This window comes from Ursus maritimus, unplaced genomic scaffold, assembly GCF_017311325.1.
Source record: "Ursus maritimus isolate PB19 unplaced genomic scaffold, ASM1731132v1 scaffold_26, whole genome shotgun sequence".
NCBI lineage: Eukaryota > Metazoa > Chordata > Mammalia > Carnivora > Ursidae > Ursus > Ursus maritimus.
This window is the reverse complement of record NW_024425119.1, coordinates 19,431,381-19,503,469: the sequence shown is the minus strand read 5'-3', so window position 1 is coordinate 19,503,469 and position 72,089 is coordinate 19,431,381. Positions and strand designations below refer to the sequence as shown.

The window sequence follows — 72,089 nt, the reverse complement described above, 5'->3', positions numbered from 1 at the left end:
CAGGATAGCTTAGGAAAGGCTTCCTAGACATAGAGGGGGGAAGGTTGTAGAATAGGGTTGAGAAGATCTAGAGCACCAGGACTGGACAGAAGGAGTGAGGAGGGCATCCCTGGCAGGGCAGGTACTTATCTAGGGCAAAGGCTCCTCCCAGGAAGGGTAAGTCAGGACGTGAAGAGCTGAGTTAAGAAGAAGGTGATGGGCCTGAGGGGTGGGGGAGAATAAGGGGGCACTGACAGCTGGGTCAGAGGGTCTGGACTGAATAGAAACCATTGGAATAATCACAGATTATTTTATAGAGAAAGGGCATTTCTGAGCATGGTGTTTGAGGACCATGTTTCTCTGTGTTGTTATGAGCTGGATTTGTGGTAGAGTCTTTCAGGATTCCCAATCATGGGTTTGCTTTATCTTCTGAGAGTTTGCTTGTCCATTTGTTTGTTCTGCCTCCTTCTGTTGGAGTCATAAAATATGATTATTTAATTCCCAGATGTTATGTTCTTTAGGTTGCTTCTGTGGTATCTTCTTACTTTGTCTGTAGGCCGACTTTCACTCACTTTTAGTAGAAGTGGGAAGAGCAGCACAAGGACCACTCTGCACAACACAGTTGAGGGAAACAGAAATTATCAAGTATTACCCCTCTCTGACCCTGCCATTCAGATGGTCCTCCTCTGGGATTCCTGCTCAGGGTCCATGATGGACTTCAGAAGGGTGTATGACATTTTTTTTGAGGTGACCAACCTCAGAGGGGTCTGTGATTCAACAAATGTGAAGAACCACTGTTGTGTCTTTTTTGAGAGATAGGTGGCTGGGGATGGTTCCCAGATAGAGAAATGTGGTACAAGCATCCTTAGTGCCAACTACAGAAGCCTCCCAAGTTAGTTGAAGGAACTGAGGAGAAAGAGGAACTGGGAAAAAGGAAATGGGTTCAGAGGGAACTAGTAGGAGAGGTGCCCCATATTCTCTTGTTCTTCACCCTCTTTCTAGCAGGTATTCCTTCTTTGTATTCTCCATATACTGACCATTACAGGATTCCAGTTCCCCTTCATGTTAAGCCTATTGAAAGCCTGTCATTTATCAGGCTCTGTACCAGGTCTTTTCACAACATTATCTCCTGCCATTCCTGTGTTGAAGCTGCAGTGCACAGAGTGGAGTCAGTTCCTCCCTCAGTCATGGCATGTTTGCACCATCACTTCCTGTCAAGCCCCTTTACAATGCATTTTATTTTCCCCTTTCATCCTTATCTCTATTCTCATTTCTCTTCCTCACTGGAGGCATTTACTTTAGTGTATTTAACAAATGCTCTTCCAGCCCATGCTCTACATGTGTGTTTAGATACATCCATCCACTGAAATTTAGATACAGTAGGATCAATGGCACATGGGGAAAACCAGGTGCTAGGCGAGCATATAGGAAGGGCAGCATAAGGGTCAAGGGAGGCTTCCTGGGGAAGCAACTGCTGAGCTGGGAACTGAAAGAGAAGTGGGGGTTAGCTAAGTGAAGGGGCCAAGAGGGCATTAGAGGCAAGGGAACAGGGTGAGTGTTGAATTTTGCAGCTGGAGCAGGAACTGGGCAGAAGATGAGGCTGGAGGAATAAGCACAGGTCAGATTTTGAAGGAAGAAAGGACTATGAAGGAAGGCCTCTGGGGAATCACTGAAGGATTTGAAGCCTGGTGGTAGGTGGGGGACACCTCAATCACATTTATAGTGTAGAAAGATTCCATGTTTAAGAATTGACCCTCCTTCTCTATTTCGTGAGCTTGTTGGTAAATCATAACATTGGAACTGGTGGGTGGCAAATAAGGAGTCAGGACGAATTTGTAAACAGAAGGTCTAGCCCATACCCAGGGGTTCCTTTTGAACATCTATGGAGTAGACTTCTCAATTTTCACTTGATCTTTTTGTCTTTAAAACTTCTTTTTTTAAAGATTTTATTTATTTATTTGACAGAGATAGACAGCCAGCGAGAGAGGGAACACAAGCAGGGGGAGTGGGAGAGGAAGAAGCAGGCTCCCAGCAGAGGAGCCTGATGTGGGGCTCGATCCCAGAATGCCGGGATCACGCCCTGAGCTGAAGGCAGACGCTTAACAACTGAGCCACCCAGGCGCCCGTCTTTAAAACTCCTGACAACACTTCTAAAAATTCTTTCAAAATGAAAGCCCGAGTAGGGAGGAGAGTGGGGGCTCCATGACTTTGCTTTCTCTGATCTCCACTACTCATTCCAGGGCATTGCTGTGAATTGTTCATCAAAAGCATTGCTCCCCTTGAGGAGGGGGCCATTTGAATAGTAGCAGTGGAGGAGGGGGAAGGAGGAACTACATGTAGTGTTCCTTCATTAAGAAAACACATTCAGACCATGGTTGGAGTGAGTTAAATATAACTCATTGTGAAAAATTCATAGGGAGTTACAAGTAAGTGTTTTACTACAAGCTCACAGAACAAGGCAGATTCTCCAGGCCTCTGGCATCTGACATCACAGATGGAGCAGGGTGTGTAGAGAGCACAGTGTGGCCAGTGAGGAGACTGTCTGCTGAAGTGAGCTCACCTTCTCTCCTGGAACCCAGAGAGGAGGATACAGAAGGAATTGTTTTTGAGCCACTGAGTTAGGTGACTTATTTCTTTTCTCTCTACCCATAATACATTCATAACCATGGACATAAAAACTGTAGTGCATTTTGCCTGGTTGCTTTGGGTGAGGTGTATTGAATGTCATAATTCACAAAACCACCTTCTTGGCTCCTCTCCCTTCTCAGTCCTGGACCCTGGGTTGGCTGCTGCCCCCATTTCTCCAGTGTTTCCTTCCCAGACAGCCTGGTCCTCTCCTTCTTGCAGGTGGTTATGAAGGTCCTGCCCCTTTCTCCCTCCTCCTCTCTGTTTACAGTGTCCTTGTAGGCCTAGGTGGGTAAAGGGAAGGGGTGGACTGTACATTCTTGGCCATCAATACAGCTGAATGGATGATGCAGAATGAGGAGAAAGTGAGCTAAACTACCATCTGACCTTAGCTGACTTTAGGGCTAAGAGTTGTAAGACCGAGGATCAATATTTGTATTTTAAATTCAGGTAATATTTAAAAGATGATTATTGCAAGGAGGCCTTCTAGTCCATGAATTAATGTGTCATAACTCACACAGAAACACCACGCAAACATCCCACATGAGAATTAAAGCACAATACATTCATGCCCTGTTGTGTTTTACAGCCTAATTAGTTTGTGAAGCTTCATGACTTAGATGAGCTCAAATGGGATTATGTCATGTAGTGGGTAAAAAAGAATGTCGAGAGATATTTAGCCCTTTTTCTGGGAGGAAAGCAGGGTTGATTTTTCTATGATGTCTTTTGGTGTCAGTTTCTATGATATTTGTGATATTTCCACATGTGACATGGGACTTTTGAGTTTTGGTTCATTGGTTGAATACCATTGTTCAGTAAACATTTCTTATTTATTTAGGCATTATGGAAAGATAACACATACCAGATGAAATATGTTGCAGTAGTGTTGAAGCCTGAGCAAAGGAACTCAGCGGCCCCAACCCAGCTCGGCCTAACTCAGCCTCACTGAACCCAATCTGAGACTCCAGGCAACCTGGGCTTGATACAGTTCTCTAATTCTAGAATCATCTTCAATTCCAGCTACAATGCTGCATCAGGCACTTCGCAGATTTGGTCAAAAAATGGTACACAGACGTCTGCTGGAGCCCCTGGTACATGAGACTGTCTCTGAAAGAAGCCTGAGCACTCTGGATTTAGTGGCCTTGGGTGTGGGCCGCACAGTGGGTATAGGTGTGTACATCCTGGCTGGTGAGGTGGCCGGCAATCAAGCAGGACCATCCATTGTGATCTGCTTTTTGGTGGCCGGCCTATCTTCTGTGTTGTCTGGGCTGTGCTATGCAGAGATTAGTACCCGGATTCCCCATTCCGGCTCTTCATATCTCTACACCTATGTCACTATGGGTGAACTCTGGGCTTTCATCACTGGCTAGAACCTCATCCTCTCCCTTGTTGCTGGTGTAGCCAATGTGACCTGGGCCTGGACCTTGGCTTTTACCAATCTGCTTGGGAACCAGATCTCTCAGACCCTGCGTAAGAGCATCTTACTGCACATTCCTGAAGTCCTTGCAGATTATCTAGGCTTCTTTATTGTGGGACTGGTGTTGTTGCTCATGGAGTTGCAGACTCTGAGCAATAGTCAGTTTTTTGTGGTGACCAAAGTGGTCACATTGGTGAAACTTTTGGTTCTCAGTTTTGTCATCATCTTTGGCTTCATGAAGGGGGACTTACACAACTAGAAGCTCGCAGAAGAGGACTACATACAGGCTGGACTCAATGACACCTCTGGCTTGGGCCCTCTGGGCTCTGGAGGATTTTTGCCTTTTGGTTTTGAGGGGATTTTCCATGGTGCAGCTACCTGTTCCTATGCACTCATTGGTTTCCACAATATTCTTACCAGAGTTGAGGAAGCCAAGAATCCCCAGCGTTCCATCCCCATGGGCATTGTGGTTTCACTGCTCATCTGCTTTTTGGTGTATTTCGGTGTCTCTGCAGCACTTACACTCATGGTGCCTTACTACCGGCTTCGACCTGGGAGCACCTTGCCTGAGGCATTTCTCCATATTGACTGGGCTCCTGCCTACTATATTGTAGCTTTTGGATTCCTCTGTAGTCTTTCTGCCAGCTTCTTGGGCTTTATGTTCCCCATACGTCAGTTGATATACATGATGGCACAGGATGGCCTCCTGTTCCCTGTCCTTACCAGGATCCACACTGGCACATATGCCTCCATTGTGGCCACTGTGATCTTTGGCATTATTGCGCCAATCTTGGCATTTTTCTTTGGACTCATTAATCTTGTGAACTTCAGGTCAATTGGCTTCCTGCTAGCTTACTCTCTGGTGGCTTTTTGTGTTCTCGTCCTGAGGTATCAGCCTGAGATGCAGAATGGGGGAGATGAAGCACAGGTGCAGGAGGAGAATGGGGGAGATGAAGTGCAGGTGCAGGAGGAGAATGGGGAAAATGAAGCACGGGTGCAGGAGGAGAACAGACCTGCAGCAGAGAAGCTGACTCTACAGGGACTATTTTTTCCAAGCAGCCCCACCCCCACTCCACTCTCTGGCTGGGTTGTCTATGTTTGTTCCTCACTGCTTGCTCTGCTGCTGACTCTCCTCTGCCTGGTGCTAGCCCAGTGGCCAAGTCTGCTTTCTGGAGACCCAGCGCCAATCACAGTGGTTGTGCTGCTCCTGGTACTCATCACTGGGCTCACTGGGGTCATCTGGAGACAGCCACAGAGCTCCACTCCCCTTTCCTTTAAGGTCCCTGCTCTGCCTCTCCTCCCACTCCTAAGCATCCTTATGAATATTTGCCTTTTGATGCAGATGACAGCTGACAGCTGGGCCCAATTTGGTATCTGGATGCTGATTGGGTTTGCTCTCTACTTCAGCTATGGGATCCAGCATATCATGCAGGAGTTTAGAACGACCAACTCCACTTCAGTTAGGGCCTAAACTGTAGACCTTGAACTCAGCAGCGCCAGTAAACATTTGGTTTAACATTATCATACCTGAATGCGGTCTGTTCTCCTTACACAATAATCTGGAGTACTCCTGAGCATGTGGAAACTAGGCCTTCATGAGATGTTGGTAGGGGAACACTTTATTGTGGAGTGAATGATGCATGTTTGCTCTTTCTCCTTTTTTTTTTTTTTAACTATCTACTTTTCAGTTGTGTCTGTAGCTGCTTTACTAGCTTTAAAAAGAATTATTATTAAAAGAAACTAGAAAAAGTGTATTTGATTTCTTTAGGTAAATACCCAGTAGAGGAATTAATTGATCATATGGTAATCATATTTTTATGTTTTCTTAGGAGCATGCACACTGTTTTCCACAGTGGCTGCACCAATTTACATTGCCACCAGCAGTGCATGAGATTTCCTTTTTCTCCACATACTCCCCAACACTTGTTATTTCTTGTCTTTTTTATTTTATTTTTATTTTATTTTATTTTATTTTATTTTATTTTTTTAAAGATTTTATTTATTTATTCGACAGAGATAGAGACAGCCAGCGAGAGAGGGAACACAAGCAGGGGGAGTGGGAGAGGAAGAAGCAGGCTCATAGCGGAGGAGCCTGATGTGGGGCTCGATCCCAGAACGCCGGGATCACGCCCTGAGCCGAAGGCAGACGCTTAACTGCTGTGCCACCCAGGCACCCCTTGTCTTTTTTATTTTAGCCATCTGACAAGTATAAAGTGATACATCTTTGTATTTTTAATTTGCATTTCCCTGACGATTAGTGATGCTGAACATCTTTTCATGTGTCTGTTGGTCTCCGCCCATTTTTTAAATCAATTTTTTTGGTGTTGAGTTGTATAAGTTCATTTTATATATTTTGGAAGTTAACCCCCTATTGGATATATCACTTGAAAATAACCTTTTCTCCTTCAGTAGGTTGATTTTTGTTGATGATTTTTTTCTTTGCTGTGCAAAAGCTTCTTATTTTCACTAATTCAAAAACATATATGCACCCTTATATTTATTGCAGCATTATATACAATAGCCAGGATATGGAAGCAACCCAAGTGCACTTCAGTGGATGAATGGATAAAGAAGATGAGGTATATATAAATATATACAGTGGAATATTACTCAGTCATTGAAAAAAATGAAATCTTGCCTTTTATAACAGCATGGATGGACCTTGAGGGTATAATGCTAAGTGAAATAAGTCAGGCTGAGAAAGACAAACACCATATGATTTCACACACATGTAGAACTTAAGTAATCAAACAAACAAACAGAGACAAAGAAGAAAACAGACTCTTAAATACAAAGAATAGCCTGATGTTGACAAAAGGGAAGTGGTTGGGGGAATGGGTGAAATCGATAAAGGAAATTAAGAGTACATACCTTGATGAGTACTGAGAAATATGTGGAATTGTTGAATCATTATATAGTATGCCTGAGAGTAATATAACAACACTATATGTTAATTGTACTTCAATAAGAAAATAAAGGGAACTAGAGAAAGACCCCCAAAAAAGATGAAATATGGTCCCTGCCCTTATAGAGCTTATATTCTAATACGAGGGGTAAAGCACAGCTGTAACACGAGGTAGGAAGTTATCATTAGTAATATAAAAATTAAGTGTCTCAGGAATTCAGAGTGGAGAACGATCATTTGTGGCTGGCAGAGAAGTGAGGATTGATTGGTGAAATCAGACAGTACTTGTAGAGGAATGGCATTTGAGTTGGCTCTCTCCAGGAACAGATAGGTTTTTGCCACACGTGTGTAGGAGGAGGAGATTGTAGGCAGAGAATAACACCAGGAAAAGCACAGGAAAACAAAGCAGCATTCAGAGCACCCTGAGCAGGCTGTGTGAGCGTGCACAGGTGGATTGGAACCAGAGCTTTCCTCTGAGCAAAAAGCACTTTGGCTTTGTACCCACTACCCATGCTGAAAATCCCTGGGGCTGGTTCTTCTACTTGGTAATATCTGCATTCTTGGACTTCGAAGTTTCTATACCTTTGTCTGCTTTGGTCCACCTGCTCAGAAAGTGCAAAACTGAGAGCCAAGTGTCCTGGGTCCTGGTCTTGTTTCCACCATTAACTCCTAATGTGACCTTGAGCAAGCCACTCAGTTCCTTCCATGCTCGGCTTATTTATTTGTAACATGAGAGGTCAGAACTGATCTTTTCTAAAGTTCTGTTTACTTACAAAGTTCTAGGATTTCCTCTGGTTCTTCTGTCCTGTTATTCTCTTAAGTAGGTCTCCTTAGTGCATGTGATCTGAACCTGCACCCTGCCCACTTTTCACTACAACCCATTGTCGGAGCTGTAGAGGTCCAATAAATAACACCCCACTTCCCCCTCCAGCATTTGATAATCAGCTGAAGATTAAACCATCGGCTGTAGACTAATTGGATTGCTAACCCTGCATCACTAAATTAGACAGTCTTACACATCATCATAAGTAGGGCTGAGCATACCCTACCTCCCAGAAGAGTCTGCTTTTACTAGATTTTTCTCATGTATGAGCAAGTTGGAATGCATGTTTCTAGGGGCAGGTTGGTTCTGGATGAAAAAAGGAGGGCACATATTGCATGGTGCACTGGGTGTTATATGCAACCCATGAATCATCGAACTTTACATCAAAAACCAGGGATGTACTGTATAGTGACTAACATAATAAAAAATATTTAAAAAAATAAAAATAAAAAAATAAAAGTGCATATGCCAAAGTGAAAAAAAAAAGAAAGAAAAAAGGAAACCAACAAAAAGCTGGAAGGAGCTGAGCTGGGCATGCTTGGTACTGTCTCTTTAACTGACTAATGAAAGACATAGAGAGAGAGGGAACTGGTGAAAGGCCAGGAATTATACTCTGCTCAGTGGTGCTCAAACTTCAGTGGATGTCACCTCACCTGGAGGATTTCTGAAAACAGATTGTTGGGTCCTGACCCCAGTATTTGGAATTCAGCAGGTCTGGATGGGGCCCAGTACTTGTACTTCGAACAAGTTCCCAGCAGATGCTGATGCTGCTGGTCCAGGGACTTCACACTGAAAACCAAAACTCCAGCTGAAGCCCCTCCACATGTAAAGATGAAAGGAGGGAAACAAAGGAGCTCTTTGTATACACACTTCCACGTATTTTTTTAATGAAAAATTTAGATTAAAGTACCATCATTAATCCTTTTTACAGTGGGGAAATCATAACGAAAATTTTCACAATGGATATTTATATCAAATCACCACAATGTATACTTTATATGTCTTGCAATTTTATATGTCAGTCATACCTCAATAAAGCTGAAACAAAAAATAAAAACCACAGTTATCTTTGTGTCTTTATTTCCTTTATTTATTCCTTGATTGTAGAACATAGGTAAGGAGTGTATCTTGCTCACACTCCCAGAGCATCCAGCTGGGGGCCAGGCATATAATAGGCATTTAATAAATTCATGTTCAATTGAATTGAGCCTTATACATTTCTTTGGTACAGAAAATTGTTCTTCCTTTCAGGCTAGCACTGTGCTACTCCTTTAAAACTATCTTCTGGGAGACTTCCTTGACGAACAGCATTTCTCTCCATCCAGACCTGTATCTAGAACTGTATCTACTTCTGTACCCAGCATCCAGGCACTTCTAATTTTGCCTTTGTGTGGCTATACCTGAGTTCTGGTGACTGTCCTGCCTGTTCCATCAGAGTGGAATCTTGCTCAAAGCAAGGAGGTAGGTTCTCCCCTTCCTGAACAGTGAAGAACAGATTTGTTCCTTCAAAGAGCAACAGGGATAGAGCAACCCTGGGGTAGGAGAATGCCTGACATGATCACCCCTGGTCCAGGTCCACCTATTCCCAGGGGATGTGGGGAGGGCCTGGACATAGTGAAACTGATAGAAGGCCCAACCAGCTCTATCTGACTCCAGGGAATCCCAGAAGATGAGACTGGTTCTGGTGTGGGCAAAACAGGCATCTTTCTTGATGCAGTCTGTGGTTGGAATGGAAGGGCCAGTGTTTTTCTGTTGTATTTATGTATGGGGTCTGCCCTGGGATGGAGGGATAGGAAGCTACTTTCTTACTTGCAGAATTTTTCATGTTCCCAACAGGGAGTAGGTGACTCCAGGGAAGCCTGCTAGGGGCATGATTACCCATATACTTACCCAATCCTTTAGGTGCTTTTTTAGGGGACCAATGCAAAAACCTTGTGATACCATCTAAGATCATTTAGGGAGAGAGAATTTACACTCCGGATGGCAAGATAGTGACAAAAGAAGAAAAAAATCTTATTAGAGCATTGAAACCTGGTAAAATTTTAAAACAGAGCTTATATTTAGGAGAATGAGTTGCATTTTAGGACTCAAATAAGAGTTCTGAGTTTCCATGTCCTTTCACTCTCCATGTATTTATCTTGTCTCATTGATGAGATTTTAAAACCTCTTAAGGGAACAAAACATCACCTTTATGTATTACTTCTTTATATGTCCAATGTCCACAAAATGATGATGAAAGTCATAGCTACCACTTGCTGAGTACTACACCCTGGACTTTGTGTCAAACACTTCACATAATCACCTATTTAATACAAAAGTTGTACAAGGTAAGTATTTTTACGCTCATTTTACAAAAGTTGAAACTAGGGCTCAGAAAGGTTAAGTCGTTTGTGCAAAGTGAGTAGTGAAGCTAGGATTTGTACCAAGTTTGAGCAAAGCTCGTGCTACTAAGCCCTGAGCTACACTCTACATGGAGTAGTGGCTCAGGGAGGAATAGATGATCATCGAAGCTTGATGGCATAGAGATAACTGAAGGGTAGTGGATAATTCCAATAGTGAATAATGAAAAACCAATTTCTATGTGTTTTGTGGGATGTAGTCAGAGACACACTTAGTGACACACACAGCTCATACTCAGACACTCTCTCCTTCACCTTCACTGGGCCCCACCCAGCAGTCAGGAGTTGGGAAGGGGGAGAGGCTGGGTATATATTAATGACACACCTCACTGCAAGTCATGTGTGTGTGCCAAATATATGGACATGTGTGTCTAAATTTGAGTGGAAATATGCATCAAGGAGTGGGGTATGTTTATCTCAGTAGGTCAATACACACAAGCATATTTCTTAGACTTTTTGTGTATGGTGTGTACTCTGTGTGTGTGTGTGTGTGTGTGTGTATACACAAATCTTGAAGGAGTTCAACCAGCTATAAGGAACTTGCTGCCTTCCACTCCTGAGCTGGTTAGTGTGTTTGTACCAAACCTTGATATTTATTTTTCATTACCTCTCAAAGGAACCTAGGGGAGTTTTCTTTCTAGGAAGTTTGTGGCTAAGATGCTGATGCTGTGGAGCCCTATACATCTGCTACAATCAGAAGAGGTTTGCGCAGAAAGAGAAACAGCAGCCACAAGGCAATCTTGTCCCATCTTTTAAGTTCTAGCCTAATACACAGCCACCCCATATGTATACCACCCATGTAAACACCGCCCCTCTCCCAGAACCCCCTCATAGAAGATACTAAGAGAAGCCATTTTATTTACTTCTTTACTTCCAAGTGGGACTCTCAATTTGAGCCATCCCGGAAAGAAGAGAATTAAAAATTATACTAATGAATGAATCTAGAGTTGCGATTGTGAGAAACTGGTCATTTGTGAAGCTAATTTCAAAGAAAGCAATGAGCTTTGACAGAAGCAGGGACGGTAAAAGGAGTTGAATGTCTCTGTTGACTTCCTTAGAAAACCTGAAGCAAGGCTCCTGGAAGCAGGAGGCAGGACGACCTGCATGTGGTTTGAAGGCAGGCACAGCACAGGAACCCCCTCCTCCACCTTCCAACACCAGTGCTTGGGATACTGTTTTATGAGAGATTTTTATGACAAACTTTACTTTACATCTGACATTTAACAGCATCTCTTGTCCAGAGTAGGAGGAAATTAGATATTTATTGATAGGTAATGTCAGAGATAGAGGAAAATTGCCTATGGAGAGAAAAAAAAAGAGATGGAAGAGTTTCTCTTTCCCCACGTATGGAAATCACCTAATTTAATTAGTCTAGTATATGCTTTTCTGTGCTTTAAGCTTTTCTCAGCAATGAGATTAAGAAATCTTTTCATTGAGTTTTTTGAGGGAAGATGGTGGAAGAGTAGGGGAACCTCATTTCATCTGGTTCCTTGAATTCAGCAGATAGCTATCAAATCATCCTGAACACCTGTGAATTCGACCAGAGCCGTAAGAAAAGAGTAGCTGCACCTCTACAAATGGAAAATCCACCACTTCTTGCAAGGTAGGAGGTGCGGAGAAGTGGATCTGAGGGGATATATGGGAAGATAAACTGTGGGGGGAGGGAGCCTCTGTCAGCCAAGTGCTGAACAGCAGAGCACAAAATCAGAACTTTTAGAAGTCTGCTCTGGCGAGGGGGTGAGGGGGTGAGGGGGGTGAAGGGGGCGAGGGGGTGAGGGAAATCCCTGCCTGAAAGGCACTCAGTTGGTGGAATCCCAGGTGGGTCAGTGAGGTTTCAGGATCCCCAGGGTTGCAGAAAGAACGGGGATGCCTGAGGGTGGCAGAGTTCCCAGGCATTGGAGAGGGGAAGTCGGCTGCAATCAGAGAGCCCAGGAGTGGGCTTTCAGCTTGGTGTTGCCATAAACCACGAACCAGGGCTCGGTCACAGCTGGTGATGGCTCTCCAAGCAGAGGCACAGCAAGCTGCAGAACACGCGAGATCCCCTGCCCTCCCCCTGGGAGGGGCAGCATGGCAGTGTGACACAGGAGTCAGCAGGGTTTGGAACATTGAAACAGGGTCATGTCCCTGAGAAACACTCGGTCACAGGCTGGGAGACAAGAGTAACTGACTGCTTTTCTCTGAGGGCACACTAAGGAGTGGCGCCCTGAGCTGTTGGCTCCTTGGGGCTGGAGATTGGGAGGCAGCCATTTTCATTCTCATTCTCTAAAGCTGCGTAGGAAGCCTTAAGGGAACAAAAGCCACACAGAGCCATACAGAGCTACTTTATTGGGGCCCGGCCCCCTGGCAAGGGCGGTACAATCCAACCAGGGCAAAGATACCTGAGAATCAGCACCAACAGGCCCCTCCCCCAGATGATCGACAGGAACTTCCAGCTGAGACCAAGATCACACAGAACTGCAGAACTTTATCTGCAAAACAGATAAAGAATAAGTGAGGGGTTAAAGTTCCCTATCATTATTGTGTTACCATCAATTTCTTTATCTGGTTATGTTTACTTTGTGTATTTTTTCTTAGCATTTTTTTAAGTTTTTATTTATTTAAGTAATCTCTACACCCAGTGTGGGGCTCAGACTCAGGATCCCAAGACCAAGAGTCAGCCTACTGAGTCAGCCAGGTGCCCCTGCTTTATGTATTTAGATGTTCCTATGTTGGGTGCATAGATATTTACAATTGTTATATTCTCTTGTTGGATTGGTACCTTTATCATTATGTAATGTTCTTCTTTGTCTCTTGATACAGTCTTTGTTTTGAAGTCTATTTTGTCTGATGTATGTACTGCTACTCCAGCTTTTCTTTACTTCCATTTGCATATGTTTTTCCATCCCTTCACTTTCAGTCTGTATGTGTCTTTAGGCCTGAAGTAAGTCTATTATAGGCAGCATATACATGCATCTTGTTTTTTTAATTCATTCCACCATGCTATGTCTTTTGAGTGGAACATTTAGACCATTTACATTTAAAGTAATTATTGATAGCTACATATTTCTGCCATTTTGTTGACTGTTTTCTTGGTTGTTTTTGTAGTTCCTCTTTGTTCCTTCCCTTGCTCTCATTCTTTGTGATTGCTGACTTTCTGTAGTATTTTGTTTTACTTTATTTCTCTTTTGTTATTCTTTTTCATTTCTCTTTACTTTTTTGAGTATAGTTGACACACAATTATTAGTTTCAGATGTACAACATAATGATTCAGCAGCTCTATTTATACATTATGCTGCGCCCATCACAAGTGTAGCTACCATCTGTCACCTTGAGACACTTACAATACCATCGACTATATTCTGCATACTGTACGTTTTCATTTTATTTTATTTTATTTTATTTTATTTTATTTATTTATTTTTTTTACCTACATATAGTATAAAGCAGTCTATATTGAGTTGATGGTCATTTAAGTTTGAACACATTCTAAAGAAACTTCTTTTTCACTACTTCCTCCATGGTTTATATATATGTTGCCATGTTTTACATCTTTTTATTCATAATTTCTTTATGTCTAATTATAGCCTTTTCTTTTCCACTTAAGGAATTCCCTTTAGCACTTCTTGTAACACCAACTTAGTAGTGATGAATTCCTTTAACTTTTGTTTGGGAACTATCTCTTCTTCAATTCCAAGTGATAATCTTGCTGGGTGTTCTTGATTGTGGGTTTTTTTGTTTGTTTTCCTTTCAGCACTTTGAATGTATCATGCCAGTCCCTTGGGTCCTTCAATGTTTCTGCTGAAAAAGTTAGCTGATAGCTTTGTGGAGTTTCTCTTGTGCATAACTTTTTGCTTTTCTCTCACTGCTTTTACAATTATCTCTTTAGCCTTTGACATTTTAATTACGTGTTGTGGTGTTGAGCTTCTTGAGGTTTTCTTCTTAAGGGGCTCTATGTGCTTCATGAATCTGAATATCTATTTCCTTCCCTAGATTAGGGAAGTTTCCAGCTATAATTCTTCAAATAAATTTTCTACCACCTTCTCTCTCTTTCTCCTCTTTCTGGGACCCCTGTAATATGAACGCTTGTTCACTTGATGCTGTCCAACAGATCACTTAACCCATCCTCATTTTAAAAAGTTGTTTATTTTTGGGGGGTGGCTGGCTGGCTCAGTTGATGGAGGATGAGACTCTTGGTCTTGGGGTTGTGAGTTCAAGCCCTATGTTGGGCATAGAGTTTCCTTAAGAAAAATAAATAAAAATTAAAAAAAAGAAGTTTTCTGTTCAGCTTGGGTGCTTTCCAGTACCCCATCTTCCAGATCATTCTTCTGCATCCATTAATGTACTTGTGATTCCTTCTAGTGTTTTTTCTTTTCATTTGTATTCTTCAGCCCTGGTTCTTTATATTTTCCAGGTCTTTGTTGAAGTTCTGAGTTCTTCTACTCTTCTCTCCAGCCCAGTGCCCATCTTTCCAATCATTACTTTAAATTCTTCATCAGGTACATTGCTTATCTCTGTTTCATTTATTTCTTTTTCTGAGGTTTTGTCTTGTTCTTTTATTTGGGGCACATTCCTTTCTCTCCCCATTTTGATTGACTTTGTGTTTGTTTCTATGAATTAGGCATAACAGCTACTTTTTCTAAACTTGAAGGAATGATCTTGGTATGTGGTTGTCCCCTGTGTAAACTGTATATACCTGGTGACTTTTACTGGCTGATTGGAGCTGTGGCTGGCATGGGTTGGGGATTGCAGGGTGCCCCCTGCTGGGGTTGCACTGGTGGAATGGTTGGAGATTGAGTGTGGCTGGGGGTGGGCTGGGAGTTGGTCCTGAGGCTTTTTGCAGAGGGTACCCTGGCAGGACAGCTGAAGGTAAATGTGTTCAAGCTGGGGGCTTTCCACACACAGGATGCTCTGGCAGGACAGCTAATGCTGAAGTGGGTGCCAGCTAGTGTGCTTCCTGGACTGTGCACAGTGGGCACCCTGCAGGACACCTGAAGCTGAAGTGGTTGTAAGCTATGGGTGGTCCCAGGGTTCTCTGTGCAGAGGACACCCTGGCAGTATGGCTGAAACTCAAGTGGGAGTAAGCTGGGGTGTTCTGGAGTATATGGAAGGTGCCCTGGTGTGGGCAGCCATAGCCAAGGTGGTTGCTGGCTGGAGGGTCCCTGGGTACTTTGTGCAGGGTGCAAATAGTTATAGCTGAAACGGGCATGGACTGGGATTGCCCTAAGGTTCTCTGTACAGATGGTGCCGTGGTAGGACAGCTGAAGCAGGTGTAAGCCCAGGCGTCCTGGCAGGGCACCTGGAGCTGAAAAAAGGCATCAACCAGGGGTGCCCTAGAAAGCCATCTGAAGCCAAAGCAGTGTAGGCCTGCCGTGTTCCAGGGTGCTTTGCGCCTGCCTCGGTGTGGCGAGACAGCTGGAGCTGTAGTGAGCACTGACCAGGGCTGTCATGGTGTGCACCACCATGGGGCTGCCCTTGTGGGACAGCTGCGGCTGGTGTGGGTTGGGGGCCCAGGGCTCACTGAGGTGGTAGGCTGGTTAGGGTGCCTGGACCCTGCTCCCATCTATACTGTCAAGGTGGTGGGGGAATGTAAACTGTGGCACTCACTGGACCCTCCAACCCAGAGACAGTTGCAGCAGCTCCCCTGCCAGTTAGCAGGGTTCAAGAGATAGTTCCTTTATATTCTGGTTGTTCTTTTAAGCCATGGTTTTTATTTTCTGTGGCCCAGCGTAGATGAATCTGCTCCTGGTACCTCATTATTATCCAACGCACTGCAGTTTGCTGCATCGAGGGTGGGGTCACCCTTTGTTACCACGTCTCAGTCTCTCAGTGTTCTTTAGGTGGTCTGTCTTGTTGTACAGAAGCTGGCCAGTCAGCTCTTCAGGAGGAAGTGCCTATAAATTGGTGTAGATTTGGTGTGTGCCCATGGAGGGGAGTTCAGCATCTTCCTGTGTCACCATCATGGACTAGAACGGTCCCTAGTTCATCGTTCTTTAAACTTCATAGGCTAATATATATAGCTAGGACTACATGGGGGCAATATTAGGCCCCAAAATGGATTAAGCAAGCTGTGAATAGCATTTTCTAGATTTAAAAGTAACTCAGAGTTTTAAAACAAGGTAAATAAAAGGAAAAGTGATACATGTATGCATCTATTTTATATTGCTATACTAAGGGCATGTTAAATTTTTAAGGAATGAAGGGAGAGGTTTACATTCCTCTGAACAGAAATACTATTTATATAAGAAAAGGCTAATCTCTAATACTTTATAGTCACTGATTGGGAAGAGAAATTTAATGCAAAAGAGAGATTATAGTCAATCATTTTTGAACCAGATAATGGTTAACCACTCATAAGACACTAATTTAGCAATATTTTGGTGCTGCATTTTAACTTTTTTCTTTTTTATTTTAAAGATTTTATTTATTTATTTGACAGAGAGACAGCCAGCGAGAGACGGAACACAAGCAGGGGGAGTGGGAGAGGAAGAAGCAGGCTCCTAGCGGAGGAGCCTGATGTGGGGCTCGATCCCATAACGCCAGGATCACGCCCTCAGCCAAAGGCAGACGCTTAAGGACTGCGCCACCCTGGCGCCCCTGCATTTTAACTTTTTTCATCCTGTGTGTCTGTTGTGACTGAAGAGCTGGACTAACCAGTTCCCCCTCACAGAGTTCTGATGCCTTGGTGGGTGAAGAAGGTCATTACAATTTTAACTTTGCAGCTAGAAAAACTTGTATATGAGTTTATTACCCTGCATTAGACTGACCACATTAACAAGTCTGATATATATATAAATCAGGGTGCTAGAATCAATAATTAGGAATATCTGACCAGAGCATTCTTGTCTCTAAATCAGAGTACCAAGGAAACCATAGTTTTCAGAATATTGCTCAATGAGCACAAATCAGGTAAATATGAAGTATAGACTGATCTCATAAATCTTTCTCAGTCATGTCTGGCAAACACCCTGGTTCACAGAGCATACTTCAAGGCCTTCCGGTAACCAGCTTATTTCCTTTACATCACTGTAAATTCAACAATGTCTTATAGAGACTATAACTTAGTAATAGACTTGAGGAGTAGCCTGGTTTGGGTTCAGAACAAATTAAGTCAGTGTTCAGGGTGGCTCACGTTGATGACTCATTTTTTTTTAAGATTTTATTTATCTATTAGAGAGAGAGACAGCCAGCGAGAGAGGGAACACAAGCAGGGGGAGCGGGAGAGGAAGAAGCAGGCTCGTAGCAGAGGAGCCTGATGTGGGGCTCGATCCCATAACGCCGGGATCACGCCCTGAGCCGAAGGCAGATGCTTAACCGCTGTGCCACCCAGGCGCCCCGTTGATGACTCATTTTAAGCCAGTTTAACCACTTAGACTAGCCTGTCCTTAATTTCTAAATCCCAGCTGCCTTTCTCAATACAGCATGTGGAAGAATGTAACCGCACACTGCAGAGATCTTATCAAGATCCTGAAGAAGGCAAAGGACCTGAATGAAAAGCTTATTACTCCACTGAAACTGACAGAGTGGTGGGTGCTCCTCCCAAACTTCCTCATAGAGACCTGGTGAAAATGACTGCACGTTCTTCTAGAGCAGTATCTTAAGTATACATAAATCTATTTCTCGTCCTTTAGTGTTGTCTTTATAATTGTTTCTTATAATGGGAAAAAGTATTTTTTCCCATTGTTTCATGTAAACTTTTAAATCCCATATAAAATTTACAAACAATTTATAGAAAGTATTTGTTCTGTCCAAGTTTCATAGCAGTATATTAAAATTACTGCACTTATGGTTTTTTATAGATTTGTTTTTTCATAATTTCTCAAAACCTTTCTCATTGAGATTTCATATTTGAAAATAGACCTAAAGCTAATCTGAATAGTGATGCACATTTTATTACCACCCAAGTAAAGAAGCCCATGCAGAGCTGTTTCAGGGTAACTGGATATTTCTATATAGTGAAAAAACATATTAAAGCTATGGGATGCTGTAACTAGTATTGTCCTGAGTCCAGTGGAACATACCTTTGTTTTCTGTAGATATATTAAGGAATGGAATTTAAACTAATCTATCTTTTTTAAATATAGATGAGGGTTTCCAACCTTTCAGAAGAGGAAAAATCCATTTTAGTGTTGTCTAGTTTGCGATACACTCTGCTTTCACAATATGAGTTGTGGTCAACATTGGTTGAGAAGTCAGTCTGTGCAGCAGAGGTCGAGAACCAATGACTCTCACACACTACATACTCTCGAGCCTGCAAAAGTGTGCCATGTACCACTGTGTCTCTGACAGCACATCCCTTCAAGATAGATAGGGTGCATATTTGAGTAGATACTTGAAGATAAAAAAACAGACCACTAGATACTTAACTAAAGAGCTGATCTAGAAGGACCAGTGGGATTATTACTTTGAAGAGAAAATGGAACCGCTGAGTTTTGACCAGAATGTTTGCTTTGTTTTTATTTGTAGATTGAATCATCTCAAACTTGGATTCTGAAAGAGCTGATAAAAAGGAGGAAGAAAAAAATTCAGGTAACTTCCGAACAGGCTTCAGCTATCTAAGAATAAACTGATAATGCATGAGATGGATGTTTCTGTATTTTCAAGAAAACAGTTTATGCATGTATACACCATTATTTTGTAGTTAAAAGTTTAAGACACTTTTAAATATTTTATACATATGGAACTTATCTCTGAAGTACTGGACTTGAACATTTCAGATCATGATTTGTAAAAACTGACAATACGAAATGAGAAAAATGTAAACTACTTAAGTTCACAACTATCTTAAACTCTTATGCCTTGATATGTTTATTTTCATTTGATAGCAAAATTACACGGAATATTTTACAAAGATTTATTACAGAAAGGGAGTGATTTCAGCTCCTAACAGCTGTAGAATCCAAATGTAAACAGAATAGGGTATCAATACAAATGATATTAGCAAGTAAGATATTGCTACATCTCTGTGTAAAACTATAAGCCTCTTAAAACCATAACCCTGACAGTTCACAATCAGAAGGACTCTAGTATACCAGACCAAGTTGTTGGCTAAGTAGATTACAACCTAGTTAAATCAGAAATGAGTAACTTAAATGCTTGCATTCACATAAGTGGTCAGTTTTGTGTTATAAAGATCAAATAATTTACATCTATTTTTTCAATATTATATTTTAATATTTTCCCACTAAAATCATTATCACTTCTGTATTCTTTATTATATCCGTTATTTGCCTTATTGTGACATTGCATTATTTGGAACTTTATGTAGCTCTTGAAATACCTTTTTTAATCAAAATAATCTTCTAAATCAATATTTGGATCTAGCAGATCTTCTCCATATGATGAAAGATCTGTCTGATTTAAAATTAAGTTTTCAAATGTTTCTTCTAAGTCTGTTTCACCAATTAAGACAGCTCCCATCATTCGCCCATTCTGCATGACGACTTTGACGTATTCTTGTCCTTTAGTACATCTCAGCATTAATTCATGATCTGAACCTAAGCCCTGTGCGTTGTATTTTCCCAGCAATACAACCTAGAGGCAGGGATAAAAACATCATTCTGGTGAGTACCAAAAAGGAAACACTCTATGTACTTACATTGTGTTGTTATGCTAGAAATCTATTCACAAAAATTGGGGAGTGTCCCAAAGAAAACATTTGAATGGCACTGCATTTATTGTATGGATCACACCACCACATAGTCTCTGAACATTAAAAGTATCTAGCGAATTAACAAATATGTAGGATCTGGACTACATCAGCTTAGAGTTATGAAGAAAAAACTTAGAGTAACGTAAAGAGGAGTAAATAATATGCATGGCAAATCCCCTGGTTCATTCTTGAGTACGATAGCCATTGGTTCCCCCCGCAAAGCAAGAATGAATCTCAAAATGTACCAACAGGGAATAAACCTAGAAGAGACTTTCCCCCCTTAACTAGAAAACAGTATAGCACAGAAAGGTAGGTAATGACTAGGAATTAAGACCAGCAATAATACCAGGTACTGATTTCCAAGAAATGAGAAAATGTGTCATTTTCTGTAAAATAATTATCTAATTTTCTCATTTGAGTATTTACATGGTTTGAGTTATAAAACTAACAAGCAGAAAAAGACACTAATTTGCTTATCTTACCTTATAGTTAAAAAATTTTGTTACATGTGCAAAAAGTTCAAAGCTGAAGTCCATGTCAATAGATTCTCCTAAGCTAGCGGCAGCCATGCACTTCGCTGCATACCATCCCATCTGTCTAGCCTGGGTCCACAGCCTCATCTGAAAGAAAGAAATGTCATGAGGTAAAAATTTTTCACTGTCTTACTTTAACAGTGCCTTACAAAAGTCCTTGAAGGGGTTCAACGTTGACACTCCTTGAGATTGGCGCGAGCTAGAGGACTAGTTGGACCGTCTTTGCCATAGAAGCCATCACCAATCTATACTAACCAAACTTGATTTGCTATTTGATAATTCTATCCAAATTACTGCCTTTGAAATTAAAGGATGATACCAAATCTGTATGTTTCAATAAACTATTACAACTAACTAAAACATTTCAGGGTATACCAGGTAAGAATACTACTAATTAGCCAGTCTCATTATCAGCATAAGTAGAGATGACAAATTATCACTGAAAATTGCATTTCTTTTCCTAATCTTTAGATTTTGGTGTTAGTTAAGGCCTCCCATGCAGTTAAATCGATGTACTAATTGGGTGTCCAGCCTCGGGAAATCTTACCAGATTTCAGCGACTGATGATGGGAATTTTAAGTTCTTCCCTTACATTATTAATTTCTCCTTTATTGTATGTTTATTTCTACAGAGTTTTATGAATCCCTGATAGAACACTGGCTGTGAAAGTCAAGAGATTTAAATGGCAACTCTTCTACATCTTTAACTTTTCATTTTTATTTATTAACAGCCTTAATTTCTTCACCTGAAACATAAATGTACACCACCTATTCCGTGGCTATTGAGAAAATTAAGTAAGCTAATCTACACCCCTGTGTGTAACTAATGTCCTTTTGTGTGCAAAAATACCACTACAATCATTTCTGGCAGAATGGATAGATTTTTTAATTCAGTCTCCTGTGTATAAACAAGATCAGTTTGATGAAGTGAAAGGGAATCTGTGGGAAGGAAGCAGAGCAAACCGAGCACAACACTAGAGAACGGCTAATGGAGGCAGCCTGCAGTGTTAACACTGCTGGACCGTTGTTAAACTTAATGTCTACCGGCCTCAGAGTCCCTCCAGTTTGGGTCCTGGATCATGTAAAACTAATTAATTACTGTACTTATTTATTGCTTCTACAAATTAAGAGACAAGGTCTATTAGATTCACTCAGAATAAGAGCCATCTGTTTTGTTTTGGGTTTTATTTTTTTTTTAGATATTGCCTGTAGCAGAGTATGACACATAAGATCTAATTTATCCTAGATGGTTTAAAGTCTTAAAAAAAAAAAAAAAAATCCCACGAACACCAGTGCCTGAGAGTTGAGGACAGATATGCCACAGTAATGACAGAATGTAGAAAAAATTGAAAACAAGCTAGCACTTTAGAACAGACCAAAAGCACTCTTCCTATGACTGTTATCTCTGTTCATAAAAACACCTAGTATTGAAGGTGCCCCTTAGAATATATCTAGCTCTTCTGCTACTTCACACTCCACAGTTAATCTGAAGGAGTAAAATGTCTCCCTGTGGAGCTGGTCTTTCACCGACCGTTGCCTGGTTCTTCTGTCTGTAACGTCTACCTGTGTCTCTACTTCTCCTAAGACCACCTCGCCTACGGCCCCGGTCTGAGTATCTTCCTCAAGGATTTCTGCTCCACCGTGAGGAGGCAGCAGCACCTGAGGGCAGGAGGACGTGGACGTCCAGCTGGACGGAGCTGTTCGGCTGAGGAAGGCTGTTCACTACAGGAAATTTTTTCAGTCATAATTCCCACATTCATCATTCAGGGGTCATCATTCATCTGTACAGTTTATACCTCAGACTGTTATTTATTCATCTAAAGCTGCACCATCCAGTCTGGTAGCCACTGGACCCATGGAGCTATTTAAACTTAAATGTAAATAAAATTAAAATTCAGTTCCTCAGTCACATTCAGCACATTTTAAGGGCTCGATACAGACACTTAGCTGGTTACTGCCTGACTGTACACTGCAGACGTATAGAATGTTTCTGTCGTCACAAAGTCCCACTGGACAGCTGGTAAATATTTGAAGATGAAAAAGTCATAGCCCATAATTCTTTTTGAATTACAAGACAACCCAGTGTGTTCTATCACTATAGGATAACTTACCAGAGGTAAACATTCTTTTTTTTTAAATATCATTAAAAACTCTAGGAGAGCTTCCTACTTAAGTGGGAAAACCAGAAATTTGGATTTGCTGGTAGCGACTCCGTACCGTCAGGGAATCTGAGAAATCTCATACAAAGGTGTGATGGTGGGTGCAGCTCACCTGCTGCCAGACCGGGCTGGGCCGCCAGGACGCAGTGCAGACGTCACCTGCGGCGTAGACATCAGGGAGAGACGTGTGCATGTGAGCGTCCACCTTCAGGCCGCCGTCTTCTCCTAGAGCAAACTAAACAACGTTCCTGATAAGCATATGTGGGAAGAAAAATGAAAGATGCTTTTGTTCTAAAGTAAAAGAACAAGTCACATTTTTACACCTCGGTATACTGATCTTTAGTGAGAGTAAAAAACAGCTGCAAAGTTTAGACAATTCAGCTGAATTTCCAGGGAATCAGAATCCTACTAGGACAGACCAACTAAAAAATTCTTAAGACTTTCAACATGAAGAACACTCAGTAATCATATGACTACCCCACTCATAACTGCAATATTCCTCAGTTTTGCAAGCTTCAAATGCTAAAAGGCATTTGAAACAAGACAGTTTCTTTAAAAGACTCATATGTAAGATTTCATAGGTGTCCGTCTCATCAATGTTTAGACAAATGAGTTGTTCATTATGTCCCATTTATGGGGACACTGTTAAGGACTTTAGGCAATACAAAATACTGCAAATCAAACATGACTGTAAACTAAACTGTTTTCAGCTTCCTTACAGTTTTACACTAAAACAACAGTTATTTATGCTTGAGAATTAGAAATCTCACACTACTTTAAAAATATTCAGAGTAGGACAAAAAATTTCACCTTACATTGTTGCCACAGAGGAAAGGTTCTGTATTTGGTGTAACTCCTGTAGCACTGACAATGAAATCACAGCCGTATATCTTTTCATTAGTCAATTCCACATATACAGGCCATACCTCTTTAAAACAAACAAACAAAAAACCACCTTCATTCTCAAATGTAATCATCACCAGCTGTCATTAGCATTATGTGAATATAATGCCTAGAACAAAGAGTGAAAGAAAAAGGCAGGAGAGGACTTTAAAACATACCCCTTAATTTTATAAGGCACATTTGCTTAAACGATTACAATGCAATCAGTACTGTCTCCTTGTTTTGGGTATACTTACAAAATTATGGCATTCTAAACATTTTTCGTTCAAATTTAGACAAAGAACTTGTAACAAAATGACTTTAAACTGATCACTTTATAAATTATTTCTTTAAAACTATTAAGCTATTATATATACTCCACTAAGAGTTTAGTCCAAATAGATTACTCACTTTTCAATGTTTTCCCTTACTACTCACATATTCAAACTCTTAACACTACGTTTTCCCGTGGAAAAATTCAAAGAATTGAAAAACAGTGGAGTATCTCATATGCTAGTTTGGCTGAGTGTTATTTAAGATGGTGGTAGTTTTCACAGAGTGTGAAATAGGGATTAGATCCGTTTCTTAATTCCAAATTTAGATTTTCAATCTGTTTAATTTTGGGGCAGTCGCTTCACCTCTGAGAATATGAAAGTTTTTTAGTTGATATTTGTTTTGATCTGCAAGATATTCTAAGAGTTGTGGTGGCCAGAGCACGATGAGACTGATGTAAAGCTGCATACAAATTATTAGGGAACGTGAAGACTAATGAAAATGAAATGACTTACATTGTAATCATTTCATTTTTACTTTTTATGTTTAAATTTCATATGGAAATTAAGTTTTTTAATATAGTAAGATTAAGGTTTCATCATTTTAAATTACTGGTTACTGTATTTTTTATTTTATTACTTACCTTTATCAGTTGTGACTGACTGATCAGAATGGTCTCTGGGAAAAGGCAAGGACTTTTTCTTAGAAATTCTAAATTCTTCCTGAAGGAAGATTTTCTTTACTTCACAGACAGTTTCAATGTGAATCTTACGAGAAAACTAAAAGAAATACTGGTCACCATAATAAGTCCCAAAAAATGACTTAGGCTGCTGATGATTAAAAAAAATTACAATACACTTGTAGAAACATATAGAAGAAATACTTCTTACAGTATAAATGGAAACACACTGGATGCCCCAAAATAAGTCTCTCAATTTCTGTGCGTGAAGGGAGTGAGCAGAAATCCATTCAGAACTTAACAGCTAGCTGCACTGGCAGGGTGTGCTTTTAAGTATTAGCCTCAGTGATAATTACAAATAGAGTTGTTAAAAAATTACAACTGCTAGAGACTATAAAAGCCTCTTGAGGGCAGGTCCATGCCAATTAACTTATATCCAGAACCTTAGGAAAGTGTCAAGTACAAAGGAGAAAATGTTTACTGAACTAAACTGCTGAATTCTCAGGTTAAAAATACTATTAATCTTTGGATCTGAAGATGCAGGAAGAAATGATTTTGTATAATTTCTATCACAAAAATTAGATATGCCATGAAGCCAGCTCCCCTCCAAACTACCCAAGGCTGAAAAGAAATCATACACAGTAATAAGGACTCCATGTACGCTTCTTACAGTATTTATCACAGCCTTTTAACTATTTAAACACAAATATCTAATAAACGAGCAAAAGCAAGTCATTTGCTTATCCAGTTAGGGTGTTAAACATGTATTTTATTTAGAATTCATCTAATAATCTTTAAAATATTATAATGCATGTGAAGTGACTTTTGAGAAAAGATTAATTTAAAATAGGACAGTTATATTCACTGTAGTCCAGTTCTGGAAATCTGTCTGCCTGGGGAACTAAAAAGAAGGCCGTGAGTCAGTTTTAGATGAAGGAAATACTCACTTATCTGTGGTAAGGAATCAGGCCAAGTGCCTTTGGTCCTGTCTGTCCTAGCACTTTAGATTTTAAGTGACCTACCAGTTGTTTGACTTACTTGTGACCAGTATTTAACAAATGGTTTAAGAATTTAAAATTGCATCTTAGATTTAATTAGTATATGAACACATACCTCTTTTGCACCTTTAAGATTCAAGCCTTCATGCCAATCAGGTCCCAAGGCACTGCCCATATTACCAGCACCAACTTTGGTTTGTGTTTCCTTTTTCCTTTCTGAAGAGATAAACTCAACTCAAAATTCAAATGATCTAAAAACTGCCAGGCAGAGAACTATGCTTTGTGTTCTCAAGCTTTTAGGAATGTTATAATTCTCATACGTACATAAGTACAGCATGATTTAACTAAGTTATCTGTATGGGTTATTTTATTATTTTAATATTTTGTGAAATAGAGCTATAAAATAGATAATCTTTTAATCAAGTGTTGAGTATAAACACAGCATCCCCAAAGGTATGTTAATATGAGGGGTAAGATCTATCTGCTAAAAGGTTGATATCCAAAATATATAAAGAACTGCTACAACTTGGTAACAAAAATACAACCAAAATAAAAAATGGGCAGAGGACTTGAACAGACATGTTTCCAAAGACATACAGCTGGCTAACAGGGACAGGAAAAGATGCTGAACATCACTAATCATCAGAGAAGTGCAAATCAAAACCACAATGAGGTATCACCTTACACTTGCAGAATGGCTAGAATCAAAAAGACAAGAAATAACAAGTCTTGGCAAAGATGTGGAGAAACAAGATCCCTCATGTACCACTGGTGGGAATGCAAATTGGTACAACCACTGTAAAAAAAACAGTATGGAACTTCCTCAAAAAATTAAAAATTGAATTACCAAAAAAAAAAAAAAGCCATATGATCCAGTGATTCCACTACTGGCTATTTACCCAAGGAAAACAAAAACACTAATTTGAAAAGATAAATGTACCCCTATGTTAACTATGGCATTATTTACAACAAGCAAGATACAGAAGCAATCCCAAATGTCCATCAACTGATGAACGGATAAAGAAGATGTGGGGTAGGGTAAACATGCAATGGAATATTACTAAGTCATAAAAAAGAATGAGATCTTGCCTTGTGCAACAACCCGGCTGGACCTAGAGGGTATAATCCTAAGCGAAATAAGTCAGACAAAGACAAATGCCATATGATTTCACTCTTATATGGAATTTAAGAAACAAAATAGAGACAAACCAAAAACCAGACTCTTAAATACAGAGAACTTGTGGTTGCCAGAGGGGAGATGTATGGGGGTATGGGTGAAATAAAGGGGATTAAGAGTACACTTATCATGAGGAGCACTGAGTAATGTACAGAATTGTTGAATCATTTTACTGTACACCTGAAACTAATATAACACTGTATGTTAACTATACTTCAGTAAAACTTTTAAATAAACACATGCAAGTTAAACTAGGAAAAATATTTTAAAACAACAAAATACATAAAACAAAGCAGAAACAGACTCAGATATAGAGAACTGGTGGTTGCCACAGGGGAGGCACTGGTGCACAGGAAAAACAGGTGAACGGTAGTAAGTAGTACGAACTTCCAGTTATAAATAAGTCACGGGGCTGTAAAGTACAGCACAGGAAATATAGTCAATGGTACTATAAGTTTGCACAGTGACAGGGTAACTAAACCTACGAGATGACCACATCACAATGTATAAAAATACTGAATCACTACTGTTGTACACCTGAAACTAATATATTGTAGTCCGTTATAATTCAATAAAAAAAATTAGTCATCGGTTTTTAAACACTGTCAATTTTTAGCACCCTCAAAACTTATAGAATTCTTTTTGAACTGTATAAGCCAAAAGTTAGAAAAAAATTCTTAAAAAACTAGTTTTTTTTCTTTTTTCCTAAAGATTTTATTTGCTAGAGAGAGCGTGAGAGAGAGCACGCATGCACACAAGCTGGGGGGAGGGACAGTGGAAGAGGGAGAGGCAAGCTCCCCGCTGAGCAGGAAGCCCCATGCCAGGTTCCATCCTAGGACCCTGAGATCATGACCTGAGCTGAAGGCAGGAGCTTAACTGACTGAGCCACCTAGGCACCCCTGTATTTCTTTTTAAATTCATTGCAATTTTTGTAAAATTACCTTAGATCCTATCCAGTTGTACCATCTGTTTGCAAAGAGGGAGATGGGCTGGTTCATTTAATTCACTTTAAATTTCCAGTTTTAATTATGCATGTTTGGCATTTAAAAAAATCCTGGAAAATCTAAGTCATGTAAGATACAGAAATAAATATTATCTATATTTCTATCTCCCAACTATAATATTTTGCTCAACGTTCTTATAGCCTTTTTCTGTATGGCTAAAAAGCTAAAAAGTTTCATCTGTGAATGAACAAGATGCTGTATTTACCTTCAGTTGTATATTTAGTTCTTTTATGTGCAATTCTAGCCTCTGGTTTTTCAGCAATGAGCTTTGAAGTCAAGAATTCAGCTGCTCCTGCATCAAAGAAAGTATTCCCAATAGCTTTATCTTTAATGGCCCAAATGACTTCACAGCCTTCAATTTCATACCTAAAAGGAATATTAAAGTTACTCGGAGCAATTCTGAAAGTCTGAGAAGAAATCTCTGTATTTGCAAATAACAATTACCTCTGAGGGCAAAAGTAAAGAAAATATTTTAAGACAAACTGAGCAAAAATGATTATACGGAGGAATGTAATACTCTTTCAGGATAAAAAGAGTTAAAGCAGAGTCTTAAGTAGTAAAAGAAGTTTAACGAGTTTATTGAAAGAACATAAAAATGACAAACGTATGTAACTGAGTATCAGGTAAAATTTCATTACAGTGAGCATTTCTCTAAGTGTTCAGTCTCCCCAACATAATTATTGTATGGATGTTCCCCAGAGTTCCATGAGTGGGCAGTGCTTTGTTGACACAGTTACAGTGTAATCAATGATGGATGGATGGTACACAGTTAAAATACTGAGAATACCTCACTTTTCTGGTAACCAGTATTTTGTGTACTCAAAGCACAACATTATGGAAGGAGATAGAAAAAGGAGAGAATTAGAGTTATTAACTAAAATTTTAACTCTCCTGCAATCCTCTCCCTTTGCCTCAGAAGTTTCCACACCATCTAGCCAAAGAACGATCCGGTTCACAGAAAAATCAAGGAAGAAAGGAATGGCCATCGTGTATACAGGCCATTACCACTCATGAGATGGCCAGAGCTCCTGCACACTGTTTTCTCTCTAGGTTTGGTTACCAAGAATGTGGTTTACTTAGTATTCATTTCACCAAGTCCCTGAAGTCCCTTAGATTTTTCTGCTATTAATACTTGTTTTAGGTACAACTGATGAACTGGGACAATCCTAGATAAACAGGATATGCGGTCATCCTAATTATACCAGGATTTTATTTGAACATGTAGTGGTACTAAGAATACCGTGTGTTAAGAACTTTTAATGCTGCCTCATGGTCTAAGTATCACCATCTTTATGTCACAGATGCTATAACGTAACATGTGGACTTTTCAAGCTAATCAATAAGCACATGATACAGAAAATAAGGTTTAGTACATCTGACTTCAGGTCACCTGACGTTCATGCTTTCTGCCAATATGGTAAAGGATCCCCCTGCCCTATCTAATGAGCCTTTATTTTTCTTGCTCCCCTATGGCAGAAACAAATATTTATAGTTACTAAATTTCACATTCTTTGGAGAATATTTTATTTTATGCTCCTCAAGTCATACAGGATTGCTGATGAGCAGAACATCAATATGCAAACATTCAGTAATAAATTTCATATCTTAATTTACATATAGGCACATCATTATTATGAAATACTTTCTTTAGTTTTTATAAATTAGAAATTCCTTTACCATTTTTTAAAAATTTTAGAGTAATATAACAGTATAATGCATATCGGTATAGCTTAAAATACTGATGGCTGACTAGTAGGCCACAGTAGTAAGTAACCATGAGCAACTCCTGTACGTGCCCTACCTCACAGGATACCCTGTACTCCCCTGAGCCTATGAACTGTGCCCTCAGCAAGACGTGTCACCACAGAGGTATCCTCACATGTAGCAGAAAGACTTTCACTTTTAAAACCACTCTTAAAAAAAAACAACCAATGAAGTATGGTTTTATGAGATTTAAAAAAAAAAAAAAGCCTTTTGGAAAGAAAAGATTAAACTACACTAGTAAAGAAGAAGACTACCCTGACGAAAATGAGCATTTGCCTCAGGGGGACATGAGGGCTGCTGACGAGCAGAAAGGGTCTGTGTGAGTCATTTCTCAGCACGAGATGACAAACACCTGATCATCAGTGGACCTACGCTGGAACAACAGCAGTATATGCGGCCTTTCTTTAGGAGTTGTATCAAATGATATATTCGATCGCCAACCTAAAGAAAATGATTAAATGGATCAAATGATTAACAGGATTAAATGTTGTAAGACTTTGAACATTTCCGAATGTAGGAAAATTTTCCAGTGTAAAGAATAATAGTATTAAGTTACAATTTTGGTGATCTCTAATGGAGAAAATTTGTCATGTGCCCCCTCCCTCCACTTGGCCATGTTTGGTTTTGACTCTCTAGTTTTTTGTTTGTTTCTCTGCAGTTCCCCATAGTGCCACAAACTTCATAATTACAAGAATGATTGCCACCCCTAGTACTCAGGCAACTGAGGAACTCTTATAAGCTTCCACCAGGATTTACCACCCTGTAAAAAAAAGGAGCAAAAACCTAGTCCAAGAGTTAGAACGGACCAGGCTTTGGCAAACTCATCATTTTGATACAAATTTGTCCTTAGTTAGACTCAACTTTCTGGTTTGAAAATGTCCAGACTATTCCATGTCAGCCATCCATTGGAAGAGAAAAATCACAAAGAAAATCAATGCTCTATAGACCATAGCAGGATATTGATTCCTCAGTGTTCTTTGAACTTGAAATATCATCTTAAGATATTAAGATTTCGTATTAATTTAAGTGTTCAACATTTTCCAACTTCCAAAAAACCAAGAGCTGGGAGCACCACAGATCTTCAAATAGGGAGTCACGGGCCAGACAGGTAACCATATAAATGAGCGAAACAGAATGGATATAAACAAAAAGTGGTGGGGGCTGTGACCAGGAAACTCTTAAAGTGTGCACAAATTGTTTTTCAATGACCCCTCTATGGATCACATCTCTCCAGTCACCTGTGTGTGGCCTCTTGAGACAGAAAATATTCCCTAAACTCATGTTTTGCAATGACATTACTGCAACTATGAACTCCATGAAAGCTAAAAATATAAAGTGGATATTTTCCTTGAAAATATAGGAAAAACAATTACATTTATCTTTGAATTTCAGAATACCAAGGTGTTTCTAGTCAGCCAATAATCACATGAGTCAAAGAGCAGTGTTTAAATAGTATTTAAAAATATATACTTACACCAGTTCAAGTGCAATGCCGCCATTCCCTATGATCACTATTCTCTTAGCTTTAGTAAGCTGTTTCTGAAATTCCTGTATTAAAAAGAAAATGAGACAGTGGTCTGTAAATAGTGGGCAAAACTTGAAGCAAGAGGCTTCACTGATAATATTCTTAAAATGTAGGAATTTTATCTGATTTACACAGGAACAAAATAAATCTCACTTCCCCACTCTGCCAGGACGCACCCTCCCAATATCACAAATGCTGTTTTCGTAAGTGGCCTTCACAGCAGTGCCTCTGCTGATTCTCCTTGCCTTTTAGGACATTGCATTGAGAGTAGTTGAGAATTCCAGCAAGCGGCACAGCCTCTAGTTCATCACGTTCCTAACTCCTTCATCAAATCAGTTTACTAACAGGACATTGATCTGTCTCCTACATACAGGGTTATTCCTTCTCACCTAGTCCCTTGACACTTTCCCTGGAGTCAGTCAACACTCGAAACTTGCACGAATGAGCAGCACAACAGCTTGGTGGAGTTAGTAACTGCCTGACTCTAGGAGTTAGTAACTGCCTCCAGCAGTTAGTAATTTGCGCAAGTTGCTTAACCCCTCTGTGCCTCTGGTTCTTCAACTATAAATGGAAACAAGAAGTGACTATCTCATTAGGCCTCTGTAAGCATTAAGATAAATAAATAAAGCTGTTAGGAGCAGGCACAATATCAAAAGAAAATGTTACGTTCTTATCACTCTAAGACAACCAATTGATGCCTCTACCACCTTCCTCCTCTGCCCCCTATAAAAGATCACAATGAGCTTAGGGAAGCCACGGTCTTTTTTTTTTTTTTTTTTTTTAAGATTTTGTTTATTTGTTTATTTGTCAGAGAGAGAGAGAGTGCACGTGGGAGCATGGGGGGCGAGGGGGTCAGAGGGAGAAGCAGGTTTCCAGCCAAGCAGGGACTCAATCCCAGAACCCTGGGATCATGACCTGAAACAAAGGCAGATGCTTAATGACTAAGCCACCCAGGTGTCCCAGCCATGGTCATTTTTGTGGCACTTTCAAAAATACAGAATAGTCCCACCACTTCAGAATGACATCTGAAGCCAAATTCCTCTTCCTACTATGTCAAGTTCTACTAAATTCTATTGCTACTAAACTTCTATTAAATTCATCCGAAACTTTACTGTAATAGTCAATAAATAACTACTGAAATGCACTACAAGAAAAGTTAATTTTAGTTTGTCCTTCACTGAGGACAGTAAATAAGAAAGATCTGTTAAAAACACTGGACACGGAGATAAATGGCATGAGTTTAATATGTACTTCTGAGAGACTTAATAACTGCTTTAGTATAGGTAAACACTTAATTTATCAAAGTTTATCAAAGTTTCCTATTTGTAAGACGGGAGTAATACTGTCACACAGGATTATCATAAGCAATAAGCTCGTGTATTTAGCGGCCTAGCTGGAACACAGTTATGAACTCAATCTTTGATAACAGGAACCTGAAATGTTTACAATTTTAATTAAGTTATAATTAAGTTATAATTTATAATTAAGTTTTTCTAGTTTCTAGTTTTCTCTACATTCCTATTTAATTAAGAACAGGCTGAAAGAAAACATCAATTTTCAAGAATTTAAAATAGCATTAATAAATGTAAGACTACCACCCTATGGGACAGAACTACAACAATGAGCTTGAGGTAAGGCAGAATATTATGATCGGAAACTAGGAAGAGCTTCTTGGAAAGAAGGGTCAGTGAACCCCAAAGTCCTGAGATCCATTACCAGAAGTTGTAGAAGGTTCCACAGAGTTTCACCTTATTGGGATAGTTTACTGTGGTTCCTGAGCACAACAATAAACCAAATGAATTTTTCGGTTCTAGGATTCTGTCATGATTCTGTACCACAAACATCTGAATATTAACTTCTTGGCTAAGGGGTAAGTTCAGTAAGTTTGGGATATACTTTACCTTTTTGGAAACAGATCATTACATTATTTAGACTGCAAATCACATATTCCCAAAGTGCAGTAATGAATGTGTGTATAAGTTATAACCTTCAGCTTAGCTGTTCTATCTGGGATACACTGCACAGTGGAAAGAACACAGAACATCAGCATGAACTAAAAAAAATTATCAACCAAAGCCAAACTGAAACTGGCAATAACATTACAAATATTTTCTGGTTTATGGATCATAAAGCAAACCTCTTCTATAATTTAGGAATTAACACTGTAAGTAGAATACTTTGATTCAAATATAGAAAAGTCTAAGAAATATTCACGCTCCTTTCCCATGACCCAACCTCAAATGTTACCTGAGCACTGTCCGTATCACGGATTCCTAACACGTAAGGATTTCCTTCGCACACCAACTTCGGCGTAGCTCCAGCACACAGACAGAGTTTCTCATACACAAGCTGACTGCCGTCTCCCGTTACAACGCACTGCAGAAACAGCAAGGGGAGAGGAGAAACATGTTCATCCGTGGGTACAATTTCATTTTAAATAAAAAACTCAATAAGAGGAAAGCAAAAAATACACTAAGGTTGCCTCTTGGTGGCACTCAACACTTCGTTTGAGCAACTACAAATCAAAGCAAACACGAGAACGTGTTCTCCACTCATTCGCCATCATCGCAGGGCGTGAGCCCTTCTGGGAATCCGGTGAAAACCAGTCTTTCTCCCCTGGGAAAAAAGGCACATCCACAGCAGATTTTGCATAAAACTTAAGGAATCTCATGATATTCAGGGAGGTATGTTGACCTCAGCTTAAAAATGAAACATTCAGGGATGCCTGGGTGTGCAGCAGTTAGCGTCTGCCTTCGGCTCAGGGCATGATCCCGGCGTTATGGGATCGAGCCCCACATCAGGCTCCTCTGCTATGAGCCTGCTTCTTCCTCTCCCACTCCCCCTGCTTGTGTTCCCTCTCTCACTGGCTGTCTCTCTCTCTGTCGAATAAATAAATAAAATCTTTAAAAAAAGAAAAATTCAGAAATTTTAAAATTGAGCATTCTGATATTATACCTAGAGCAGCCCTTAATGAATATTTCTGATCTCAGTGGATGTTACTGTAGGAAGATCTAGTAATTCTAATGGTATCATACCTTAATAGCTGGGCTGGGTACATGGGGGTACGGTAGGTAGGAAAGGGTACATTATCTGAAAACATTAGAAGTGCTAAACAACAGTATTTATATTCTTAAGTACAAGTAACAATCACCTCACCAGCAAACTGGCTTTAGAGTTATTTATATTAATTTTTAATGACATCATTCAGTCTGAAAATACATATTTGAGATCCACTGTTTTTGTTCCTTAATACTGAATGAAAATCTACATCTAAGCAGTAGCCTTTAGAAAGCATGTACCTATAATAAGTACATATGATTATGAGAGATGACAGACCTTGTGAAGTGGTTCAGAGGTTAACATTGTGCCAGGTGTTTGACTTACAAAACATGGCAAATCCTAACTGTAGCACTTGATACTCACTGAGACATCTGTTACCCGTTGTAACTCTTTCGCCACATAACAAAAACACAAAGCCAATAATTCCACAGGGTACAGTGCATATAGAAATTCTATACGTGTCTTCCTGCAGATAATATGGTTCGAATTTTATCTGGCAAACAGTAGTTATAGACTCTGACCAAATTTAAAAAATAATTTGCATTTAGCTACTGTAAAAACACACACAAGAACTCTTTTCATTGGCTACTGTTAAATTTTTGGAAGTAGATATGAAGATAAAACACATAATCTCTAATTCATTAAAGAATATAAAATACAGACATGATCTCATTTAGGACACTCCAAATGGCAATGGGTGACACTCTGATTTATTCAAATGCCCGAATATAAATTCCCTCCTAATTTATTAGGACGCATCTGAGCACACTTCTTTTTGCAAATTAACTGACATGGATGTTATATAAGATAGGTACTACTGTAAATATTAGAAACTTATTCTGGTTTTGGGATTCATGATTTTTAATTTTTTTCTCATAAAATTCAGTACTTATTTATTTTTTCCTGTCAAATTATTTGTGTTTCGAATGTATTAGAAGTGTGTTTTCTCCCTAAGCGAGGACTCACAAATGAGAGCTCACAAACTGCAAACTCTACTTCCCATCTCGCCTGAAGCTCTCGTCTGAGGAGACGCTGATCATCTGACAACACCCTTCCCGAGCCCGCCTCCTTCAGTCCCATGTCCAGCGGGCTACTGGGTCCTGCTGAGTTTACAGGAGAAATCTCACTCCTACCTGGGCCGTTCTTTCCAACTTACCCTGTGCCTGTCTCAGTTCAGGCCTTCTACCATTCTGCACGACCGCGAACACCTTCTGATTCGGTTGCTGGCCACCAGCCCCTCACTCCGCCCCTCTTCATCCTCAACACTGCTGTCCCATCCACCTTCCTAAAACAGCATCCGTGGTATCACCCTGCCTCCGCCTAAAATCTCCTCATTTCTCCATTGGTTATAAATTTCTTGGCATGATGTAAACAGCTCTTCGCAGTCTTATTTCTTCGGCCTCATCTGCCGTTCCCCTTTCCTTGTCCCCACTACAGTCCCTCTGACAGCGTCACTCTTCCACGTGCCCCTTTCCTTTTCTTTGGGCATCTGAATAAGCCACCTCCTTTTCCTACAATGCCCCTAATTAAGAACTCTTAATTCACCCACCTTTTAAACTTCGTTCAAATATTATTCCCTCTGTGAAGTCCTCGCAAATCTCTGTAATATCAGAGCTCTGATAAGAGTTCAGTGACTGTGCTTTTCACGACCCTATAGTTACACGTGTGCACGTGTATTTGCTATGACACTGGGCGCTCCCTGGGCAACGCGGTGCCCAGAACACAGCAGACACTATATAAATGTTAATGCTCACGTGAAATGTAAAACCTAAAATGCTAAATCAAACTAATTATATAATCTCAATAAACTCACGACAAGTATAAATTTTCCCAGTAATAATATTAATCAGTGTCACTAAACTTTATAGGGTAGGGACCTTCGTGGTGGTGGTGGTGGTAGACACGGGGTCAAAAGAAAACAGGCAAAAGCTCGCTGAGATTGAACAATGGGCGTCATAAAGAAATCCTCTTACGTGTTCTTTACTCTTCAGTTGCTTCACTCCAGATTCTATAATCTTAATGTTGGGCAAGCGATTTTCTAACATGGTTTTCGATTGCTCTTCAACATCAAACTCCTCCAAGACTTTAGAAACCTGTTATTAGATCAGAAAAGGTAAAAATGTAGGTTTAAAAAATACTTCAAGAATTTTAAATTAAAACACTTTCATTTGTTTTTATAAAGTACTTACTTCGTATTCATAAAACAAAGTCGGCCAACTGCACCACATACAGCGTAAAGAGGGCTAACTCCATATTTTAAGACTTGAACTCAAATATTAGTCCTACCACTCGGGCAAGTCAGCCAGGTCACTGCACCTCAGTCTCCTAGCCTGGAAAATGAGGGCTGACTCTACTCACTTCTGCATATTTTCACCACACAGCCTGTCAATTTCCTTATCCTTACAGTTTCCTCTGTCCACTCACCAGCTAACTTTACTGTGATCTAGCCTTTGGACTCTTTCCTGTTGTCCAAACCCATCAGCATCCTCTTGGACTCACTTTTCTTCCTGTGCAGCCGTGACTCCATTGTAGATCATTTTGTGTTTTGCCCAAACTTTTACTTCCTTGCTCTGTTATCTTTAACCATTAATTACCCTGAAAACCCCCAACCACAGATCGAACTACTGCTTTCTCCAGTCCTATATACCCAGTCTGCTGTGGAAGCACCGCACCTTGCAGACTGGCATTTGACCTCAGCTGCCCTGTAAATACTACTGGAAAAATCCTACTACATGGCCCAAGCGGTTCTCAAACCGTTTAGTCTCAAGACCCCTTTACACACTTACAGATGACTGAGGGCTCCAAAGAGCTTTTGTCCGTGTGAGTTAAACCAAGTGATATCCACTACATTAGCTATGAAAACTGAGAAAAATGTAAAATATTTAATTCAATTAGAAGTATAATAAATCCAATACATGTTAAACAGATATAATATCCTTCTAATAAAAAATAACAATTTTTTCCAGAACAAAAGAAATTGAGAAGAATGGTAGTGTTTCACATTTTTGCAAATAACTTTAATGTCTGGTCTTAACAGAAGATCTGCCTTTGTGTTCAAACTACTACAATATGTTAATTTGGTTGAAGTATATGCAGCCTTTTCAGAGAACATATATTCTTCCTTGATGTGACACTAAAACTCAACAAGCGGTTTCTTAAAGATTAGTTGCAATGGAGAATTTGAAACCATATCAAATAATTTTTCATCCTCTGTTACTGTGAAATCCACTGGTCTATCCTGCATTTTGAATGGATCTTGTAACATCACATTCGTCATCTGTACAACAGTGGTTCCCTAAGTTACGGAGATCTTCCTAATATTAACACATTTTATATCACTACAATATCAAGAAATCACATTATCATCAACAATCTCAACAGAAAAGTCTTTAAGTACCATGAAGCTCACAGCGAGGAAATGAGTTTTCCAAAATTCTAATTCTGGCTGGAAAGCTCCAATTTTGTCCTACTGGCAACAAATACTGTCACTTGTTTTCCTTTAAGTGACAGGCTCTCTTCACTCATTTTCCAAATATCAATTACCATGGTGTGTCAGTTGTTCTTTCAAGTAAAGCTGGTGTCCGTAAAAGAGAAATCAGTTCCTCTTGCAGCTCAGCAACTTCACAACTGCTTTTCCTTGAGACAACATGACTCGTATGTGCAGAATAAGCGCTTTATGCATACAACCCATGTCATCATACAGAGTATTAAAAAGATGTACACTTAAGAGTCAGGATTTAATAAAACTAACATTTTTTTTACTGGCTCTATTTAACTGAGTGCGTGACAGTGAAGAATGCACTGACCTCTAGCCCAGTTTAGCCACCGTTGCTCTTACACCATCGGTGCCTAAGTGTCAATATAGTGAGAAGAACATCTAAGGAACATCTTCCAACCCTCAGTAATTCCACCAAAAGTTCATCATTCTAATATTTCCCAAACACATCCCACCTTCCGCATTCCCAGCAAAGCACCTTACCTCTAGGCTTAAAGAGACTACTAAGAACTCTTAGTACTTCTTTCCCACCATCTATACATTTTTTGGCTATTGTCTGCCTTCCTTGACCCATTTCTACCTTTTCAAGGTGAATCCAGTAATCTGTGCTCTATAGCCCATCGTCTCTCACCTCCTCAGGACTTTTATTACGTATTCCTTGTTTTCCTTCATCTTCAGCCTTTCCTACTGGCTTCTTAATCTCAACAGGTAAACATGCTAAAGTGTTTTCCACCTTAAAAGAATAAAACTCAACGCTAGTCCTCATGTCCTCTATTTGCGCCACCCTATCTTTTCTCTCTTTGCAGCTAAATTTCAAAAGAGAAAAGTTTATGGTTACTGTCATTTTAGAGTTACCCCCTACTAATTTCTGAAGACAGTGTAAACTGTCTCAAAGTCACCAATGATTTACTAGATATGGGCACTTTTGAGTCCTTGTCTTGCCTGACTATTCCCTTGGATCTGACACCTTTGACCATTCCTTTTTTTTTTTTTTAAATAAAAACTTTATTTAATTATTTGCCAGACAGAGAGAATGAGAGCAAGCAAGCACAAGCAAGGGGAGCTACAGGCAGAGGGAGAAGCAAGCTCCCCGCTGAGCAAGGAGCCCGATGCGGGACTCAATCTCAGGACCCTGGGATCACGACCTGAGCTGAAGGCAGACGCTTAAGGGACTGAGCCACCCAGGCGTCCCGTGACCACTCCTCTTAAACTTCTGCCTTCCATGGCTTCAGCGATACTCATCTTTCACAGTTTTCCTCTTCAATCTAGACTAATAAGGGTGGCCATTTTCAGGTCTTCCTTTCTGATCTTCCTTTAAACGACAGTGTTCCACAGGACACTGCTGCGGGGCTCTTTCACTGCATGTATTCCTCCTGGGAGACTGCATCCCATGCAGATGGCTCAGCTGACACTTGAGACAATGAGGAATACTAAATTTCTATCTCCAATTCAGCATTCTCACTTGCTGAAAATGCTCCAAAAGTTTGGCATCATCTAAATCTGGATAAAAGACAATTCTGTATCATAGCATACAAGCCCACTGTGGTCTGGCCCCTGCCCACTGGTTCGACCTCACACTTTACACTCCAGCAGCACTATATTGGTACCTGTTAGAGCATATTACATAGCAATATACTTTCATGTACCTTGGCACATGCCTGCCTCCACTCAACCTCTTACAAACATGGGAAAACCTACTATTCTTTCAGTCTCAGTTTCAATGCACCCTCCTACGTAAACCCTTTCAGGACTCTCGCAAAGGCAGGCTTTGGCACTCATTCATAATATATTTATTAAAATAATTATGCATATATTGCAATATGACCCCAGTTTTGATTTTTTTTTGCCACTATCAGTATAATTACCATATTGCATAACTATGTCTTGTAGATTTGTTGCCCCAATAGAAAGGGATTATTCTGAGACAGTGCTAATCATTAACCATGAGGGCTATGGAGCCAAAGGGCCTGTATTCAAGACCTATCTATACACATCTCAGAAATTTACCCAACCTCGCTGTGACTCATTTACCTCATCTGTAAGTGGGGATAATATAAGAACCTACTTCATAGAGTCACTTAAGGATTAAATTAATACATTTAAAACATTTAGAAGAGTGTCTGGTACATAGTAAATACTCCATAAGTCATGTGAGTTGTTATTAGTAATCTTTTTTCTTCTTTAGAAATTACACAAGCCAAGGGGCGCCTGGGTGGCACAGCGGTTAAGCGTCTGCCTTCGGCTCAGGGCGTGATTCCAGCGTTATGGGATCGAGCCCCACATCAGGCTCCTCCGCTATGAGCCTGCTTCTTCCTCTCCCACTCCCCCTGCTTGTGTTCCCTCTCTTGCTGGCTGTCTCTATCTCTGTCAAATAAATAAATAAAATCTTAAAAAAAAAAAAAAGAAATTACACAAGCCAAGAAAACATGTTCTTTAACATTAAACAAACAACACCTAATATAAAATAAAATATGCCTCTTTACCGTTCTCCGAATCTCACACTACCCCACCACTACTGCTGTCCCCTGACTTCAGGGATAACCAGTAGTGACTTTCTGGTGTATGCTCTATACTTTCAATCTCTGTACTCTGGGTACCTAGCACACTGGTTGATATATAATATAAATGCTCAATAAATGATAAAAAGGAAGCAATTTCCTACTTCTGAATATTAAGAATAACTGAATTTGCATAATATTTGTTATTCTAATGCACTTTCACATATATTAGTATATCTTAAACTCCCAGCCTTCTATACAACCTTAATACTTCCTAAACAAGGAAAGTATTATCTTAATATTATAAGTGAACCAACTGAGATACAGAGATTTGCCAAGGCTATGCAGCCAGTAAATAAATTAGGCCTAGAACCCAAGATTTTTTTTCTTCTACTGTACAAAATTTGCAAAAATTGAAGTCTTAAAACTGTGGAATAGCTACACCAAATTCTGTCTTCTGGAAAAATACTTATAAGACCCAGCTATACATCTTTCTCTTATGTATGTGCTCTTACCCTATAACTGAATATATATATTTTTTCTTTTAAGAGATTAATAGCCATAATTTACTCTCTGGTTCTCTCAATCCCTTAAGTTCTTTGGCTGTACCTAGGTAGTAAGATATCTTAGGTGCCTCAAAGCAGGTTATAAACAAGCAACATATTGCACTAAATTACCCTTGGTCTTAGTGGTTTACGACATGAGAAAGTTTTATTTTATTATCAGTATGTAAGGGAAAACTTGTATTAAAGACTATGGTAGTATTCTTCACTAAAGTATGGGGAAAAAAAGATTTACTTATTTAATTTTTTTGCATAGGCATTATAACATAATTATAGCACTACAGTATATACATAATTTATAAATATGTAAATATACATACATTAGGACATAAATCAGAAATTTTTCATAAGAGATCACTCTTCTATGATACTATGACCCAAATGATTTCAGACTCCTAATGTAATGTTATGATGTGTGTAATGTAAATTCATGGATGTTCTGAGATAGTTATTACACATCTGAAATATTATTATCTTCACATGTCAACCTGGCTAAGAAGCACTTTTCCCATTTGCAAACACACACATTTATTCACGTACAACTGTATACATTTGTATATATACAACTGTATAATATATGATATCCAAATCTATTTGTACTCATATTTACATTTGCATAACATTTTTCCTCAAAAGAACTTTATTTAAAATTTTCTAAAAAGTAATTCTGAGTGAGAGGAAAAAGATGGGAAGAAAAAAAAAGATAAGAAATTCAACATCATTTAGATGCTTTTGATATTTAATATAATTCTAAACTTTGAGCTTTGATTTTAAAATGACTATCAAAAGAACATTTGTCACTTTAAACATATAAAAACTATAATTACACTAACTACTATGCAAGTCACTGAAATTTAAAAACATTAATACTAAGAAAGCTATACAAAGGTTCTTACCTGCTTGAAATTTGTAACTGCTTTAATAACAGGAGAAGCTGTTACCAGGAGAATATCTTCTGATGGAAACTGAATAGCCAACTTATTTAAAAAAAAAAAAAAAAAGGAGAAGATATATGATAAATAACTTTAGGTACTTTAGGTATTAATATATATGCCATGGAGGGCGAGACAGGGATAATGCAATTTTAATAATGTCATTAAATGACCTAGGAAACCATAAACTCACTTTTCCTCATCTGAAGGTCTCCATTCTGTGTCTTCTTATTTCTGGGGTAGTGGTGAGTAATGTTCAACTCTGATATTGATAAAATGAGTAATACATTTACACTAAACACTAATAAAGACCTCCTGAAAAAAAGTGATATAAAGAGGTATTCCTTATTTAAACTACCTTATTTACCAATTTAAAGTTGTCATGCAGAGAATGAGAAGAAAATATTTTCCTAAATAACAGTTAAACCAACTTCTATTTATTTTAAAATAATATTCTCACTTCCCTGCAGTAGGATAATATTACAGCAAACCCTTACTAATAAATACTCAGAATCCTAGCCTGACTTTTCCCAAGTGCTTTGGCATAACTATTCTGCCTCTTCCAAATCCCCAACCAGTATGCACTCTGGGAAAACAAAACCATTTTAGTATTAGCTTCAGCAGAATTTAGAGGCTTAACTTGCTATTTTTTTCATCATTTTCCTCTGGCTACAACCTCTCTCTCACTTTAAACTTGAAAGAATTTTCTTAAATCACACTCTGGTTCCTCAACTCCACTAAGTTCTATTTCTTTCCCTACACTACCATTAAAACTGACCATGTTCAACCAAAAAACTATTAGAATAAACAAATGAATTCAGTAAAATTTCAGGATACAAAATTGATACACAAAAAGTGGTAGAGTTTCTATACACTAATGACGAACTATCAGAAAGAGAAATTAAGAAAGCAATCCCGTTTACAACTGAATCAAAAATAATAAAATACCTAGGGATAAATTTAACCGAAGAAGTGAAAGACCTACAGTGTGAAAACTAAAAGCCACTGACAAAAGAAATGTAAGAAGACATAAATAAATGGAAAGATCTATCATGCGCATGGATTTAATAATGTTAAAATTTCCACATTACACAAAGCAATCTACAGATTCAATGCAATCCCCATCAAAATATCAGTGGCATTTTTCACAGAACTGGAAGAAAGAATTCTAAAATTTGTATGGAACTGCAGAAGACCCCAAATAGCAAAGCAATCTTGAGAAAGAAGAACAAAGCTGGAGGTATTATGCTCCCTGATTTCAAATCATACTACAAAGCTGTAGTGATTAAAATAGTATGGCACTGGCACAAAAACGGACACCCAGATCATTAGACTAGAACAGACAGCCCAGATATAAGCCCACACATGGATGGTCAATTAATCTCTGATAAAGGAGGCAAGAATATATTATAGGGGAAAAAAGTTTCTTCATAAATAATGTCGGGAAAACTGGACAGCTTACATGCGAAAGAATGAAACTGGACCACTATCTTATACCATATACAAAAATAAATTCAAAATGGATTAAAGAATTGAATATAAGACTTGAAACCATAAAACTCCTAGAAGAAAACATAAGCAGTAAGCTCTCTGACACCAGTCTTAGCAATATTTTTTTGAACCATTTTCCTCAGGCAAGGTAAAACAAAAAGCTAAAAAGCTAAAACAAACAAATGAAATTAAATCAAACTAAGAGCTTTTGCAGAGAGAAGGAAACCATCAAGAAAACAAAAAGACAACCTACTGAATGGGAGAGGATATTTACTAGTCACATATCCAATTGGGGTTAATATCCAAAATATAATAAAATATTACACAGCTTAATATTAAAAAATTTAAAAATGGGCAGAACTTGAAAAGACATTTTTTCCAAAGAAGACATGCAGAAGGCCAACAAGCACATAAAAACACGCTCAACATCACTAATCATCAGGGAAATGCAAATCAAAACCACAATGAGATATCACCTCACAACTGTCCAATTGGCTATTACCAAAAAGATAAGAAATAACAAGTGTTGGTTAATGATTTTGAACATTTTTTCATGTGTCTGTTAGCCATTTGTATGTCTTCATTGGAAAAGTGTCTATTCATATCTTCTGCCCATTTTCTGATTTGTTTATTGCGTTTGAGAAGTTCTTTGTAGATCTTGGATACCAGTCTTTTATCTGTAGTGTCATTTGCAAATATATTCTCCCATTCCGTGGGCTGCCTCTTAGTTTTTTTGACTGTTTCCTTGGCTGTGCAGAAGCTTTCTATCTTGATGAAGTCCCACAAGTCATTTTATCTTTTGTTTTTCTTGCCTTTGGAGATGTGTCATGAAAAAGGTTGCTGTGGCTGATGTTGAAAACAACACTGAGATACCACCTTACGCCAGTTAGAATGGCAAAAATTGACAAGGCAAGAAACGACAATTGTTGGAGAGGATGTGGAGAAAGGGGATCCCTCCTACATTGTTGGTGGGAATGCAAGCTGGTACAGACACTCTGGAAAACAGTGTGGAGGTCCCTTAAAAAGTTAAAAATTGAGCTACCCTATGATCCAGCAATCGCACTACTGGGTATTTACCCCAAAGATACAGATGTAGTGAAGTGAAGGGCCATATGCACCCCAATGTTCATAGCAGCATTGTCCACAATAGCTAAATCATGGAAGGAGCCGAGATGCCCTTCAACAGATGACTGGATTAAGAAGATGTGGTCCATATATACAATGGAATATTACTTAGTTATCAAAAAGAATGATTTCTCAACATTTGCTGCAACATGGATGGCACTGGAGGAGATAATGCTAAGTGAAATAAGTCAAGCAGAGAAAGACAATTATCATATGGTTTCTCTCATCTATGGAACATAAGAACTAGGAAGATCAGAAGGAAGGGATAAAGAAGGGGGGGTAAACAGAAGGGGGAATGAAGCATAAGAGACTATGGACTCTGAGAAACAAACAGAGGGCTTCAGAGGGGAGGGGGTGGGTGAATGGGATAGGCTGGTGATGGGTAGTAAGGAGGGCACATACTGCATGGTGCACTGGGTGTTATATGCAACTAATGAATCATGGAACTTTACATCAAAAACCAGGGATGTACTGTATGGTGACTAACATAATATAATAAAAATATTATTATAATAAAAAAAATAAAAATAAAAAAATAAACATTTTACCAAAAAAAAAAAAAAAAAGAAATAACAAGTGTTGGTGAGAATGTGGAGAAAAGGCAACCACTGTCCATTGTTGTTGGGAACGTAAAATAGTGCATCTCCCATGGAAAACATATGGAGGTTCCTCAAAAAATTAAAAATAGGGCTACCAAATGATTAAGCAATTCCACCTTTTAGGTATTTAGGAGAAGAAAACCAAAACACCAATTTAAAGAGATATATGCACTCCTATGTTCACTGCAGCATTATTTACAATAGCCAAGATAAGGAAGCAACCTAACTGTCCACTGACAGAATGAATAGATAAAAATGATGTGGTATAAATATATTCAAGGAAATATTATTCAGCTATAAGATAAAAGAAATCTTGTCTTTTGCAACAACATAAATGGACCCAGAGAGTATTAAGTGTAATAAGTCAGAGAAAGATAATTACTATATGATCTCACTTATTACGGAAACTAAAAAACAAACAAAGCAAAACAGACTCACAGATACAGAAACAAACTGTTGATTACCAGAGTGGAAAGAGGTTGGGGGTGGACGGGAGCTGGGCAAAATAAATTAAAGGGATTAAAAGGAACAAGCTTCCAGTTATAAAATAAATAAGTCTTAGGGATGTAATGTACACCATAGAGAATATAGCCAATAATATTGTAATAACTTTGTATAGTGATAGAGGGTAACTACGCCTATTGAGGTGACCATTTCACAATGTATGAAAATATCCAATCACTGTGACATACACCTAAGACAATACTGTATGTCAGTAATTCAATAAGGAAAAAAAAGAACATCTTCAATTCACCTGTGCATCCTTAAAATCCACCAGATTTTTTAATATCTTCTCATTTGAACTTTCTATAATACTTAATATTACCACCCTCTCCACCTTTCTTTTCTTCGTATATTCTATAATTTATTTCTCCCCTTTGTTTGCATTGCTACACATGGCCCTCAAAATTTCTTTATACTACTAAATTCATCTTCCAATTGACCTTCCAGTCTCATTTTAACCAGCTGCCCCTGCCCCAAACACACTGGAACTAATCACCTCTCAAAATATTTCATCTGACCACATTAGGCCACCGCTCCAAATCATCTCACTACCTGAAAGTTCTTGTTAAATTCTTAACAAGACTTAGATGACCCTTTATGATTGGTCTCTGGCAATCTTCCTACCTTCATCTCTGGTCACCTCCCCCAAACACCACCTACTTTGAGCTTTGCTGCTCTCAGGTAATGCCATGCTTTTCCACCTGAGATTATATCCTTGCCTCTCTTTGGACCCTCTGGTTTTTCTTGTCTACCTGGTGAACTTTTACTCAATCTTCTATACTGAGACAAAAGGACTCCCCCTCCCCAATTTACACCCTGCCAACTCCACAGGCACCCCTAAATTGGAACGATTTATTTTCATGTCTCTTCTACAAGATTGTGAGTTCTAAAAAAGGAGGTGACATGCTTTGTTTATACGTAACTAATGAGCCCTTATAAGGTACAATGCCTGAATCATAACGGTTTACTTGGTGAAAAAAAAGAAAAAACACACCTAAAAATTAAAAGTTTGAAAAAAAACCCCACAAAAAACCCAAAACAAAACAAAAAAAAACCCTCTTGAATTTCTTGCACTTCTTCTGTGGCTTCAATAATTGCTTACGTTTATAACAACAAAATAATCTAGTCCTTTTTCGAACATATATGTATATATATGGTCTGATTATTCACTAGAATCAGAAAAGCACTCCCCAGCTACATTTAATAACTTGCTCGTTGTTTTACAAAACATTACTAGAGATGAAATAGAAGTACAGGAGAAAGTATAGGAGAAAACGTAAGAGTTTATCAGTTACTTACGATGAACTAAGTAACTGGCATTTACCTGGAAGCTGAATTCAATCAGCTAATTAAGAAAGGGGGCTGAATTTTCTGACCAAGTACTTACTAGTTTTAAGCCTTCTTGCTGCTCTGGCATAACTAGTCTGGTTCAGTCAGTTTTGGGGGTTCCCCCCTACCAAAACGTTGCTCCCCACTCCCTACGCCTAAGGCGAAGCTTGAGAGGCACTAAGAACTTCGTCCAAAGGCCACTATGCAGTCTCTAACATCTGAAAGCAAGGAGTGCGGGGGGGAGGGAGGGAGGAGGGGGAGAAGGAAGCTGCAAACGTGGGACAAGGGGAAGGGCGGGAGGGTACCGCCTCCGGGGTCGGGGAAGAGGTGGAACTCGGCGCGCCAGCCTACCTGCTCAGCGCAAGTAACACCTGCGATGCCACCGCCGACCACCACAAACTTCCCCATCGTCGAGGGAGGGCGCGCTGCTTCCATGCTCTCAGACTCCTAGTGATTTACTTACAACCGGTGGGAGAGCCGCAGAAGCTTGTACTCCGGAAGCGGAAGCAAAGCTGCCGGCTACTTCCTGTGCAGTGTCTGAGCCTGAGAATCTGAGCTACGGGTGCCCAGCAGCTCATACTTAGTCTCCTCGCGTATACGCTTCTGACATCAATTCAGAAGTGCAAAGATGGTCTCTTTGATTCCATGGTTTTGTTTTACTAACACTACACCTGAATGTGTTTTTTCCATTTAGATTTGTTAAAGAGAAGACACAAAACAAAGTAAAGAGGATAGGTCGCCAAAAGAAGCTCGGCAAATTGCCTAAACACAGACCAGAGTTCTCACAGGACAGAGCGTTCTCAGAATAATGAACCACTCTGAAGTTTTCACTATTCATTCTTGACATAGCCTTAGCTTTTAAACTCATACCGTAGACAATATCACCCTTACCTACCTTTCGCCTAGCTATCCGAGATTTTATATTTTGGAAGCATATTCTTCTTGGCATATTAAAGCAAAGGAAAGCAATTCTACTGAATTGTTCTCTGAGAAGTTATTTCCATTTACAATTTTGACTTCAGCTAAAATTTCCAGTAGTATAGAGAACTGCTCGTCATTTTGTCAAAATAAATGAACATTTCTCCGAAGTGTCTGGTAAATAGTATGTGTGCAGGCTGAATTAAATATTCCCAATCTTAATTTTACTGCTAATACCTTTCTTTGTGGTATTCATTTGTTTTGAGAAATGGCTAAAGTTTTTTAAAAATCTTTTTTTTTACTATATTCCCATTATTACAGTATTCACTATTTTCATTATTTTGCTATTTACTATTGCCTTTAGTGTCTAATATTTTCCCTTAGTGTTTTACTCTAATATTAAGAAGGTACAATTTCTCTAAATGGCTCACTCTAAAACTGGCAATTACAACCCCCCCTTTAATTCTTTAAACTCTGGAAATAACCATTCTATATAAATAGGAAAACCTACCACATAATTACAGATATTTACTGATATCCTAGTAATTATTGTGTTTTAACAAATTAAATAGTAAGGAGTTCAATAGTGATTCTAATTCCTATTACCAGCTTAGGCAACCAAACAAAACATTTCTACAACGAGGAAATAGTACTTTAAGCCCATTGAAATCCAGTCTTGTTTACTTCTGTAGCTTCTTATTTTCAGATGATTTCACTCACACTGTCTTCTATCTAGATTGAACCACACTGGCAGCATCCAGGATATGGCATGTTCTTTCTTTTCTGAGCATTTGCACATAACTTTTTCTATAATGCTCTTCCTCCACCTGATTTTCTGGAGCTAAATCCTCACTGACCTTTGGTTTCAACCAGCCATCACCTTCCCTAAGAAGCTTTATCAAATGTCCTTAAGACTGAGCTAGGTCTCCTCTCTATGTTCCAATAGCACCTTGTCATCCCCTGAATTTAGACTTACATCACCTTATTTTAAAACTACCTACTATCCCACCTGACTCTCACCCCCCACCACCATAAACTCCTTAATCTCAGGGATTATTACTTGTCTCTCTTTATATCCCCAATCTTCAATTAGTAGAGAGTGCTCAGTGTAGATGTCCTGAATGAATTAGTATAGGTGGAGCACGAGACTGCCCGGATGTCCTCTAAAGACCTTTAGATTCATTTTCCAGGGTCAAGATTCTCCTGTATATTATGAAAGCTAGTTCCCCTTGAGGGAGGGCAAGGAGAAGAAAAGCCTGGAATTCAGAGGAAATGGAGAAAGGCCACTGGAATGGAATTATTGTTTACTTATCTGGTACTTAACTATTTTCCATTTTTAGTGTATAAGGCAATATTTTAACATCAGCTGCACTGAAGATAAGAGAAACTCAAATTGTTTTCTGATAAATAAGTAAAATATTTCTCTCAGCTAGTTATTATACTAAGGGAAGGGAAAGGAACAACACTTTGTATTATTACTTTTTGTTTATTGAAATCGTAGTTCCCATAAAATAAATGGAAGCATAAAGAAGGTAAAGCATATTTCCTTCCAAATGAGAAAAATGCTGAATTATGGTATCAAATGGATGTGGCTTATTTTAGTTGATACAAAATACTGGCATTAGAATAGTTGTATCAAAGAATTTTATCTGTTTTAAAAAGAAAAAAATTATGTTGTTTCAAATAATACTGCAAATACTACATTATCTTCTCTATTAATTTGTTTTTCAGTTCACATTAACCCAACACAGATTTATATGAAAGTTTAGGCAAAATTCTCCTTTTTAGCCTTGAAAATACTTCCAGGTTTACATGAGACTTTGGAATTCTAGCCATCAAAATGATCTTCAACCAAAATACATTTGCTAGCAACAATTATTCACATTCAACATGCAAGGAAATTCACATGTCATTAGATTTGTGAGACACAAATTTAACCTAGTTCTGGTTTGGTTCAGTTGAGGCCATTTATTGTATGGATCACATTTTGAAGAACAGATGTTTAAAAAAAACTTTTGCATAACACCAAAAAAAGTTATTACTGTGGCTATGAAATTGCATTCATAAAGGGAAAAGTTTTCTTCAGGAGGATGAAACATGTTTAAAGAGACACAACAGCTGGCTGTGCAATGATTCACTTTTTGACATGTTGAAGTAATCTAATGTATTACCAGTGGTAGAATATTTACAGCATCTGGTGTTTGTAGAAAATTGGACACCATTTATTTCCCCCTTTCTTTAGCCCCAGACATCTGCCCCAGCAACCTACACTATCTTTTTTTGTATTTATCAATGCTCCATTTGAAAATGAATATTAATGTCAATTATCAGATAGCCATGACTTATGGATTCATAATGTAATGACCTTCCCCATATTTAAAAGTAATTTAGAAATGTGTCATAACATTATACAAACCTAATAATATTGCAAAACTTGGATAACTCTTTTAACAATATTCTTATTTTCCTCTTAAATCTCTAGGCCCTTTTGCTCCGTCCTATGATGATCCATTTTCTTTTGCCTGCCCCTAAAAGCGCTTGTTTCTCAAAGTTCTATTCTCTGTGAAGTTCTCTTTCCCCTCTATACTGCTTTTATAACACATCTGCTCCTTTAGGTTACTGAATATACATTCTTCCCCTCGTCCTTACTAACAGAATCCTAATTTTGTTTAAACCAAAAATGTGCTACCTAGAAATATGTGTCTTTCCATTCTCTTTTCACTGCTGAGGTGGCCATGGGACACAGTTCTGGCTACTGAGTAAGCAGAAATCAGCCAGGCATTTAGGAAACCTTTGTTCTTCTGATACAGGTGCCGCTAGTTCCTCCTTTTCTCTTTCGCCTTCTTCCTGTCCGGAATATGGATGTGAGATTAGGGGTAGAGCAACCACCTTGCAACCATGAGATCAGAAGTATGAAGATGAAGATATATTTACTAATGATGTGCAGGGGAGAGATGGAAAGACCCTTCTCTAAGACTTAATTGAGCCCCTTTTAAAACTCTGGATTGCCTACCTCCAAGCCTCTCGTTGCCTGAGACAAATAAATCTCTGGATGTTTAAGCCACTATTAGTTTTCTGTGCTTATTGCTGAACATAATCTGAACCTAGCCCCCTTTTATTTTATTTTATTTATTTCCTAAGGACAGAAACATTTGATTCACTCCTGTTATATCATATCTTCAAGCTATATTTATTCCTATTACTCATCTCTGATTACCCTTCAATGTGGTATTTGAAAGTGTACAAAACCGAAGGTAATATTTTATATCATTTGCAAAATCAGACAAATTGCTTTTAGTTCAAAGTAGTTCAGTGATTTATTGTGGCATTTGTCACTGTGATTTATCTGCAACATTGTGCTGTAAGTATGACATGATTTATAATTTGGAGACCCTGCTGATGGTTTGATTTCCTTATGCCATTCCTGACCACAATTTATGTCAATTCATGTTGATCATTCCTGCAAATCCAGTCCAAATTAATCTTTTTGTAAATTTACTTTGTGAGAAGGCATGTCATATTTTATTAGACACAGATTTCAATTTCCTACCCTTCCTACATTGAGGTTGCTTAGCAGTGAGCAAGAAGTAGGCCACTGTGCAGACTAACTTATAATGAATAATGTACATATCTATATGGATGTTCACTTCTACATTTATATCTGCATATCTATATATTTTAAGGTTTATTTATTTATTCTAGAGAGAGAGAATGAGTGGGGGTGAGGGACAGAGGGAGAGAATGTTTAAGCAGCTTCCCCACTGACCGTGGAGTGGGACAGGAGGCTCAATCGCATGAGATCATGACCTGAGCCAAAACCAAGAGTCGGATGCTTAACCAACTGAGCCACCCAGGCACCTATGCATATCTATAATTATGTCTAGATATGACTGAGATATCAAGTAGTTACTTAAATACAACTGTTTCCAAGGAAATGGCTTTGTTTCCCTCCCAATCATCATGGATTCTGTTTAATTTCATGTAGTAAATCTCTAAGTCTAAATATATTCCTTCAGTTTCATAAAAGTTTGAATTAATCAAAATTAGGCAAACATGCTCAATAAAGTCAATAATTTTTAATTTTGTAATAAAGAACATAAAATGAATTAACAGGTGAACATTTGGGTTATGCAAATGCAAATGAATGTAATCATTCTAATGTTATTTAAAAGATTAAAAATCATTACATTTTCACTGACTTATTCATTCAACAAATATTTACTAAGCATCTGCTATGAGCCGGACATTGTTCTAGGCACTTGGAATATATCTGTGATTAACACAAACAAAAATTTCTGCCCTACCAGGGGAAGACAAACAAAATTAATAAAATATACAGGGTTGTATGTTTAAAAGTGCTAAATGTATGGAAAACAATTAGAACAAGAAAAGTAGGATAAGTAATATGTGTGGAGGTGTGCTGTTTACAATTTTCATCAAAGTCACTGGGGTGGTCTCATTGAAAAGATGATGTTTGAGCTAAGACATGAAGGCGGTGAAAGAGCCGTGCAGATGTCTGGGAGAAGAGCATTACAAGTGATGGGGCAAGGACAACGTGGTGGGCAATTAGTGTAAAGGTCCCTAAATGGGAACATATCTGGCATGAACAAGGCATTGCCAGGAGGCCGATCTGGATAGAACAGAGCTCTGATGGGGAAAGANTAAGATATGAGGTGAGAAACTATCAAGGAAGAGGTAGATAGACTAAGCAGAGCTTTGTAGACCATGTGAGAACTTTGACACCTATTTAATGAAATGAGGAATCATTGCAGGGTTTTGAACATGAATGACAAGCTCTGAAGGCAAGGTCAAAAGCAAAGAGAAAAAACACAGCAGGTAAGAGAAGATGGTGGCTTGTATCAGTAAGAAGCATTTGGATTCTGAATATATTTTGAAGAAAGAATCAACAGGAGCTGGGGAGGTTGACCACATACTTTTTATCGTGTATACTAGACATTTCTAAAACTGAAAAGGGATGCCATTAAGTAGTCCATCAAGACAAGAGACATAAACCAGAACTGTCCTGAATAAAACTGGACATAAAATCATTAGTCATTAGTGACCTTGAAAGATCATCCCCTCCCCACCATTTGCAGAACAATTTCTTCTCTTCTTTCCTCTCCAGTCAAACTTTGCCCCATAATCCACAAAATTTAATCCATTTTGCAATTATTTATCCTGGGTCAGAAAAAAATGTCCTCTGGGCAAAATCAGTATTGAATTCTGGGAGAGAAATGCAGGAAGATAAAGAGAAGCAAATATTGCTCCAGAGTTTTTTTACTTAAGTAGCCAGAAGGATGATGGGATGATATGCCATCCATATCATGGGGATGGGGATAGGGAAACCTGAAGGTGGAATAGGGTCTTTTTTTTTTTTAAGTGAGAGATGGCAGAAGGGGAAATTTTATTCTGTTTTGTGCATGTTAAGTTTGATATGTCTATTATTTCTGAAGTTTACTAGTAATATCCGGGCTGTTTGGGAACGATCAGCCTATAGGGAATATTTATAAGCCATTAAACTTGATAAGATCACTGAGGAAGTAAATATAGATTAGAGAAGATGACCAAGGACTGAGCCATGAGGTATTCCAGTGTTAGAAGATCATGCAGAAGAAGGGGGTCCATCAGGGCAGACAGAAACAAATCACCTGTAAGTTAGGAGGAAAACCAAGAAATGTGGTGTCCTGGAAGCCAAGTGAAGAGAGTTTACAGGAGAAAGGGACCCTAAACTTATCAAATGCTCCTGATAAGTCAAATAAGACTGAAAGATGTCCATTAGATTTAGTGATGAAAGGTCATTGGTAGGTTAACCATGTTATCATTCAAACTTGACTTTTCAAAAACCAAAAAGGAGGGTGGATATTAATTATGATGCAAAGACAATAGGCATAAGTCAGAACTGATCAGGGCAAGACTGGTCATAAGTTCACCCTAATCATTTGTGACCCCTTTACAGAAATACTACTTCTTTTCTCCTTTTCTCTTAAATCTGCTCCAGTCAAGCTTTTGCATCCACATTCTATAGAAATTGGTCAGTTTTGCAATTATTTATCTGAAATCAGAAACAAATGTCTTCTGGACAAAAGCAGCACTGAATGGTTGAATGCTAGAATTACATCACATTTTATCTTCCGCTAGATTTTGGTCAGCATACATATATATATAAATTTACTTCAGTGTGCAGGTTGATCTGATTTATCTAGGTCAAAGGTCAGCAAACTTTCCTTGTAAAGGGCCAGATAATAAATATTTTGGCTTTGCAGAACATATGGTCTCTCTCATAACTACTCAAATCTGTCACTGAAGCATGAAAGTAGTCATAGACAATATGTAAACAAATTAGCATGACTATTTTCCCATACAACTTTATTTATGGACACTGAAATTTGAATTTCATGTAATAGTTTCATACTTTTAAAAAATTATGCATTTCATATTGAGATACTGGAAGATACACAAGCAGTTGTAAGAAATACTACAGAAAGATCCATGTACCCTTTACGCAGTTTCCCCCAAAGGTAGTACTTTGAAAAGCTACAGTACAGTATCACAACCATTTAGAACATTTCTATCACCACAAGAATCACTCATGCTTCCTTTTTACAGCTACATTCCCCTTCTCTACCACCTTCATCTACTGCTTAATTCCTGGTAATCATTAATCTGTTCTCCACTTATATAATTTCATTATTTAAAGTATGTTATATAAATGGAATAAGACAATAAGTAACCTTTTAGGGTTGACTTTTTTCACCCAGCATAATTCTCTGGAGAGTCATCCAGCTTGTTGCATGTATCAATAGTTAAATGCTCTGTTTTTAGTGGAAATTCCCTTACCTCTGTAAATCTTTATAAATAACCATTTTATATCCTGTGCCTGAAATTTCCAGTATCTGCTGTTCTTAGTGGTCTGATTCTGTTATTTCTTCTGACTCTCACTCAAAGAGATCTGCCTTCCCATTTTTTTGTGTAGCTATTTTCTTAATCATGTAACTAAATTGAGATACATTTTTCTCCAGGTAGGATTTCCTTCTCCTTCAGCTGGTACCTAGGGGCACCACTGACTTGGAACCTTCGTCTAGAATTTTAGCTCAAGGAAGGAGACATCCCAATACTAGTACTGCTGTTGTCTTCATCCTTAGGGCAACCTAGGTGCAGGGTGGGAGTGGGAGTGGGGTTATAAAGTTTTGCCATTCTTATAGACCTCCTTTACTTCTGTGGAGACCCATGCCATGTTGGAAAAAAGTATGTTTTTCTTTCCAGAACCTGGAGGTGTTCTGGAGAAGATATCGTGTATTGAGAAAGTCTCTCAGCACTCTTATCTGACATAAAGCTAGAAGCAAAGCTCAACATTCTATTTCTATAAGTTTGTTGATTATCCTTAAATTTCAATACATATGTGCATTGTACTTTTCTAAAATGTGTATGCTTCCATTATCCTCCCCAAAAATTGAGGAAATTTAGCATAATTTAACTTATCTTTGATATGCACTAATTCCCATCTTTATACATAGTTTAGGTCATTGAGTAAGTATACCAGTTCATATAGTTTTTCTTTTTATATTTCATTTATATATTTTAATGAATTATTTTAATAAATTTTTTAATGAATTGGTTTAAAAGTGTCAAAATTTTGCAGGAATAAAAGTCAATAATTTTACAAAACTTGCAACAAAAATAATAGTATTTGTCACTTTTCCCCATTTCCAAACAATCCTTCATCAAAGAAAACTATGTTTAATATTTTTTATTTTATTTTTTTTCTGGCATCACTTTTTTTTTAAATCTAACTAACTGGCTTTATGCTTTTTATCTATTTCTCCCTATGGAAGATGTAACTCTCAAATAATCCATTATACATATGGCTACACATACAATACTCCTTTTGATAGGATCCTAGTATAGTCAGTTATGATTTTGATTAAACATGTATTCAATGTTTATATAGTTATAACTATATAAATATTATTCAAAGCTGCTATTACACTATGATTACACTTCTTGTCTTATGCAACCTTTTCATTTTTCCTGGAGTTCATAGTTGCCTTGTTTTTTCATTTCCTTAGTTTTCCTTGTTCCTATCTCTACTTTCTTCCCAAACTGTCCAAAAACTGAAGATATGACAGGAATATAGAAAATTAACATATTAAGTACCTACTATGTGCTACTTACTGCCTTCATGAAGTTAACATTCTAGATCAGTAAGTTCAAACACTTGATATTCTAAATCACTAAGTTCAAACACAATATTCCAGCTCAATAGTTTCAAACACATCAGTAATGTATTGGTTTTTGTTTTTCCTTAGAATTTTCCCTCCTTAAGCTGTTCATTTCCTCTGATCCAGCTGAACTGAATTAATAAGAAACTTAGTAAAAGGGAGACAAGCTGAAATAATGAATTAAGATGGTAGAAGCTGGTCCAAGTATATTAGGTAGAAGTATATTAGGTAGAAGCAGGTCCAAGTAATTAAAAGAAATGCAATTAGACTGAACTCACCAGTTAAAAGATACAGATTGATCAATAGGACAAATAATCTAAACGTATAGTCTTCACAAAAGAAACACCAAATATAAAGACATGCAAAGATCAGAGGTAAAAATATTAAAAAATTATATCAGGCAAATGTTAGCCAAGATAAAGTAGGTATAGTTATTTATATCAGATAAAATAGACTTCAAGATAAAAAATAACTATTAAGAATAGAATTGGGTACCTGGGTGGCTCAGTTGGTTAAGTCTCTGACTCTTGATTTCCACTCAGGTCATGATCTCAGGGCTATGTGATCGAGTCCTGTGTTGGGCTCCACACTGGGCATGGAGCCTGCTTAAGATTCTCTCTCTCCCTCTTCCTCTGTCCCTCCCCCCTAAAAAAAAAAAGAATACAATAAATCATCACATAATGATAAAGATTTCAATATGTTTGGAAAATGTAGAAATTTTAAACCTTAAAATACATGAATCATAATTGATAGACATTAAAGACATTGATATATCCACTATTGTATGGTCAAATGATAAAACTAAAACAATTTAGCAACAAAGGATGCCCTTTATTCAAGGAAAAGCAATTCATGGGTTGGGGGATTATAGTGCCTCACAAGCAGTGGAACACTGTCCCAAGGGATTTGAGGTAAGAGGGAGTTTTGTAGAACTTTAGAAGAGGCCACTTGGAAACAGGGCATTATTGGCTGGAAGTTTAGGGTAGCAGGTCCTAATTTCTAGGGTAAGGTAACCTACTAAAGCTAAGTTGGAGAACTGTAATTGGTGTATGTTATGATCCTTTGAGAGGTGTTTCCTGTGAGTGCAGGCTGATTTAGATTTACATTGGTGACATGGGCCAGGTCACTGAGGTGACCTCCATTTTGTGGGTCCTGACATACAAATTAACTTTAACAGTACTGAATGTCATACACTCTTCTGATTATTGATAAGTCAAACATATAGGAGGTTAGAAAGATTTAAAATATCTGAACAATACTATTAACAAACTAGAATGAATTAAAAGTTAGAAGTTAACAATGAAACATAAATACAAAATCCCCACATGTTTGGAAATTTTTAAAAAAATGTTACCAAATAAGCCATAGGTTAAAAAAAATAGCAAAAATTAAAAATGGCCTAGAACTGAATGGTAAGAAAATAATATTTATCAAAATATGTGGAACTTCAAGATAAATTTATAACTTTAAGGACTTACATTAGAAAAGAAGAAAGCATCATAATTAGTAAACTAAGTATCTATGTTAAGTAAGTCATAAGATATTTTTCCTGGCACATTCAAGGGCTGAAGTCCAGAGTACAAGTCACAGCACTGTAACATGGTAGAATCTTGGTCTTTTATCCCTAATCCTTTACTACCACATTCATTAATGGGAAAGCACAAGCCCTCAGGGGCTGAGATCCAAACCTTACGGAACTTGGGGTCTGAGTCTTCACCTTAAAAGTCTACCAAGAATGATTGCCTCAAGGACTAAAAAGTAGCTGGTTTCCAGTGGAACTTTCCAGAGGCTAGGCTACAAAGAATTAGTTTTGGATAAATTAACTCTTACTTCTCAAGGAGGGAGAAAGTCCAAAATTGGTTCTCGTAAATGAGCTACCCTATGATCCAGCAATTGCACTACTGGGTATTTACCCCAAAGATACAGACGTAGTGAAGAGAAGGGCCATATGCACCCCAATGTTCATAGCAGAATTGTCCACAATAGCTAAATTGTGGAAGGAGCCGAGATGCCCCTCAACAGATGACTGGATTAAGAAGACGTGGTCCATATATACAATGGAATATTACTCAGCCATGAGAAAGAACGATTACCCAACATTTGCAGCAACATGGACAGGACTGGAGGAGATTATGCTAAGTGAAATAAGTCAAGCAGAGAAAGACAATTATCATATGGTTTCACTCATTTATGGAACATAAGAAATAGGAAGATTGGTAGGAGAAGGAAGGGGACAATGAAGGGGGGGAGTAAACAGAAGGGGGAATAAACCATGAAAGACTGTGGACTCTGGAAAACAAACTGAGGGCTTTGGAGGGGAGGGGGGTGGGGGATTGGGATAGGCTGGTGATGGGTATTAAGGAGGGTACATATTGCATGGAGCACTGGGTGTCATACGCAAATAATGAATCATGGAACATTGCACCAAAAACTGGGGATGTACTGTATGGTGACTAATATAACAATAAAATTATATATAAAAAAAAGAAAACTAACAAAACAAACTCATGAATGTAACTCATTAACATATTAAGAGAGAAAAACATATTATCATTTGATTAATGGTTGAAAAAATCTAACAGGTAATCATGGTAAATATTTCAAATAACTTAGGAATAGAAGGAAAGGGATCTTAAACATATAAAATTATCTATGAAATGAATAAATTTAACAAAATATATTTGTTATATTTATAGGAAAAATTATTAAACTTTAGAAATTTTTTAAATTCCAGATAGATATACAATGATCATAAATAGGGCTAAGTATCATACTGATGGCATTTCCCCCCAAAACTGATCTATAGATTTAGTATAATTCATAGACATGAAACTTGATGATTATCCTGATTTTATATGGCCAAGTAAAAAATTACAAACAGGGTGCTTCTAAGGAAATTCTGTGGGGGTATAGGACTTAGTTTATTATTCTAATAATTATTATAAAGACATGGTAATAAACACAGTATGGTAATAGTACAGAAATAAATTGACAAATAGAATAAACTGAGAGCCCAGAAAGAGGCCCAAATGTGTTTGGAAAATTGGTATATGACTGTGGTGTCATGAAAAATCAATGGGGAAATGAGAAATTGTCCAATAAATATATTGGATTACTATCTCATATCATATAGAAAAATCGACTCCAGATATATTAAAGATCAACATATCAAAAACAAAATTTTAAGGCATCACTTGAAAAAATTTAGTTTTTTAAAAAATATACATTTGGGGGAACCTGGAGTTAGGATGGCTGAGGAGTAGGGGACCCTAATTTCATCTGGTCCCTGGAATTCAGCTAGATAGTTTTCAAATCATTTTGAACACCTGAAAAATCAACTCTAGATCTGAGAAAAGAATTGCTGAAGTTCTACAAATTGAAGAGTGACCACTTTTTTCAAGATAGGAGGTGTGGAGACATGAATCCAAGGTAATACATTGGAAGATAAACTGTGGGGGAGGGAGCCTCCATAAGCCAGCTACTGGAAAGTGATAGAGCAGCAGAGCACAAAATCAAAACTTAGAAGTCTGCTCTGGTGGGGGACATCCCTGCATGAAAGGTGCTCAGGTGGTGAAGAGGGGTGAAATCCCAGGTGGGGCAGCATGGTCTCAGGACCCCTGGGATCACGAAAAGAACAGGGATGTCTGAATGCAGCAGAGATCTCAGGCATTGGAGCAGGGAGACCGGTTACAAACAGTGAGCCCAGGTTCTGTCTTTTTGTTCAGTGTTGCCATAAACTGTGAACTGCTGCATGGTTGGGTGACTGCTCTCTGCTCAGAGGCCCAGCAAGAGGCAGAACCATGTTGAGACCCCCTCCCTGCCCCAGGAGGAGCAGCATGGGTATGCACCACAGTAGCCTGTAAAGTGTGGAGACTTGAAGCGGGGTCACATACCTGAGATAAAAACACTTGGTCACAGGTGGGTGAACATAGTTTGAAGGGAAACCTGGGAGCTGAGTGACTGACTGCTTTTCTGCGAGGGTGCACTGAAGAATGAGGGGTGTGAACTTTCCACTCTGGGACTAAAAATCAGGGCACTGCCATTTATATCCCTCAGATCAGTGCTGAAATCCTTTGGGGAAGAAAAGCCAAAGAGAGCAATCTGGAGCCGCTTACTCAGCCTGGCCCCCTGACAAACGTGGTTCAATTCCAACCAGGGCAAAGACACCTAAGAATCAGCGCTACAGGCCCCTACCCCGGAAGACCAGCAGGAACATCCAGCTAATTGACCAGGTTTACCGATCATAGAGAACTGCAAGACTCCAGTGCTAGGGGAAAATAGTATACAGCATTTGTGGTATTGTCTTATGATTCTTTTGTCTTTCAGTTTCAGTTTTTTTCCTTTTCAGATATTTTCTTATTCTATCAATTCTTTTTTTAAGTCTTGTTTAATTTTCAATTTTATATTTATGTTTTTTATATATATTTTTCATTTTTGGTTTCCTTTCATTGTATTCAATTTTATATATATATAGTTATATATATAGTTTTATATATATAAAAACATACATATAAGAAAAACATATATAATAATAAGAAAAACATATATATAGTTATATATATAGTTTTATATATATATAGCTATATTTCTTCTTTCTTTCTTTCTTTCTTTCTTTCTTTCTTTCTTTCTTTCTTTCTTTCTTTCCTATTTTTGGATATAGTTTCTTCTAACAAACAGAGCCAGGATCTAGTTTATTGTTCTGTTCTGTTCACCTTCTGTTTGACTATTCTTGTTCTCTCTCTCTCTCTCCTTTTTTTTTTCTGGTTTCTATTCTTTTCTGACTTGTTTAGTGTATATTCTTCATTGCTGCTATTTTTGTATTTTCTCTCTCTTTCATCTATTCTTCTCTGGACATATGATAAGATGGGAGAACTCACCCCCCAAAAGAGAATAAGAGGTAGTACTTACTGCCAGAAATTTAATCAATATGGATATAAGTAAGGTGTTGGAACTAGAATTCAAAATGATTATAAAATTACTAGCTGGGCTTGAAAAAAACATAAAGACTCTAGAGAATTCCTTACCAGAGAAATAAAAGAACTAAAATCTAATCAGGTTAAAATGGAAAAGAGTATTACTGAGATGCAATAAAAAATGGAGTCTCTTACTGCTAGATTAATGAGGCTGAAGAGAGAGACAGTGATATAGAAGACAAAATGATAGAGAATAAGGAAGCTGAGAAAAAGAGATAGACAACTACTGGCTCATGAGGGGAGGATTCAAGAGATGAGTGATACCATAAAGTGAAACAATATCAGAATAATTGGGGTCCCAGAGGAAGAGGAAAGAGAAAGAGAGAGAGACAGGTCTATTTGAATGAATTATAGCTGAGAACTTCCCTAATCTTGGGAAGGAAATAGGCATTCAAGTCCAGGAGGCACTGAGAAGACCCCTCGAAATCAATAAAAATAGATCAACACCCTGACATATAATGGTGAAGCTTGAAAATTTGAGAGATAGAAAATCCTGAAAGCAGCAGCAGCTGGGAACAAGAGGTCCTTAATGTACAAGGGTAGAAACATAAGGCTGGCAGCAGACCTGTCTACAGAGACCTGGCAGGCCAGAAAGGACTGGCATGATATAGTCAAGGTGCTAAATGAGAAAAACATGCAGTCAAGAATACTTTATCCAGCTAGGATGTCATTCAAAATAGAAGAAGTGATAAAAAGCTTCCAGGACAAACAGAAACTTAAAGAACTTGTGATAACTAAATGAGCCTTGCAAGAAATATTAAAGGGTACCCTTTAAGCAAAGACAGCCTAAAAGTAACAATGACCAGAAAGAAACAGAGATAATACACAGAAACAGAATTTACAGGTAATACAATGGCACTAAATTCTTATCTTTCAATATTAGTCTGAATATAAATGGGCTAACTGCTCCAATAAAAAGACACAGGGTATCAGATTGGATTAAAAAAAAACAACAACAACAAGACCTATCAATATCTTGTCAACAAGAGACTCATTTTAGACCCAAAGACACCTCCAGATTGAAAGTGAGGGGGTGGAGAAAAATTTATCATGCTAATGGACACCAAAAGAAAGCTGGGGTAGCAATCCTTATATCAGAACAATAAGATTTTAAATCAAAGACTATAATAAGAGATGAAGAGGGACACTATATCATAATTAAAGGGTTTATCCAATAAGAAGACCTAACAATTGTAAATATTTCTGCCCCTAACTTGGGAGCAGCAAATTTATAAACCAATTAATAACAAAATTAAAGAACACATTGATAATAAAATAATAGTAGAGAACTTTAATACCCCACTCACAGCAATGCACAGATCATCTAAGCAGAAGATCAACAAGGAAACCAGGGCTTTGAATGACAAACTAGACCAGATGGACTTCACAGATACATTCAAAGTATTTCATCATAAACCAACAGAATACACATTCTTGTTGAGTGAATATGGAACATTCTCCAGAATAGATCATGTTCTGGGTCACAAATCAGGTCTCAACTGGTGCAAAAAGATTAAGATCATACCATGCATATTTTTAGACTACAGTGCTTTAAAACTTGAACTCAATCACAAGAGAAAATTTGGAAGGAACACAAACACTTGGAGGTTACGGAGCATTCTACTAAAGAATGAATGAGTCAACCAGGAAATTAAAAAAGAATTTGAAAAATTCATGAAAGCAAATGAAAATGAAAACATTACTCTACAAAACCTGTGGGATGCAGTAAAGGTGGTCCTAAGAGTGAAGTATATAACAATATAAGCCTTTCTTAAGAAACAAGAAAGATCGGGGCACCTGGGTGGCTCAGTCATTGGGTGTCTGCCATAAGCTCAGGGCGTGATCCCAGAGTTCTGGGATCGAGCCCCACATCCGGCTCCTCCGCTGGGAGCCTGCTTCTTTGTCTCCCACTCCCCCTGCTTGTGTTCCCTCTCTCACTGGCTCTCTCTCTCTCTCTCTGTCAAATAAATAAATAAAATCTTTAAAAAAAAAGAAATAAGAAAGTTTCCAAATACACAACCTAACCTTACACCTAACAGAGTTGGAGAAAGCACAGAAAATAAGGCCTAAATCCAGCAGGCGAAGAGAAATAATAAAGATTAAGGCAGAAATCAATGATACAGGAGCCAAAAGAACAGAACAGATCAACGAAATTAGGAGCTGGTTCTGTGAAAGAATTAAGATCGATAAACTCCTAGCCAGACTTATCAAAAAGAAAAGAGAATGGACCCAAATAAATGAAATCATGAATGAAAGAGGAGAGACCAGAACCAACACTACAGAAATACAAACAATTATAAGAACATATTAAGAACAACTAAATGCCAACAAATTAGACAATCTGGAAGAAATGGATGCATTCCTAGGAACATATAAACTACCAAAACTGAAACAGGAAGAAATATAAAACCTGAACAGACCCATAACTGGCAAAGAAATTGAAGCAGCAATCAAAAATTTCACAACAAACAAGAGCCCAGGACCAAATGACCTCCCAGTGGAATTCTACCAAACATTTAAAGAATAATCAATACCTGTTCTTATGAAGCTGTTTTAAAACATAGAAATGGAAGGAAAACATCCAAACTCTTTCTATGAGGCCAACATTACTTTGATCCCAAAACCAGACAAAGACCCTACCAAAAAGGAGAATTACAGACAAATATCTCTGATGAACATGGATGCAAAAATTCTCACCAAGATCGCCAATCAGATCCAACAGTACATTAAAATGATTATTCACCATGACCAAGTGAGATTTTTTTCCTGGACCGCAAGGGTGGTTCAACATCTGCAAATCAATCACTGTGATACACTACATTAATAAAAGAAATGAGAAGAACCATATGATCCTCTCAATTGATGCAGAAAAAGCATTTGACAAAATACAGCGTACTTTCTTGATTAAAACTCTCCACAGTGTAGGGATAGAGGAAACATACCTCAATATCATAAAAGCTGTATGTGAAAAGCCCACAGCAAATATCATTCTCAATGGGGAAACACTGAGAGTTTTGCCCCTAAGGTCAGGAACATGGCAGGGATGTCCACTATCACCACTGTTGTTCAACATAGTATCTGAAGTACTAGCCTCAGGAATCAGACAACAAAGAGAAACAAGAGGAATCCGAATTGGCAGAAAAGAAGTCAAACTCTCACTCTTCGCAGATGACATGATACCCTATGTGGAGAACCCTAAAGACTCCACCCAAAAGTTGTTAGAACTCATACAGGAATTCAGTAAAGTGGCAGAATATAAAATCAATGCTCAGAAATCAGTTGCATTTCTATTAACTAACAATGAGACAGAAGAAAGAGAAATTAAGGGATTGATCCCATTTATAACTGCACCAAAGATGGCATAAGATACCTAGGAAAAAACCTAACCAAAGAGGTAAAGGATCTGCACTCTGAAAACTATAGAACACTTATGAAAGAACTTGAAGAAGACACAAAAAGATGGAAAAACATTCCATGCTCATGGATTGGAAGAATAAATATTGTTAAAATGTGTAGAGCCGTCTACACATTCAATGCAATCCCTATCAATATAGCATCAACATTTTTCACGGAGCTGCAACAAATTATCACAAATTTGTATGGAACCAGAAAAGACTCCAAACAGCCAGAGGAATGTTGAAAAAGAAAACCAAATCTGGTTGCATCACAATACCAAACTTCAAGCTCTATTACAAAGCTATAATCATCAAGACAGTATAGTACTGGCACAAAAACTGACACATAGATCAATGGAACAGGATAGAGAACCCAGAAATGGACCCTCAACTCTATGGACAACAAATCTTTGTCAAAGCAGGAAAGAATATTCAATGTAAAAAAGACAATCTCTTCAACAAATGGTGTTGGGATAATTGGACAGCCACGTGTAGAAGAATGGAACTAGATCATTTTCTTACACCATACACGAAAGCAAACTCAAGATGGATGTAAGACCTAAATATGAGACAGGAATCCATCAAAATCCTAGAGAAGAACACAGGTGGCAACCTCTTTGACCTCAGCTGCAGCAACCTCTTGATAGACCCATCTCCTAAGGCAAGAGAAACAAAGCAAAAATGAACTATTGGGACTCAAGATAAAAAGCTTTTGCACAGCAAAGGAAACAGTTGACAAAACTAAAAGACAACCAACAGAATGGGAGAAGATATTTGCAAATATCTTATCAGATAAAGGGCTAGTATCCAAAATCTATAAAGAACTTCTCAAAGTCAATACCCAAAAAACAAATAAGCCAGTCAAGAAATGGACAGAAGACATGAACAGATGTTTCTCCAAAGAAAACATACAAATGGCCAACAAACACATGAAAAATGTTCAACATCACTCAGCATCAGGGAAATACAAATCAAAACCACAATGAGGTACCACCTCACACCAGTAAGAATGGCTAAAATTAACAAGACAGGAAACAGGAATTGTTGGCAAGGATGTGGAGAAAGGGGAACCCTCTTACACTGTTGGTGGGAATACAAGCTGGTACAATCACTCTGGAAAATATTGTGGAGATTCCTCAAAAAGTTGAAAGTAGAGAGCTACCCTAGGATCCAGCAATTGCACTGCTGGTATTTACCCAAAGGATACAAACATAGTGATCTGAAGGGGTACCTGCACTCCAATGTTCATAGCAGCAATGTCCACAATAGCAAAACTATGGGAAGAGCCCAGATGTCCACTTTCAGATGAATGGATAAAGAAGAAGTTGTGTGTATTTATGTGTGTGTGTGTGTGTGTGTGTGTGTGTGTGTGTGTGTGTATGTGTGTAATGGAATATTACTCAGCCATCAAAAAATGAAATCTACCATTTGCAATGATATAGATGGAACTAGAGGGTATTATGCTAAGTGAAATAAGTCAATCAGAGAAAGACAATTATATGATTTCACTCATATGTGGAATTCAAGAAACAAAACAGAGGATCATAAGGGAAGGAAAGGAAAAATAAAACAAGACGGAATCAGAGAGGGAGACAAACCATAAGAGATTCTTAAAAAAAGATTTTATTTATTTATTTGAGAGAGAGAGAGAGAGAGAGAGAGAGAGCATGCACAAGCAGGTGGAGGAGTAGAGGGAGAGGCAGAATTCCTGCTGAGCAAGGAGCCCAACATGGGGCTCAATCCCAGGACCCTGGTGTCATGACCTGAGCTGAAGGCAGACACTTAACTGAACTAGCCACCCAGGCACCCCGAGACTCTTAATCATAGGAAACAAACTGAGAGTTGCTAGAGAGGAGTTTGGTGGGGAATAGGGTAACTGGGTGAGGGGCATTAAGGAGGTCTTGTGATGTAATGAGCACTGAGTGTTGTATGCAACTGATGAATCACTGAACTCTACCTCTGAAACTAATAATACACTGTATGTTAATTAATTGAATTTAAATAAAATATTTTTGGACAGGGTTTTCTCGTCACAAATAGACATTGGCAATACATTTTTAAAAACTGAAAAATTTGACTATACTAAAAATAAAAATTTTTGTTCATCAAAAGCTGAAATAAAGAATGAAATGACAAGTAACAAAGTGGAAGAAAATATTTACAATGCCTACAACTAATAGATTAGGATCAGTAATATACAAAGAACCCCTACTCGTCAATAAGAGCACAAACAGCCCAATAGAAAAATACACATCACAAACATGAGATGTCATTTTATACCCATCCTTTTGAGAAAAATGTAAAAGTTTGAAAATACAAAGTCTATATTTCAATAACATCGTCCATGCATTGCTGCTGAGAATAAAGTAACATAAGTACTAGCAAAGAGTTTGGATTTATCTCTGAAATTTGAACATTCACATCCCCTTGGTTGCATCCTTCCACAGGTAAGTCTATTTTCAAAAGAAGCTTTTGCACTTGTACAACAAGAGATATTTTTACTAGCAAAACCCGGAGAAGCAGTTCTGTGTTTGAAAACTACAGCTCTCCCTTTTGAGCAGGGAAAAATCCAGTTCTTTCCTCCTATATTTCTCCCTGTGTGTCTCCTTTACTTTGACATCACTACCACACTCATAGCATACTGGACTTCTGACCCTGTAGTTACAAGATGTGTGTGAAGTTTTCCCCACATCAAGCAATTTTCTGTAACACTAGCTGGGTGTCCTACAATTTTACTCAGTTCTAACACAATCTACCTAGAAATAGCATCCAATCTCACTAAGGCCTCGGTCCCACAAGACTGCCCCCAACTTCAGATGCCAACCACAAGTAGTAGATCCCCAGGTTATCCACAACTTCTACAAATCACAGGTTCACATGATCCTTCCTCAGGTTTGATTAATTTGCTAGAGTAGCTCACAGAACTCAGGGAAACCCTTACTTATATTTACCAGTTTGTTAAATATATGTTAAAGAACACAGATGAACAGTCAGATGAGGACATACATATGGCAAGGTCTGGGAGGGTCTCAAGTGCAGGCCCTTTTGTCCCTATGTAATTGTGTGCCACCCTCCTGGTATGAAGATGTGTTCTCCAATCTGGATGCTCTCTGGACCCCATACTATTGGGATTTTATAGAGGCTGCCTCACATAAACATGATCAATGTGTAAGTCCATTTCAAGCTTCTCTCCTCACACTGGAAGATGAGGTGGGAGGTGAAACTGAAAATTCCAAGCTTCTAATCATGGTTTGGTCTTTCTGGTGACCAGCCCCCATCCAGGAGCAATCCCAGGAGCTCACCTAGAGTTGCCTCAATAGAATATCCAGGAACCCTATGTCAGGGATGGGGTCAAAAACAAATATTAGAACAAGATACTCTTAGTGTTCTTATCATTTAGGAAATAAGGGTTTTAGGAGCACTCTGCAGGAACAGGGAGCAGAGATCAATATATATTTTCCATGATCTCACAAACCCACATGTCCTTAATGGGAAAGTAGATGACTTAACTGTGGTACATCCACACAATGGAGTTTTATTTGACAATAAAAACGAAATTAACTGTAATGATATTATATCCAACAAAATGAATGAGTCATAGCAATAGGTGAAAAAAATTGAGTCCCCTCAAATTATACACAGCCTGAAATTTTCTTTATAAAGTTTAAAACAGGGGCGCCTGGGTAGCGCAGTCGTTAAGCGTCTGCCTTCGGCTCAGGGCGTGATCCCGGTGTTCTGGGATCAAGTGCCACATCGGGCTCCTCTGCTGGGAGCCTGCTTCTTCCTTTCCCACTCCCTTGCTATGTTCCCTCTCTCGCTGGCTGTCTCTCTGTCACATAAATAAATAAAAATCTTTAAAAAAAGTTTAAAACAATTAAACACATACATGCATGCATGGGTGTGCATACACACTCTCTCTCTCTTTAGGAATATGCATAAATGCAAAAATACATAAAAATGAAAACAAAGGAATGATGAATGAAAGATTCACGATGAACACAAGATTCAAGTGGATTGTTACTTTGAACTAGGTGAGACAGGAGGTGGGTTGGTGGGGAAAATCAGACAGTTAGATGCAGTTTATTGATAAGGTCTTAGATTTTGCAAATAAAAGCATCCATGCATGGACAAAGATGGGAACAAGTAAACCAAGAGATATGATTAAAGGAATTCTGTGTTCCTGAGGTCCCATAAAATATATTTTTTGTCTAAATGAATGATTTCCTTAAGTTACTTTCTACATTTTAAAAACAGAGCACAAAAGAAAAAAAATGAGGGATGCATGTATCCCTTTTATTTAGGTTTTTTTTTTTATTCATTGGGTAACTACATAATAGTGCAATTGCTGGATCATAAGGTAGTTCTATTTTTAACTTTTTGAGGAATCTCCATGTTTTCCAGAGTGGTTTCACCAGTTTGTATTCCCACCAACAGTGCAAGAGAGCTCCCCTTTCTCCACATCCTTGCCAACACTTGTTGTTTCTTGTGTTATTGATTTTAGCCATTCTGACAGGTGTAAGGTGATATCTCACTGTGGTTTTGATATGTATTTCTCTGATGATGAGTGACATTGAACATCTTTTCATGCATCTGTTGGCCATGTGTATGTAATCTTCAGAAAAATGTCTATTCATGTCTTCTGCCCATGTCTTGACTGGATTATTTGTTTTTTGGGTGTTGAATTGTGTTAAGTTTTTAAAATATATTTTGGATACTAACCTTTTATCAGAGAAGTCCTTTGCAAATATTTTCTCCCATTCCTAAAACTTTTCAGTTTTATTGTTTCCTTTACTGTACAAAAGCTTTTTATTTTGATGAAGTCCCAATAGTTTTGTTGTTGTTGTTGTTGTTTTTTTTTTGTCTTTGTTTCCCTTACCCCAGGAGACATATCTAGTGAGAAGTTGCTATGCCCATGAATGGATAAAGAAGAGATGCTATATACATGCAATGGAATATTACTCAGCCATAAACAAGACTGAAGTCTTGTCATTTGCAATGATGCAGATGGAGCTAATGAGTATTATGGTAAGCAAAGTAAGTCAGTGAGAGAAAGGCAAATACCATGTGATTTCACACATATGTAGAATTTAAGAAACAAAACAATCATAGGGGAGAAAAAGAGAGAGGCAAATCAAAAAACAGACTTTTAACTATAGAGAACAAAGTGATGGTTACCAGAGGGGAAGTGGGTGGGGGATGGGTGACAGGGAGAAGGAGTGCATTTGTGATGAGCACTGGGTGTTATGTAAGTGTTGACTCACTAAGTTGTACACCTGAAACTAATGTTACACTGTAGCTTTACGAACTGGAATTTAAATAAAACTTGAAAAAATAAATACTATTTAAATAGATTTTAAAAAGTTATGAGGGAGCTCCCTGACTAACCAGTGCTCACTGAGAGNAAAGAGTGTGTGCACTGAAGTGAAGAGAACACACATAATGTGTTTGAAGTTCAGAGAGGGATAGCAGGATGGTAGACTGCAGGAAGCTTCTGAACCTTACAACTCAGTGATATAACAACGATCAAAGGTTATTTGAGACAAGAGTTGTAGTGGTCACTAGCCACACATGGATTCATTACACTTCACATTGGTATCTGGATAGCTGTAAGTCCCAATTTTTATCAGAACTTCTGCTGATATGACTCCACACTGGCATTGCTGCTACCAGAAGTACTATTCTATACTAGAGGTCAGCAAACTTGTTTTTATAAAGGGATAAACACTAAACATTTTAGGCTTCACAGGCTATAAGATCACTGTCACAACTATTCAGTGCTTTCATTGATAGCGGCCAGGGATAAAATTTAAATGGTTGAATGTGGCTGTGTTCCAATAAATCTTTGATTACAAAAGTAAGTGGCAGGCCAGATTTGGCCCCATAGCATAGTCTTCTGAACCCTGTTCAGTCTTATCCATCCAATGGTTAGTCTGTATATTTTATGGTGGGGGAACAGGCATTAAACAGCATGTTTGCCAGTGTGGTGAGATGGTATTTAGGCCAGAACTTAGGTTTTAATAAGTTATCCCTCAACAGTTGCCACAACTTCCATTATGAGAAGAAACACAACCCTACGATCCAGACTATAGGATCTTTACAGGGGAATTATTGCCAAAGAACACCATGCCCAGAGCTGCAAATTTGAGATGAAGACTTGAGGGAAGCAAACAATAAAAAGAGTTTAAAGGAGGCTTCTCTGTTATTTTTGGATGTCTCTTCTTTGAATAAATATCTACCCCAGCCACAGTGAAACACAACATCCTTTAAGCTGTCACAGATGACTTTGTCTTGCTTCCAACATTTACTTAGGTTCCTTAACAATGTTTAGTATTATTTACCATACGCTGTGCTGCATCCAAAGACCTGTGTGTATGTTCCTCCACGCTTGGCTAGTGAGTCCAGTAGAGAAGTTGTTCACTAAAGGACTATTCCAGTCCCTTCCCTGCAGATGAAAATCCAGTATGGTTAGCATCGTGTTGAAAATGCTGGTCCTGTAAGTTGACAAATAAAAGTCCTAAGCAGGCAGGCATATGAGTCAGGAAAGCAGGCTACACTTTTAGTGTGTGTGTGTGTGTGTGTGTGTGTGTGTGTGTGTGTGTGTGTGTTGTTGAGGGGGTGCTTACAGACAAGACAGAACACAGTCACTGCAAAAAGTGAATGTCTTATTTACTTTAAAAATGAGGATGGAAAAAAATATATCCAAAGATCCCCACAGCTGTCTTAAAATAATTTCTGAATGGCTGGTAAAATAAAGCTTACTTTTGTTTCTTAACAGCTTCAAGCTTAAAAGTACACAGGCAATTGAAGTGTAGACAGACAGAGTTTGTAGATTGGTCTCAGAGAGACATCTCAGTTCAGAAAACATTGATAAGTCCCAACTTGATCCTGCCTCTCTCCAAGCCCCTGAGAGAGTTTTTTTAAATATATTTATTAAGTAGGCCTAGTAAGAGGGAGATTCCCTTTTAATCTTATTAGGTTGACTTGTTTATTGTCTTCCTTCAATCAGAACAAACATACATGAAGTAGAGATCTAGACTTCTTACCACCTGGGATAGCATTTGGCATAGAATAGGCACTCAGCAAATATTTGTTGAATGAAAGAATGATCATCTCAGCCATTATTTGATGGAGGTGCCATTATTACCCCTTAGCATGGGTTAAAAAACTGAGGCTAATGAACTTGTCCAAGATCACAACTTGTAGTGTTGGAGCTGGTAACCAGTGCTTGTAAGCATTCCATAGCATTTTTGCATGTTAATCCAACCATCCTTTCATCTTTCACCCATTTTACCTGGATATGACCACCTCAGCACATGACATAGCCCCTAATTTTTCACTCATCCAATCTGGGTAGCAAGTTACCAATGGAATTGGTAAACGTTGGTTTTCTCTCACCAGTCTACTGTTCAGAAACGTTGGTGGCACCCTGTAGAAATGAATGTTCCTGTCCACAACACTGTTCCAAGTTTATTGCTTCCAAGTTTATTCCTGTTTTGGTATCATCTTTTTTTGTTTGTTTATTTGTTTTTAAATATTTTATTTATTGATTTGTCAGAGAGAGAGAGAGAGCACAAGCAGGGGGAGCTCAGGCAGAGGGAGAGGCAGGCTCCCTGCCAAGCAAGGAGCCTGATGTGGGGCTCAATCCCAGCATCCTGGGATTATGACCTGAGCCGAAGGCAGACACTTAACCCACTGAGCCACCCAGGTGTCCCAGTGTCATCTTTTCTTAAGTTATCCAGTCACCCAGAAAATTGAACTAATGTTTAACATATTAGCATTTTGTTTAATAAATGAGTAAATAGTAAGTAATTCTTTGATCCAAAAGACTTGTTAAGGCACAAAAGAAAAATACTGAAGCCTTAGCAAGTTAAATACTTATTAACTTATTACTTACTCACTAACCAAGTTTTTTTTTTTTTTTTTTTTTGCTCTTTTAACATGGTGTTTTGGTCAGAGCCACAACCATGTAAGGGTTAACTGTTAAGATAAACAGCAAGGGAGGAGCATCTGGTTCTAAGTGACTAATCTTTTCTATAACCTGTTTTCAGTAACCCTCAGAGCCAAAGAAACTTTATCAAAGGATTAAAACTTATATAAACAAAGATCCCTTTATTTATATAACTCTGATTCTCTCAGGGCAAGAAGCTCCACTTGTGTTACATGTGTGCAGAGATTTATACATATTGGTTACTCAATGTGTAATTTTTTAAAAAATCTG

The 72,089-nt window shown here is 38.4% G+C and overlaps 2 protein-coding genes and 1 long non-coding RNA gene across 4 annotated transcripts in view; 2 read left to right on the top strand and 1 right to left on the bottom strand.

The window, feature by feature from the left end:
• LOC103677812 (cationic amino acid transporter 3-like) overlaps positions 1 to 5,793 on the top strand; it is a 25,456-nt gene extending 19,663 nt beyond the window's left edge. The window contains 1 exon segment of the mRNA XM_040642206.1: positions 3,443 to 5,793. Coding sequence (XP_040498140.1) covers positions 3,630 to 5,492 — 1,863 coding nt within the window. The 5' untranslated portion in view covers positions 3,443 to 3,629 and the 3' untranslated portion in view covers positions 5,493 to 5,793.
• A 10,822-nt stretch (positions 5,794 to 16,615) lies between these two features.
• Positions 16,616 to 35,201, top strand: LOC103677813. Of its 2 annotated transcripts, none has more exons than XR_005837877.1 (4): positions 16,616 to 16,809; positions 17,546 to 17,650; positions 18,591 to 18,653; positions 34,785 to 35,201. It is a non-coding gene; the product is annotated as an uncharacterized LOC103677813 (long non-coding RNA). The 2 variants fall into 2 exon arrangements; XR_005837878.1 differs by having other exon boundaries at positions 16,616 to 16,822.
• Positions 18,892 to 46,877, bottom strand: PYROXD1 (pyridine nucleotide-disulphide oxidoreductase domain 1). Its single transcript, XM_008707073.2, has 12 exons — positions 46,718 to 46,877; positions 41,283 to 41,363; positions 35,803 to 35,922; positions 33,017 to 33,145; positions 30,719 to 30,792; positions 27,686 to 27,846; positions 25,415 to 25,515; positions 24,266 to 24,401; positions 23,283 to 23,395; positions 22,580 to 22,702; positions 20,259 to 20,396; positions 18,892 to 19,658 (listed from the first exon to the last, which is right to left on the bottom strand). The coding sequence occupies exons 1-12, from the start codon at positions 46,799 to 46,801 to the stop codon at positions 19,410 to 19,412; spliced, it is 1,509 nt and encodes a 502-aa protein (XP_008705295.1). The 5' UTR covers positions 46,802 to 46,877; the 3' UTR covers positions 18,892 to 19,409.
• Positions 46,878 to 72,089: the final 25,212 nt, after the last annotated feature.

Coding starts and splice junctions, on each gene's coding strand:
- PYROXD1 (XM_008707073.2), bottom strand. CDS start 46,801: ATGGAAGCAGCGCGCCCTCCCTCGACGATGGGGAAGTTTGTGGTGGTC. Junction 24,402..25,414: donor ATCTTAAAGGTGCAAAAGAG/GTATGTGTTCAT, acceptor TATTTCTTTTAG/TTTTCTCGTAAGATTCACAT. Junction 23,396..24,265: donor GTCAGTCACAACTGATAAAG/GTAAGTAATAAA, acceptor TTTGTTTTAAAG/AGGTATGGCCTGTATATGTG.